General features: G+C 46.6%; 2 protein-coding genes across 2 annotated transcripts; both read left to right on the top strand.

Moving 5' to 3' along the window:
- Positions 1 to 9,869: 9,869 nt before the first annotated feature.
- Positions 9,870 to 11,165, top strand: LOC121834678. Its single transcript, XM_042288405.1, has one exon. It carries the CDS (start codon positions 9,870 to 9,872, stop codon positions 11,163 to 11,165), a length of 1,296 nt encoding a protein of 431 aa, XP_042144339.1.
- A 21,056-nt stretch (positions 11,166 to 32,221) lies between these two features.
- LOC121834676 (juvenile hormone acid O-methyltransferase-like) lies at positions 32,222 to 39,888 on the top strand. Its single transcript, XM_042288403.1, has 3 exons — positions 32,222 to 32,719; positions 36,267 to 36,420; positions 39,716 to 39,888. The coding sequence occupies exons 1-3, from the start codon at positions 32,222 to 32,224 to the stop codon at positions 39,886 to 39,888; spliced, it is 825 nt and encodes a 274-aa protein (XP_042144337.1).
- Positions 39,889 to 72,089: the final 32,201 nt, after the last annotated feature.

Here is a 72,089-nt window from a genome sequence, read left to right as displayed (position 1 = left end):
GGATAAAGTGCGGGCACGATGGACATTGCACCATTTTTAGGAAGACTGGTACCCCTTACCATACAAAGGTGTCGACAGATAAGCCATAACAGGCGAAGCGACGATTTGGGACCAAAATTTAGGTCACCGATATTGAGTGGAGCTGATAGCATAAAACTTGCCGGAGTACCCTAGCGCCACGCCGAAGGAACTTCGTGGATCGAAGTTTTGAACCCGCTTTTTCAATGTTCTTATGTCACGCTAAACGCGCACATAAAGGTTATGCAGAATCTACTCATCGACATTGCAAGAACGCAGTGGCATATAATGGTCAGTGGTAAGCGTGTTTCACATGCAGCAATTTCGGCCCTAGAGCGGCGCGATTTCTGCCGTCGCGGCGCTCGTGCCGCTCAACCGCTGGTGCTGGCCAGAGCGCCGGGACGGCAGAAATCGCGCCGCTCTAGGGCCAAAACCGCTGCATGTGAAACACGCTTTAGTCTGGAAATACCTTTAGCTTATTACTGGAAGCATGCTTAAATAGGCTGGTTTAGGCGTGTTAGCTTTGCCTCCAGAAGTTGAAGTTGCTCGAGCGCTTGTAAACTTTGTTTAATTTTGTCAACGCGCGATTCAGGTGTATTTCTGCAAAGTAAAAAAGAAAATAGCGTGGTACAGAAATTATATATGTTTTGCTGTTTCTTTGTGCATATTAAGGCGCCTGAACCAAAATGGGTTCATCGGGACCACCAACTAGGGCCGCCGTTATGTCCACGCGTCTATGCCTCGCCATTCCGTCGTGGCCAAATGCATGGAACTTTCGCTCTAGATTATTATGTTAGACAAGCTTCGTACCCCAACTACGGGTTTATGGACAACATTTCGTGTCAGATGAGGAACCTCTTTGCAACTGACTATGGAAAAATATATTCTGAAATGGGATTATAAAAAGACGGCTCTCTGACTACGGCTGCCACAATAAGACGCAAAATGCCTCCAACATGGCGTCACGGTACTGATAGCAGACGACAATGTTGGTTTCGATTTCGAGTCTAACCAGAAGTGAGTTAGGTGCAAAATCTTATACTTAAAGGCGCAAAAGAAATGAGCACAAAGAAGTAGGCGTGCACACTCGGAGCGCTACAAACAACTAAATTTTATTTTGAAAAAAAAAACAAAAAAAAAAACGAACATATGTACACACTTTATTATACCTCAGCCCAAATGAACCTGAATTCCTTATTTGATGAAACGAGTGACGACGCACTCATGCAACCGTCATACTCATTTACACTTTCCGCCGCTTTTTTGGATTCCTACTTCCCCGGAATCTGTGTTTTATCCAGCAAAGGATCACACGAACACTTATTACAGTGGACTTCGAAGTTCCATGAAGGAGACCGCTTTACAGGATGTTGATGACCTATGTACGATCGGGTGGTGCACGGAAGCACCCGATGACAAAAGCTCCGTGTGAAATGACCACGACTGACACACCGTCCTTTTGCCCCGCCTTAAAATGGCCAGTTTCATCAGGAGCGAATGACGCGAATCCTCAGATAAGGTGGCCTGGTCCTCACCGTGACGGCGGAGCACTTTGCTTCTAATTAAGCGACAATAAGTGGGCACGCGAGCGTGTGTAACGTAATCATGCCGTCATTGGGACAATGCTGGTTGAAGCTTGCACAGGGATTCTGCACGTGAGGCTATCATGCTACATACGTACGATCGCCCATATGTCGTTGATATTTTAGACTACCGATGTAGCGCATCCCACATGTTTGTGTGAATGATTTTCTTTTTGTGCGCATGCTTTTTTGTCTTTGTTTATTTTTAAGCATAATTTAGTTAGCTTCAATGGTGCTCTGAGGGAACGCCAACAAGGCCGACAATTTTCTTGAAATTTATATTGACCCTTTTTTTTTTCGTTGGTAACCATTTTATTTTTATTGTCTCTTTTTAATTTTGACAGTAGGCTTCAAGTTGAGTTTCGAGCTTCGTGTCTCTCAGTCGCTTTTTGTCCTTTTGCTCTAGAGTTTTCTTTTATATATATATATATATATATATATATATATATAAGCAAACTTTACCTCATTCGTTTTGGAAATGGACTTCTTCCAAAACCGACGCGCCCCATCGCGGCGAAATACCACGCAGTGCACTCTGGGAACTAGTTGGCCACTCAGTTTCGGTTTCGACTGAGCAGCTTCATCTCATGCTATCACGCCGCGACCGAACGCGCTGCTTGCGTTTTCGATTATCTGACTTTTCACGAACGTACAATACACTCACTCTCGAGCGATACAAAACGAAGACCGGGGCACTTTCCTTGGTTCCCGAAACACCGGATATTGTGCGTGCGTATGCGAACGTAGTAAGTCGTGGCTTAGTCACCTCACCCCACGAGTGTATCTTTGCGCTCAATGTCAGTAATCCCGTCTAGTACCAGTGAACTACAACTGAAATTTGTTCGTCTGGAGCCTTACACGCATTTTGTTTGCCAAACGTCCGCTTCTTGTTACTTCATTGGGCGAAAAGCAAGCCGCATCCTCACAGGGTATCAAAGTTGAGGCCAGCGTTTACTCATGAACTTTTAAACGCAATAAATTCGACCTCACTACTGCACAAAAGTTACTATGATGTCTTCCTCGTGTCATCATATATCTCCCACTCAAATTTTATGCTGATAGAAGATTAACTTTTCGCAAACGCTGAGATCGGTTAGCTACGACGGAGGCCCTAACACGCGTCCCCTACTCCTGGCTAAGCCTTTTTGGACGAGCTTTTACTGACGCCCAAGATCTGTGCCTGAACGGTGTGTCTGAAATTATCTCGGCATACTCAGGCAGGAAGAAAGCAAACAAATAACAAATATTATGGCCATTAGCAACCGTCAAATGCGCTTTGAATTTGTTCGAGCACTTGTGTGAAGAATATGTCGCACCGTGCGCCGGACGGGCATGAACCCCAATGTGGTGCGCATAGGGGTTCATGCCCGTCTGACGCACTTCCGGCGAACGGTGCGACATTCTTCACACAAGTGCTCGACTTTTGCATTCTTAAAACGGTCTGTATGCGCGAATTCGCCTATATGATAGCAGGATAACTTTATGCGCATACGCGACGTTGAATATTAGTGGAATGCAAGCGGGTGGGGACTTCACTTCGTGCAGTGCTGCGGGTCAGTACAGATAAGAGATAAGTGTGTTAAAATTGAGCTTACCGAGTTTTACCTCGCATACTCAGGCACATTAAAAAAAAAAACAGTATTTGCAAAGAGTAATATTTCGTCTATGGACACACGAAGCAAACAAACTTCCTGATCCACAACACTAATGTAAAGGCGCGAGCTCGATGTATGCATACATATTGTTTGCTACAGCTTGTTGATTCGTACACAAGCAAAATCCCCGAGCACCCGAGCTTCGCAGCGTCGAGACTCCCAGCGCTGGCTCGCCCACATACCCCGATTGGAACGCTAACAGGAAGGCTCAAGTACAAAAATACAACAAGCATGTGTTAAGACAAGCTATACGTCTCGGGATTGTGCTAAAGCTTCGAGGTATGACCATTTAGGTTAGTTTAAAGACCACAAATGACGCTCTCGGGACCAGAAAACAATCTCTTGTCGACGTGTCGATCGAAACCGAAACCATGCCACCCTCCTCCCTGGCCAACTAGTTCCCAGAGTGCAACGCGCGCCGTGTTGCATGCAGGGCTTTATGGAAGTAGTCTATTGGGACACCCGGATAGCAAATTTGAGCAGAGACAGACGGAAGTATTTGAGAAAGGGGAGAGCACAGGGGAGGGGCGAGCCTAACGGCCTCGGAACGGATTGCTTACCAAGGTCGCTCGGCTAAACTCCATGGCGCACCCTCTCTTTCTCTCAGGAAGGGCGAGAGTAGAGTGCCTTCATGTAATGAAGGCTCCCTAGGCGAGAGACGTGATGAGAAAACAGTTACCCTCCCGTTTTCCCCACACAAATCTCCTTTGTGGGCGAAGAGGACTCGGCGTCCTTGAGCGACAAGGAATCCGTTCATTCCTAAGCTGACAGTACAGGGGGAGCTACGCGCCCGCCGGATCAGTCATCACCTGCCCCGCTCTCTGCGCGTGGCTACGGGAAGGAGCGTGATCACGTGATTAAAGTTAGACGTGCGATTGGTTCACCGAACACCATGGCTTCCATTACCCTGTCAGCTCAGGGGTGACGGAGTCCAGCCCGCGAAACACACACAGAAAGTGAGGTCACGTTGACCAAGGCCACGCGATAAGGTAGGGGTCGACTGGAGGACGGTGGGGACTGTTCGACTGGTTCGGGGAACTTTCGGCAAAATTCGACGAAGTTCGCCATCGTGAACAGTGTTGTGCAACCGGGAACTGAAAACGGGCAGAAACAGCTATTTTCTTCAAGAGAAAATAATTGCAAGATCAACGTGCGCATATCAGGACATCGTGGTGCGAGTTTTTAAGTTGTTTTAGTGCATTTTATTGCTTAGCGGACTGATTTTATCGTGCGAAGCGGCTCGGCATCTTCGCCATCCACGCTACCTCTACTGGAAACGGCAAAAACGGTGTTTCTAGAGCTCCGATCACCAGCAGCGCATTCCGACTTAATGCCAAGTGCGATCTTGAACATGCGGATTGTCAAAACTTCTGCCACTAAATAAGCTACGCTTCAGAGTAACGGAATCTCAAAACGTCCCATTCGCATTTGAACCGTGTACATTTCGACCCCTTCTCATTTGGTCCTCGCTTGAACCTTTTCATAAGATCCGAATCGTGTTTTTCGCAACTGGACCCCATTCTCATTTTGCCCGTTCGTGCTACGACCGAATGACACTAGTTCGGTATGCTTCTAACGTTGTTATGCCTTCGCGGCCTTGTTGATGAGCCTTACCTTAGTTGGGTTCCCAACATGCCATCAGATATATGTTATGTGTAGAGGTACGCACTGAGAATCGTACATTGACGCCTGCTTCCCTTCATCTAAGCAACCAAGAAAAAAAAAGCGATGAACAGTTAATTCGGAAACTTTGTTTGAACAGAACAGAAATAGCATACATAATAGCAGTGGTTCTCAACCATTGATGTTTCGCAGACGCCTTGTAGAAAGGCGGAGATGATGGAGGACCCCGTTTGGGGCGCGGGGAATAGAAAGGTACAAGTTATCATGATAATGATTTAATAAATAGATATAACTAACTGCTAATGTAAAGTAGACTTATCTCATTGACATACACACGAGAGTACTCTCCCGAAACTTGGAGCGTTTCTTCTCAATGTGAAGAAAGAGAACTAATATTGCCGTGCGTGACTGATGAGACAGGGCTTCGCGGACCCCCAGGATGTCTTCGCAGACCCCCTTTTGAGAACCACTGCATTACAGAAGTGGTGGCATTGTCCGAAGTTGAGAGACCTCGAACAACGTGACATTTCGAAATATGATCTGACCGCGAAAATAGTTGGTCTGTTTTATTGTCAGCTAGTAGCCTTTTAGGACGACCTCGACACACTGCTAAAATCCTTAGCAGAGAGAGTATGCCTGCAGTGTGGCACACACACACACACACACACACACACACACACACACACACACACACAAAGTATATCAATTAATGTATTAATATTACCATAAAAAAACGATTTTGGTATAGAAAGAGTTAAGTGCGACGGGTCAAAGCGAGATATTTTTGAGAATGGCTGTATTGAAAAGGGCTAGGTGAGAAGGGCGAAACGAGAACGGGCCCTAATGAGGAGGGTTGGAATGCGAAAGACAAAACGGGAAAGGGCCAAATACGACGGGTCAAAGCGAGAAGATCTTTTTGAGAATGGTTGTTTTGAGAAGGGCCAAGTGAGAACGTCGAAACGAGAACGGGCTCAAATGATAACCACCCCATTGGCCGTATTGTGGCTTAAAATCATGGTTGGCAGTTATGTGAAGCTTTATCTGAAATCACAGAAAACGCTTTTTTTGTCCTCCACAAATGTTTAAACAGTTCGCGACAAAGCAAAGCTGTATTACATCAGCTTCCTTGTCAGCGAACGGAGTGCCGAAACTCTAGACGCAGCTCATTTAGTGGCTCTAGTCCAAACCATGGATATACTCTCGGCAGCCCCTACACACCTGTGACATTCCTTTGTAGTGTGCATACAAGTCACTACTACCTTCGACGGACCGAAGACGCAACGAACCGCCCTTCCTTCAATGTGAGTGACAAAGAGAGGACCTCTTGACCATCGGGGACATGTGTTCTTGCTACGCAATGTACGCTTTGTCATGATCCGATGAGTTTGGACTGCGCCGAACTCTGTGACAGGAATATTCGACGAGTCCAGCCTGTAACCCACAGAGATCGGCCCGACAGGCCTTATACAGCCCTAATTGTAAGTATTTTTTTTTTCATTCTAATAGACTGTTAGAGACGTTCTGATTGGTTATTCTTTTATGTTTGAAGTCATTTGTATTTTATTTTTCCTGTTAAAATATGGGTGTCTTCGTGTCGCAAGATGTTTGCATCCCAGTATATCTAAGGCTGAATACCACAGAAGCGTTGGTTAACCCTTATTACCCCAAATTCGGTTTGTTGGCTGGAAGTGGAGTGCCAGTAATTTTCTTTACTCGTCAAGCTTTTTTTACGTGCGTGATTTATTTGAAATTCTTGATTGATTCAAGCGTTATGTTCTGTTCAACTGTAATGTTCCTCTCGTAAAACAGACTATTTATTGAACTGTTAATTTCGTAGTACATTTGACACTGGTGAGATGAAAGAGGCCAGTGATTTGATTTATAACTGGTAAATATTATGAAAGAAATATTAGCACATTTGTAACTACATATTTCTGTGCCGCAAATTCCATAAATGTAAAGTTTTTTTTTTTTCCAAATCAATGTAGAGATATAGGTGTAATCTTAAATGGTGAGATTGTAATTAACAGGTCTTAAGGTTAGATGAAGGGTTGAGGAACCCTATGATATTACAAGAATAGGGCTAAGCAATTTATGGATTGACCTTTCTACTATTTTATTAATTTCTTTACTCACTATCAGTATTTAATACTAGATCGGTTGAGCTCTGAGTTAGGACAAGTCGGGCGAACAAAACAACAGTTAACGCCTATGCCGGCTTGCTGGAAACAGCGTCTCAGCTGAGACTAGGGAAAGCACTGCCAAAGCCAGCGCAGAAGCTGAGCGCGACTCACACCTCGTCTCAAGACGCTCGCGCGCCCCACCCTTTGCAGTGCTTTTTTTCACCCATTGTCGGCTGGGACGCATGATTCCAGCAAGTCGGCCCAGGTGTCTTATTTGCTCATCTATTTGTTATATAAGGCAGTACTGCTATCTCCTAGAATACTCAAGTTTATTGCATACAAAATAACGAAAAATATTCGCTGGAAAAGAAAGTTTTCAGTATAGAAAAGTAAACATTAAAAAAGTCGGTAGGCCTTTCTGAGATTTTATGTTAGAGAGCAACTGAATCGATTAATCGAACAGCTGATTAAACGGCGACGATTAATAAAGCTATATTTTATTTGGACATTCATAATTGACAAAGGTAAGAGAGAACTGACAGTGACTGAAGATGAAAGGTAAATGAATATTTAAAATTACAGTGGTATGAGGTGGCCTAGCGGGAACTGGCACCTGAATCGAGGCCCCCGATTCTGTTTCTTTCAGAACTGTGAGCCCAGAACTCTGCGTGGGATCCCGGCCATCACGTTCTTGCCCGGTTCAGAGCTTGCAGGGGTGAATCCTGGCACTCATTTTTGCTTTAATTTTTCTTTAATCGTAATACTTAATAAAATGTATTGACGGCATACTTTGAATTGCATGCTTCTATATTTACCTGGATGCGATAAAAAAAATTCCACAGTGAATGTGACTTGTTTACTGCAGCTTTCTTTTAAGATGTATATGTAGTGTTCAACTGACCACTATAAATACATCTGAAAAGAAAGCTGTATGTCCGCTAAAATGGCTGCCGATAATAGTACAACCCGCTCTTGAAACTGGATGCCAAAATTTAAATAGCCAGGGCAGAAGGTTGGGAGCTAATATTGGATAAGCCAGTGATTAAGGTTTGATGCCAATATTGGTTGTAGGATTCACAATCAGTAGTGGTCCAATGATGGCTTAGGTGTTGGTGAAATTGTGGCCCAACGTTGGGCTTAAATTTTGGTTAAAAGGCGGTCGAACCATGGCATAAATGATGGTCCAATATTAGCCTAAATATTGGTTGAATCGTGGTCCTACATTGGCATTAGTTAATGGTCCAGCGTTGGATCGGGTAGCCGTTTCGAGAAAATCAACATTAGGCCAACATTGGAGCCAATGTTTGCCATTTGCGGGCCTATTTGGGCAAACAATGGTGTGCTGCTTGGAAGTTGGGGCGCAGTAATCGTCTAAAAGATAACGCACTATGTTTCTTTTTTTTTTTTGGAAGTGTTATGTGTTTTGTCGTCTGCCCTCCAGCGCGTTCTCGCTGGACTGAATCGTCAGTCTTCCTCGCGCAGATTCCGTTTGCGACGCAGGTGACTTCTACAGTCATTATACAGAGCTGTAACTCCAGCGTGCAGTGACTTCCAAGCATGCTTTGCCATCCGTGGTCCCTCAGTTTTAGCAGACCGTTTTTGCACCTTCGATACGATACTTCAGCGGTGCGATCGGCCATGGAGTAGTTATGCCTGGGCGCGTATCGGGCCGGCTGGAACCACGGCTACTGTTCTCGCACCGATTACAAAATTTCGATTCCGGTGTCGTAGCGGGACTCAACAGTTTTAATCATGACTGAAAGTAAACATCTTGCTGTCCTTTAGCTGCGGCAAGTATATTTGAGATTGCTAAAATTCGTGATAGAAAGGAATGAAAAAATAAGTAAATAAATAAATAAATAAAAACACGAGATGTGCATTCTCGTTTTTTCTATTTATATTCCTAAAAAGTTGACGCAAATACCTCATGCGTCCATGGCCGAGCGGATAAGAGGGCTGCTACTTTGGCCTACCTAGCGAGTGGATTTTCAATTAAACGGGTTGGTTTCCTTCATATTTTTCCTGATGAAAGTTTTGCTAATAAACTGTGCGTTAAAAAAAGAAAAAACAAACAAATAAACAACAGGTTTCCAAACTAAACTTGTCCGACCAAACAGGTCCCCAAACAGAAAGGAGCGAAAAACAGGGCGCGCCATCTATCGGTCTTCTTTTCAACGAATTCCCGCGACGCCGGAGTAGCCACGCGTGTGCTGATCGCTCTAATCCCCACACCCGTTCTCGGCCCTTTCGCCTCCCTTAGCCTTGCCACCGTGCCCGGCCTTCCCCCCTCTTTCGGCCTTGACACGCCTCCCGGCCCTTTCACAGTCGCCGGCCCAGCCCCCGCACTCGGCAGTTCCGGCTCGCTCGGCCCTAATCCACGCTTGGCCCTTCCGCGAGGGCCGGCCGAACTGGTAGTGACCCGCACGCGACGGCATGAGCCGCGCGTGATCTGCGGCCTCATCGGCCAGTGTTCGCCCCGCTCCTGAATCCGTTGGTTGTCCTTTCTTCTCGCTCCGGCGACCGTCCAGGTCCGCTCGGGGCATGTAGTTCCCGGCTACGTCGAACGTGAGTCACCGGCACTTGCGTCCAATGTAGCCAGGCTTTAGAGCACCGCCGCGTCGGCGCAGAATATAACATTTTGGCGACGAGGATGGGATATTTGTTTTAATATGTAGCATTTCCTCTTTTGTAACCCGGGATTCGGGAGGGGGCTTCACTCCGCGTCGCGGGTCAGTGGTTGAGGAAACCGGCGCGTAACTGTATTCATGAAATGTATTCCTTTTTGTTCCGGGTGAAGGCCGCGTTTGATGAGTTTCGGGGGGAGACATTAGGCCTAGGTTTTCAGTACGATCCATTTTCATAGTGAGATGACTTCGTCATCTTCGTCTTCGAGCGGCCCAACGGCGTTCCCGCCGCCGGCCGTCTTTTTGGCAGTGCGCGGTCCGCCGATAGTAGCTTGGCCGGCATGGAAGCGTGCTTTTCTGACTTTTCTTGACGCGTCGGCGTTGCATCTCGTAGAACCGTTCCGAAAAAAAGCCATCCTGTTTTCGCTGTTGGGCACTGAGGGCCAGCGCATCGTGGATGCATTTCAGCTGTACGAGACGGTTGCGGTGGAGGGGACTGACGAGTTCCAGGTTTTTCTGGAGGCAGTCGAGAAGCATTTTGAGTTTTCGGGTAGTATCGCGCTTGAACGCCAGAAGCTGCGCGGTTTGTTCCAACGTCCTGGCCAGTCGGTAACTGAGTTTCTTGCCGTGTTGCGCCATCAGGCTTCGTTTTGTGCTCTGGGGAACGCGCTCGATGAAAGACTTTGCGGGGTTTTCTTGGAAGGCCTGGAGTCCAGACGCGTTCAGGATCGCGTTCTGCAGGAGTGCGAGGGCAGCGAGCTGCCAACGCTGTCGCGGGCTATCCAGATTGCTCGCCAGTACGAGCAGAGAGCGAAGACGGCCGCAAGTTTTCGGCGGCGAGAGTCGCAAGTCCCGGTCGCGGCAGAAGTCCAGCGTGTCCAGATCGTGAAACGTCAAACGGCAGCAACACAAGATGGCGGAAAAGCGTCGTCTTCTTTCATCGAGCATGGGCAAGGTGGCTACAGCGGCTACCCTCCCTGGCCTCAACCTGGCTACCCCCCGTCGCAGCTTGGACCCAGGATGCCTTGGGCTCCGGTGGCCTCCGGTCACGTGCCCCGTTTTCCGGCGAGGGTGTTCCAGCCTCAGCGTGGGCGTGAGCCCGCTCCGCCTCGGACGGGTGGGATCGGAGCAGACGACGCCTGCTACTTCTGTGGACGCCGCCGTCATGATCGGGCGGTTTGCCCGGCGTCTCAAGCGACATGCTTCTTATGTGGAAAGTGGGGACACTTTGCAGTGGCGTGTCAGAGTCGTCGCCCGCCGGCGGCTGCCTTCACCTACGATCGGCGACAGGCATCGTTCCCGGTTCAAGGCCGTGGTACTCGGCGGACCTTCGCCGACAGGCAGTTCAGAGGGGACCGGCCCGGCCGGGTGAACGTGGTCGGCCAGTCGCTGTCTCCTGAGGAGCTGCCAAGCGTCCGGCTGACGGAGGAACTTGTGGTCGTCGGGACGGCCGAGCGACGAGAAGGCGGCAGCATGCGTCGTGACGCCTTCATGGCCGAGATCACGCTCACGGAGGAGGAGCATCACAGCGGGATGTGAGGCCCATGCCCAACCCGCAGCGACGACCGTTCACCGCGTCGTCCTGTCAAGCATCGCAAGTCCCTGGTTCTCGACCAGCGGCAAGTTCCAGACCTTCATTTGCGGAGAACCCGTCTCCTGCTTCATCGGTCTCTGAAGAGACCACACCTAAAGTCTTCGAGGACGAGTCAAGTCCGCAACGTCATCCTGAGAGTCAAGGGCTCCATAGTCCGCAACGTCATCCTGAGAGTCAAGGGCTCCATAGTCCGCAACGTCATCCTGAGAGTCAAGGGCTCCATAGTCCGCAACGTCATCCTGAGAGTCAAGAGCTCTACAGTCCTGAGAGTCACGGACTACACGGTCCACAAGATCATCCGGGGAGTCAAGCGCCCCAAGGTATGCAGCGTCATCCAGAGATATCCAGTCCGTCGACGAGCCTTGTTGGTGGTTCCTCGAAGCGAGACGCATCCAAGTTGCCACCTGGCTTCGAAGATTTTGAACATCTTTTTAGCCCGGGGTTGGGTCTACTGAAGAATCACTCGCACAAGGTCAAGGTGCGGCACACAGTTCCACCAGTCCAATCATGCTCCGTCGCCTCCCGATGACCCTAAGGGATCGGGTTTCCGAAGAAATTTTCAAGCTGGAGCGAGAGGGCGTAATTGAACGTGTCGAAGCCTCCGAGTGGGTGTCACCTATTGTTGTCGTCCACAAGCCCGATGGCAACATCCGTATGTGTGTGGACCTACGAGCTCCGAACCAGGCCGTTGTCATTGATTCATTTTCACTTCCTTGCATCAATGAACTGTTGAACTCTCTACGGGGAGCGGCGATCTTCTCCAAGCTGGATTTGGCGTCCGCCTACCATCAAGTCCGTCTCGACCCGGTGAGTCGTGACCTCACGTCTTTCATTACCCACGAGGGGTTATTTCGCTTTAAGAGAGCTTGCTTCGGGCTGGCATCCGCACCCGCAGCATTCCAGCAACTCATGTCCAAAATCCTAAGGGATTGTCCAGGCACTCAGTTCTATCTGGACGATATCATCGTTTATGGATCCACTTTGAAGGAGCACGATGAGAATCTCCGTCGTGTCTTGTCTCGAATTTCCCAAGCAGGAATGAAGCTAAACCGTAAAGGTGTTTTCCAAGTACAGGAGCTCTCATTTTTGGGACACCATCTTTCCGTGAAAGGTTTAGCACCCCTGTCATCCAAGGTAGATGCGGTCCTAAATTTTGCAACTCCCTCTGATGCAGTGAAGTTAAGAGCATTTTTAGGGCTGGTAGAGTACTACAGCAAGTTCATCCCTCATTGTTCCACCATCTTCGAACCGATGCGTCGTCTCCTACGTAAAGGAGTTCGTTTCAACTGGTCTCCGGAAGTCGAGGCCAGTTTTCAGAAAGTAAAGACTTCCATCCAAGAAGCTCCAATTTTGGCCATGTTTGACCCGACGTTGCCTATCGTCGTGGCCACAGATGCTTCTCAGTACGGTCTCGGTGCTGTTTTGCAGCAGCAGTATGGTAGCCAGCTTCGTCCTGTAGCCTTCGCGTCTCGCTCGCTAACTGATGCAGAGCGAAGGTATTCCACGGGCGAGAAGGAAGCTCTCGCATGTCTTTGGGCGTGTGAAAAGTGGCACGTGTATCTGTGGGGAAGGTCTTTTGTCATTCGTACTGACCATCAGGCGTTGGTCACGTTGCTGTCCAACAAAGGTTCCGGAATCCGTCCTCTAAGGATCACTCGTTGGTCCTCCCGACTTCTGAATTACAATTTCAAAATGGAGTTTCAGAAGGGCGCCACCAACGTCGTTGCTGACGCGTTTTCACGGTTGCCAGTGTCTGACACTGAGGAGGGCATGAGATTCAACGAGGAAGTTGTTTCCGTCGTAATGGTTCCTTTGTCGAAAGGCGGTTTTCAACAGGCTACGGCCAATGACATAGTACTTCCTTCAGTCATCCGCTATACTACCTCGGTTTGGCCTGAAGATAGTAAAACCAATCCAGATCTCCGGCCTTACTATCACGTCAGAGACCAACTGTCGCTGTACGACGGTATTTTGTACAAGGGAGAAAAACTAGTCGTCCCTGTCGCGTTTCGAGACCGGATCGTGGAAGTAGCACACGAAGTTCATCAGGGGATCACAAGAACCACAAGTGTGATCCGGGAACACTACTGGTGGCCGTTGATGAATGAACACATAAAGAACAAGATCCAGAACTGCACGGTGTGCCATGCTACCGACAAACCAGTGAAGGCTGCACCGGCTCCCTTGCAGCCCATCCAGTTTCCAAGTCAGCCCTGGGAAAAGCTAGGAATCGACATCGTGGGCCCGGTTGATCGTGCACCGGCCAGTCAAAGGTTTTTTTTTTGTACTCATAGATTACCACTCCAAGTGGCCAGAAGTCCAAGCCACGTCTTCTGTGACTTCTGCGACTGTCATCAGCTTTTTGAAGAACGTTTTTTCACGCGAGGGACTGCCCTGCGAGATTGTGTCAGATAATGGAGTACAGTTTACCTCCCATGAATTTCAAGATTTCTTGCGTCAACATGGCATCAAACATAGGAGAACGTCATTATACCACCCCCAATGTAACGGGCAGGTGGAAAGATTTAACCGAGTCCTGAAGTCGTGCCTTCAGTTAGCTGTTGTACAAGGTCGTTCACTTCCAGATGCCGTCCGAGACCACCTGGAAGCGTACCGACGTACGGTACATCCTGCAACAGGATTTGCACCATCCTTTCTCCTTCATGGACGAAATCATCGGTCTAGACTAGACGTACAAGGCATGCCGACTAGGACGGTACCTGACGATCTCTTGGAACGTCGAGCTCAGCTACAAGGAAGAGTACAGCGCTATCAACAAAACATGAAAGATTATTCTGACCATCGTAGAGCGGTACGACACCCTCAGTTTCATCCTGGGCAGGCTGTTCGCGTATTCAAGCCCACCCATAACAACAAGTTGCGGAGTACATATACAGAACCACGACGGATACATGCACAGTTAGGACCTGCTACATATCGACTCGCTGACGGTAGGAAATGGAACGCAGCGAAGCTTGCAAAGTCCATACAGCTGCCTCCAGCACAAGTTCCTGACTACGGTTGGGATGATGATGATGACGGAGATGACTTGTATATACCTCCTGCAACTCCAGTGGTTCCTGTACTGACCCCTGTCTGTGGAAGCACTTCAACGTCCCAAGTACCAATTGTCTTTTCTTGCCCGGAGGGTTCCTGTGACCCCGCAGCGTCTGGTCTCTTGGGGAGACCCGGTTCATCTGCTGCACCCATGGCAGGTGCACCTCGCCATGCAGCGCTGGGTTCTCCCAAGGAGCCAGATCTGTTTGCTGCGGCAAAGTTTACAGTTCCGGTTGCTGCGGCCGAGTCTCCTGCTCCGGGTGCTGTACCGGGGCCTGTTCCTGGACCTGTTCCTGGAACTGTTCTTGGAGCTGTCCCTGGGCCTGCCTCTGTTCCTGGGGGCCCTGCTCCTGTTTCCGAGGGGAATCTCGGGTCGGCTGTACCAGACATGATCGGGATCTCTGCACCTGAGCTCTGCCCTGCTTCCGTGGCAGACGCTGGACAGTCTGTGGAGCCTGACAGGCTTGTCAGGCCTGTTCCTGAGGCTGCGGTCAGGCCTCTCCCTGAGCCTGTACTCAGGCCTGTTCCTGAGGCCGAGATCAGGCCTCTCCCTGAGCCTGGTCCCGGTCCTGTTCCGGCCGTCAGGCCTCTTCCTGGGCCCGTGGTTGTTGCTGCTCCGGACGCTGTGCCAGGGTCATCACCAGAGTCCGTGGTTGCAGAGCAACTACCTGTCTCCGATCTGGCAGTTTGCCCAGACACACGGGCAGAACTGCTCGTTTTGCCGTCGCCAGAAACGAGTACGCCATCTATGCCTCCACTTGAGGATTCAGTGGAAGAACTCACGACCGAGTTCCACACACCACCCACGATCTCCGAGCCATCTACAGCTCCTCTACCACCAGCGAGGCAAGGTCGGCCAATACGCCAGAGAAGACTTCCGCTGAAGTTCAAAGACTATATTCTTGCACTTGGCGATGATAGTTTTCAGTCAGATTCGGAGTACAGTGACTAAGACTTTTGTAGTTATGTTTTCGTAAAAGGTCATTTTTGGTATCAACTTTGGGTACATATAGAACATTAAAAGCATATCACTGTTATAGCAAAACCTTGGCCAAGGTAAAAATGTGCATGACAAACACAATATTCTAAACAATAACCAAACTAACAAACTAACAGTCAACACTACAATGTGTCATGGACCTTAAAATAGGTATGGTTGGATGTTTCATTTTCTTCCCAGGAGGAGGAGAGATGAGAGTGCTCTAAGTTGAAATATTACTCTTGGAATGAAATTTTGATCGTCACGTGACTAGTATGATGCAACCTGAACTTTCAGTGAAAACCCGTTTTGTTCGGATGACTTCTTTAGGATTTTGTTGAATTTTCCGTGTCATGCACACAAAGAACGTTTATGAACAATCTTTTGCGAATTTCATATTTTTTTTGTGTGTGTTTCAACGAACAATTTCAAAACCAATATTTCTAGTGAAATAACGCAATCTTCGGGTGGTAAAGTGTTTCGATTTTCGTTATTTTTTTCACACAACGAATGTATAACGTAAGTCTTCCTCCCACAGTTTTCTTATTTCTTTTAAGGGAGGGAGAATGTAGTATTTTGATTTGCACGAGATGGCGCTACTTGACATTTCCTTCTTAAAGTAGCCATCTCGTGCATCCATGTAAAAGAATAAAAAGGACAGCACGCGACGGCATGAGCCGCGCGTGATCTGCGGCCTCATCGGCCAGTGTTCGCCCCGCTCCTGAATCCGTTGGTTGTCCTTTCTTCTCGCTCCGGCGACCGTCCAGGTCCGCTCGGGGCATGTAGTTCCCGGCTACGTCGAACGTGAGTCACCGGCACTTGCGTCCAATGCATGTAGCCAGGCTTTAGAGCACCGCCGCGTCGGCGCAGAATATAACAGGTATATAAAAATATTAATTTTTATATGATGGGGAAGCTGGTCGACCTTCTTAATTTGCTTCATAATTTTATATTTTATTTTCCAATGTCCGAAATAAACATATTCAAACATTTGCACTCGGAATAAAAAAATTGTCGGATGCCAAAAATCGTACATCACATAGAGGTGGAAAGTCGCATTTGCTTGCGTCGCCGGAGGGGTCAAATTTAGTGATTAATAATGAAAGTTATACTTTTTAGGTGAGTTTCATAATTTTTGGGAACCATCAATGTGTACTTAGCAATACCAAAAAAAAAATTGTTATTGTTTATTACGTTATAAAAGAATTATAAAAAAAAACATCAATTTTGGCTGCTTGACCGTTTTTCTCCCAACTTTGCAGACCTCTATCTTAGGAAATAATTTAGTCAGAAACGTCATATTTTAATTCAATACGATACTTTAAATGAAAGTAAATTCACTAAAATTCAAATTTATTTATGCGAGGGTTGGGGAGATTTTGGCAAGCAAACACGAAACAAGCACCAAAATAAAAATATTTTAAAGGCGACCTCAGAAAAAAAAAAAAAAAGACGTTCTTGATTTTGTTTCAAACTTTGACCAGTCATTATGCTCTATTTGGCGGTTAATATACACTAGCAACATGTTGCATTACATTGATGGTGTAATAGATACAGCTTCTCTACCGAGCCCCTTATCTGAAGCTCGGCACGGTGTGTCCCTGTGGTGCGACGCAGTGATTGCGACTTTTTATTTTGAGAGGAAAGTAATTTTTTTTTATCATTCGAGTATAGCAAGTAATAGTTTGTCACATCTTTGGCGCGTTATAAGAAACTGCACATTATATAGAATCAATTACACATCATATACAACACAGTTCTCCCTTCATAGGTTTCAAAATGGATAGATCTTGACGCAAACATTTTCTGAACGTGTGCACTTAGAGTTTCTTCCAAGGGGACCCAACAGTCCGTGCTACTTGCTAGTCACAGGTGGAAGCTCCTGGTATTTTGCATAGCCACACATGCCACGACTGAATACCAGGGGAACAGGGCCACTCGTCACAGCCAAGTCGTCATAGGGAAACTGGTCACAGGTGAACTGGTGAAAGAAGGTATCTGGTTCTAGGTGAACTCGTAGTAGGGAAATTGGTCGCAGTGACCTTCTCGTTCTTGGAAAGTTCGTCACAGACTTTTTTTTAAAGGGGGGGGGGGGGGGGGGGGGAGAGGGGAGGGGTTTTACTTCAACCTGAAGAGTGGTCGCATCGAACTTGTGTCAGTCTCAAACGTGGCCCCGCCTTTTGTTTGTTTGTAGGAGGCGGTTGTGGTTGGCTTTTCGGTATTATCTTTACTTTCTACGTTCCTTTGTTATTAGACCCTTTTGGGAAGCTTCGCTAGGTGGGAACTTCCTGCTCAATGACAAAACAAGGGTCACCCTACGGTATGCAGACCTCCACACCGGGATGCCAAGAAGGGTATGTTAGGTTTCGTCTTTGGGGCCGTCTTCTCTGTTCTGTATCTCTACTCCAAAGGGGTTTTTCCTTTGAGGCGGCTTCAAATACGTCTATAGTATATAGGGCCGCAATGCGCGGACCTTCAGATAGCACGACCGCGTTTCGTAAGATAGAGCTAACGAAAACCCAGCGTGGCGCTCCAATGCTTCCTTGCGAAGGGTATTCGTATACGCGTAACCGAGAATACCCCGACGCTCTGTACTGGGTGTGTAGAGATAGAAAGCATTGCAAGGTTAAAGTAACCACCCTCAGATGCCCTATGACGACTCGTCCTACTTGACGAGTTTACCTGTGACGAGTTGGCTTGTGAGGAGTTCTCTTAAACCCAATATTTTTATAATTCAGAGTGGTTGTTATAGTCGGTCATGGGCTAATGAGTTTGCTTCCCTTGGTAGCACGAGCGCGCACGCCCAACCAAAGCACGACGGAAGCTAACATGCGCGTTATTTACTTGTCGCCGACAATACACCACTCTCAGGTACGGCCCAGTGTGCAATATTTGCAGACCATCACGTGCGTGTTCGTCGCTTCGGAAAGCGAGCAAAGCACGCGCCATACGGACGAACTCTCAAGCTGCCAGCTTTATTATTACTGGTCATCAGTTATCGAGGCCGAATTGCAAACGCAAGATCGGCGAAAAAGGTAAATTGTGCCGAAGTGGACAAGTGGTCAGTTGCCCTCTGTTACGACTTCCCCGTGTACGAGATGCCTTATGACGACTTGTCCTATTTGACGAGTTTACCTATGACGAGTTGGCTGCGACGAGTTGGGTTGTGACGAGTTCTCCTAGACCCGAATACCAGGAAGGGCGCGCACTCCCACCCACTCTTCATTTTTCCGTTCACGGAATTCAACAACCTCATCTTTGTCCAAAAGTGTGAAATTCACTCCTTTAAGTTTTTGGAAAATACAGTTCACCATGCATTTTGCAAATTGAATGGCCTTTTCTGGGAGCTGTCTCAAGTTGTGAAGCGTAGCTTGGTGTTTGACGAGTTTTCCAACTCCGTCACACGCGTTTTTTTCATGCCCAGTGGCTAAAAAAAACCATTAGGGTTTTGGGAAAAATATATATATATATATATATATATCAGGGTGTCGAACCGGAACCGAACCGAACCGAAAACCGGAACCGGACCGGTATTTTTTCCGGAGCTGAACTCGAACCCAAACCGTTATATTGTTATCGCGATGAACCCGAACCGGAACTGAACCGGAAAAAAAATAACGGTTACCGGCTCATGTCAAAACGGTTCGGCCACGCGCTGTTCACAATGAATGTGCTATCAATGCCATTTGTTTTTTAAGTGCCGTCAACTGACACACACCTCGCTTACATATTTTTCTTCTCCACTCAGTCTTAGGAATATAAACGCTGCATCCATGAATCTTGACAAACGCTGCATCCATGAATCTTGACATAGGAACCAGTATTGCGCTGGTCGCGGCTTGCACGGAAGAAAAAGTATTGGAAAGCTGTGAAAAAAAAAAAAAATAAATAAATCGCGTCACGGGATTTCATTTTCCTACAATCTCGTAAATCCTAAATGCTGCTGTGTGCTCATTTCATAACACGTTTCTAGAACGCGCGAGTTTTTGAAGCTTGCTTCCATCGGAATGAGAAAAGAAAAGGCTGTGGAGTTTGATAATAATGCATCCGGTTTCGTATAGGCACTTAGAAGCTAACATATTTGTGAGACAGCGAACTCTTCTATTTTAATATTTATCCTATTACGTCCTTCTGGCGTTGCGTTCGGTGAAGTGTTTTTCATATTCCGTATCCTGTTTAATGAAAACTTCTTTAAGGGTCTAATTTGAGTTACCGAAGGCTAGTTCAAATAAAGAAAGCTGTATTTTCTCCCCACTGTTCCTTCAATTGCTTACACGACGAGCTGGCGGGATAGTTAGCGAGTTCTACTTGTAAGTGGGTTTGTAAGGAGGTCGCGGATTTTACAGCTACTGCGTCGGACCCAATTAAATGAAGTCCGAATGCGGAAACGTCGGTGAGGTAACATTTGAGTGCACATAAAGAAACCATTCCTGGTAGAAGTCCCTGAGCCTTACACTACGATGTATCCCGTTTCGTATGTGCTGATTTCAGATGTTTTATTTGCAATTTATTTTGATGTTGCAATTTGTCATTTATACTTTCCGAACCGGCTCGCGAAGCGGTTCAGCGCCCCGAAGCGGTTCGCGGATCGAATTAATCGAACCAGAACTGAACCGGAACAAAATAAATTTACCTGAACCTGAACCGTAACCGAACCCGTATTTTTTTTTCGGTTCGACACACTGATATATATATATTTTTTTAATTCATGAAGTTGGAAAGGATTCTTGAAGTGACTGGATGCAGCGTCAATCACATAAGTCAAATGAGAGTACACAGCAAGGTTGTCATCGACCCACTCTCTCACTTTTTGCAGAGCCAGACAGGCATGAGCGGAGTCATGATGCAAGTCGTCACTGATGACGGCAAAACTGTATGTCGACTTTCTAGTCGTCACCCTACACGTAAATATTGAGACCTGCTTTTTTTTCAGTGGTACGCTTGAATCTCGTCAGGAAGGGTAGCAGTCCAGTTCTTAGCAAATTCGAAGTGGATGACAATGCTACCACGCTGCGCGCGCACTGCTTTTCTTCGTAGATGGCTTTGCCTTGCGTCTGTCTGATATGGTTGTGAATGATCCACCTTGAGACCCGTACACGAAGCTCTTCCAGATAAGTGACCGGATCTAAAGTATTTTCTACGTGCTCGCCTGACTCCCAGGCTGCCAAACCTATTTCTTCACTCTCGGAAATGTTGAGTTTTTGGAGTGTGAGAGACTGGCTTTTCGGACAATGATCACATTTGCCTAAAAGGCACTGGCGCGATGGCGGGTTGCAAATTGTGGATATCTGGCTGCCCTCCCGCGCGCCGACCCTCCGGACCCTAATTTCCGGCCTCCGAGATACGTCATGCCTCCATAGAGTAATATACACAAGGTAAAGAGCGGACACTGCCATAGGCCCCAGCGGCCCAGATAGACCAGTGACAGGTAGCGCTCCTAGCGGGCGGTATTAAGTATAATCTGATTCCGTTTCCGGTCAAGTTAGTTTCAGTTTCGATTTGGGCGTTTTTCCTCCGGTTCTCCAATACCCTTCTCTCTCTCTTTCCTCCCCGCCTCGCTCATCTCTCGGGAGCACATTGACTCTCGAAACCGGTGTTTTTTTTTTTTTTTTTTTTTTTTAATACTGACGTATTTTTGCTTTATTTTTTACGATAGAGTCCGTGCAAAATGTGTCAAACAATATTTCAACTTACTTCACAAAGAAGCAGAAGTATATATATTTCTTGTTCTTTTTATATTGTAAAGCATTGAAGTTACACAATCACCGCATTGACTCCTGGGTAGTGGAGCATTTTGGGGTCAACAACAGTAAGTGGTTCGAACACATTTTATTGGACCACATTTATGTACACATGATTTACTTCAGAAGCTCTGTATGTTTTATACGAAAGAGATCGATACTCACAAAAATAAATGAATATGAAGGACTTCGGCATTCGTACATTTCGTAATAGATTCTTAGCGGAACCAAGTTAACAAAACCCTTCCACGGAGAATATGCGGTATGATACATTCACTTTCACGCCGACTCGGGTACGGGAAGTAAGTGCAAAAATAAATAAGACATCGCTATCATTACCAGTCATAAGAGTATAATAACAGTGCGAAGCACACGCCGGATAGTACAAATTCCCGATTTCCGGCAAATATAAAAAAACACCAATTTGCATAGCCTCAAACTCACTGCGGGCGAGCCATTACCAAAAAATGAGAACTCTATTCGAACTCTGACAAGATTGAACGTCCCTAAATATTCCCCGAAATTGTTCAGAAAAGAAATATGGCTTCAGAAAAAAGCGGCTAAAAAACTATGGACAGTGGATACAAAAGTGGATGCATTTTCTTTCAGATATTGTTAGCCTCTATACACTATTTTCTATCGAATTTTTTTAGAAAGTGGACACATATTTTTGTTAGGGAGCCGTGATACACATTCGCTGGAAAAAGGGGAAACAAATATTTGGAGAGCAAGCTGCACCGCCCACTTAATAAATTTTTGTTTTTGGTTTCGCAACCGCCTCTGTTAATACGCTATTAACAGTTAAACCTGTCTCGTTCTTACTAGCCACTGAAGAGTGCAACCGAACTTTGTCCGAATTCCGGTTAAGAAATCAAACATGTCAACACAAGCGTATTGTGCAAAACAATTTTAAAAACCCTTTGTGGTACTCCTCTGGGCAAAGGCGAAAACCACCCAGACCTCAAAGTGCGCTATACAAGGCGGCACACACTCCTCGAACATGTGTCACACTCTCTATTATGGGAAGAAAGTGACGTTCTAGTTGCTGAATGAAATGAAAGGCAGCCTGTGATGATACTACTAAGTTCCCGAAGAATTTTCCAGGCACGTGGAATTCTTTAGGAACAAGACAGTACTGGTGAGGCCTGGTCAAGTTATTAGACTCATCCGATAGCAGCTGAGAACAGCCACAGCTGTAAGTTGTCTGTTCAAGCAAAAGCTTGATCAAATAGCCCCAAACGTAATAAAAACGTGGACGAGTCATCAATTATGTTAGACCTGATGTCTGATGCCAGCTCAGAAATATCCTCTAGTGGCGGGAAGTTATCAATTGGAAGACATTCCACAATGTCTGAAATTAAACTTTCATGGTGCGAAGATATTTGCAACTCCTTTAGAAGGTCAGCCTTTTCGTCCTCTACGTTTTCATTGTCCGACAGTTTGAACAGTTTCTTTATTCAGAGGTGTTTTAGTCCTGAGGTGAACTGATGCACATTTGGGTTTGTGTTGCAGCCCAGCATTTGCCATATATAGCTCCAAAAACGTTCTCAAGTGTGTCTTGCTGCAGGCGTTGTGTAAGTAAGAACTTAAAGTCATGGCTGCTTGAAAGCTCATCCCAGAGCATGAGGACACTTTTTATAGTAACTTGCCACCCAATGATGGCTTATGGCTGCCTCCTACTTTGGAACTGCCACGCTGAAATCCATCCGAGTTACTGGTGGAGAAAATCAAGTATTTGAGATTCTCCCTTCAGAATGGCATGACGCAACTTCTGCCCTGTCTTCTTGAATTTTTTAGCTATTTAGACAATCAAAAAGTATGCACATCCTATCACAGAAATAGGCTGTAGCCATGGCTGCCTCAGGAAGTTCCTTTGCATAAACAAGATATAGGATTACAAGAAAGACTGAGGCACTCAGTACCTGTGGGGCACAATTTTCTTCCATGTTATAGAAAGGTTTTTGAATAAATGTGTCTCTCATTAAGTTTCGGAGTCAATTGCAAGCTAATCTCATGGATAGAACAATGAAGTTCAACAATAGAAGACCGCTCAATGACCTCATTTCCAATGCAAAGTTTGTGGGCTTGGAGATTGCTCTTGTTTGTTTTGGGAAGGTGCGGGACATCAAAGACAAAGTAAACGTGTTCGTTGTCAACTTCAAAAAATGGCTTATCACCACACACGCCAAGCTTACGTTTCAAGCCCTCTAACCACAGACCACAGCCTTTACTGTGAAGCCAACAGTCTTAAAGGGGCGATGCATTGATGTTTGTATTTTGCGCAAATACCGCTTAGAACGAATCCCTGACGTTAATGATCCGTAAAATATACCCGTTCGTTTTCACCACACGCAATCGAAGTCGCAGAAAAAAATAAAGAAAAACGAGCAGAGTTCACCCCCTCAACTCGCAGCCAGAACAAGCGGCCCCGTGATCTGGAGCCGATTATATGCCGCCAATGTTGATCATAGTCCTGCGCTGGGGTTGGCAAGGCACAGAACACGCGCTGAGTTCCAGACATTGTTATGGTTCGGCTGTTGTCGTCATTGCAGCGATTTGACACAGGACACTACCCGAATGTTTCTCGAGCTATCGATTATCACGAGCCCAAATCGAGTGTCCACACCATGCTCGGGTCCAATCTATGAGCCGTATTCAAATATCGTCACTGGGCGGTACTGCTACCGTCCAGCTATGTCATCAGGTTTTTCGAAGGAGAGATTGAATAAAAACACTGGGTTTTGTCCTCGATATTACAGCGCAACAGAGGAGTTTCTTGGTCAGTGGCGTTGCGTGCGAGTACCCTTGAGTCCCACTAGTGCCAGTAAGCTCGTGTAAAGTGAAAAACATTCCAATTGAATATCATTGCACCGCCCCTTTAAGCTCCCGAATGAGAGAAATGAGGAGGCTGCGTTAAGCAGAAGACGTTGTTGGAGTGTGCACAACAGTGTGTGCAAACGCACCTCCTGGAAATTTCAGACAGCATAACAACCAATTAAGGCTCTATCTGCAATGTTAGAGGTTCGTTCAACACCGTCATCTGTTAACCCATGGACAATGTCGTGTGCAAGGTCGTAAGTTAAATTCTTTTTTTTAAACAACCTCATCGAAAATCAACATGCACACACGTTCAAGTGCAGCCAGACAGCCCGGCAGAAACAACAGCGCGAGAAGCTCGAACCGATCGGCTCCACGAATTCACGCCGAGCATGCGAGCACGCAGGCGGTCATGCGTCACCTTGATTGTTGCAAAGTCGACCGAACATGATGCAGCAGAAAGCACAGATGGACGGCACGCACGGCACAAACGAACGACGCAGGGACGAGCAGAGGCCATGCAGAATGATGCAGAGGCGACGGCGTGCAGGCAGGCAGGCCATGGCAGGCGCCATTCATCACGTGGTTCTTGCGACGTATTTGATTTAATCTATTTAGTCGTTTTAAGTACTTTAAACAATATTATAGCATTGCCATTTAAAAAATAAACACTTTACACAGAAAGAGTTTTAAGTAATTTTAACCAAATTGCAGAAAAGCGCCACGTAGCGGAGGGTATGAAACGCACTATCTGGGCCGCGAATCGGCTCCTGTGTCCTCTCTTTACGTTTACTATATTACTCTATGATGCCTCGGGGCAGCGGCCATGGCCTCGCGTACCAGAGATCCGGGTACGGCGCTCCCCTAGGCCACCTGACGTCACGCGACTGGCTTCCCAAGACAAAGGGGCGAAGGCTTGAAAAGGGGAAGCCGGACAAAGGAAGGCTCTCTCTTGGACAGCAGCGCTCTTGGATGGTGACGCTCTCTCGAACGGCGGGACACGGAGACAGCGTGCGGCGGTGACAAGGAGACGACGACGCTGGCGCGGGATTTGGCGGGAGACGGACGCAGGCGCGGGGAAAGTGCGGGCAAGACGTCGAGTGGCGGACTCGACAAACGGACCGGACGGCGACCCTGGACGACGACGTCCCCATGACGCGGTGTGAACGACCACCGCTGGGACTTGAGCAGCTGGAGCGGCAGCGGACTCTCCCCCGGCCTCGCTGATGACCGTCCCCCGATTCCGAAACCCCCAAGGCAATAAGTGAGTGAATAAACCCTTTTGCCGAGAGCGAAGTATTGCTGTGTCATATTCATCCGGAGACAGGGTTTGAGGGAATCGCATTCAGAAGCCCGCAAAATGAATGCCGAGTTCAATTCCGCTGCGTCAAGTTGTGAGCCAGATGCGTTCTTTAGAGAGGCGACACAGAGGTTATAGTTTGCGCAGTACACACAAACGCAGGCTTCTTTTTGGGGATTGCATTTCACCCATCGTGGTCGCAGGGAGTAAAACTTCGTCAGTCCGATGCCGGAGTCGGGGTGGTCGCTTTTATATACACGAAACGCTTCCCTGATTGACCGTGTCATAAAACATTTTGGCTTGAGCGTTTCCTGGCCATCGAGCACAACGGAAATGACGTCCTTCTGATTGGGGCTCTGCCTAGATAATTCTAACTCGTCTTCATGTAGTACTCAACCGCTGCAGATATGTCTTCAGAGCTCACCTTACACCTTGTATAGGGATCGGGTACATACCACACGCCGTGGTTCTCCCTCAGCTTCCGGGACGTATTAATGATGTTGATCGATACCCCTGGGATGATCTTATGAACTTCGTTTCTTGTCAAGGTTGATGGCAGGAGGGCCAGCAATTGACAGCGTTCCCGGGGAGCGGCTGTGGTCGCGGAGGCACGGCAAATACTGTCCGCCCACTCCGTGCATGTGGAGCACTTTTGCTCCGACGACCCCGATCCCACGTTTTCATCGTACTCAAGACACGTCCTGGAGCGCAAATTCTCATTCACAACCTGCTCTAACTCTGTCTGTTTCCTCTTTACATAAGCAGGCCTGTCTCGACTTCTCACTTCACTTGGTGGTCTCAGTGTTGACACAAACGTTGAACGTACGCTGGGGTTGAGATCTTCAATGGCCTCCTCAGGAAGCCTAAAGCTGTCAACGCCCAACTCTAAGCTTCGCAAAGTCATTTGCTTGGTGAAATGCGTAAAAACATTGTAGCACAGGTAGTCCAGCTTGCCAAGGAGTTGCCAGACGGGAGAATTCGCTTCAAACAGTCCACACCAAGCTCTCTCACACTGCGAAAATTTCGCTGCATCAGGATCCCATTTTTGTGCTTTGCAAGGTAATCTGCGCAAAACACTCGCTCGAAGTAGTGTTGTCGCCATAACGAGTTCATTATCAATAAAAAGTCAGCATGAAGTAAAGGAACAAAATTGCGGGTTGAAAGAGTGGCTGAGCTGGAGTAACGCAGGTTAGTGACAAGTTGAAACAGGGAGGCTCTTTCATTCCATGTAAACAGTTATTGACAGAAGTACACAAATGACTTTCTCAACGAAATTCCATTCGCCGCAAAGAAAGAAAGAGGGAAAGTCTCTAAGCAAAGGAAGTAGGCAGCGGCGAAACTATTCAGGGTCGAATGCAGATATCTATGTTATCCATAATAACCCTGAGACGAAGGAAAAATAAAAAAACCGACAGTACAACGAAGTCTCTAACACAGCTTGAAAATTTATTTAACAACCATCGTCTTATATACACCCGTCACCGACCTCCAAAACAGTTCAAAAGACCTCCTCGCCCACTTCATAGAGTACCCTCACCCTCAACATAAACCGACAAACGCACACAAAACAACCACGCCCAAAACACAAAGGGACACCAACTCGAAAAGGGAAAGCAGGAACTTCCGCAATTGACAAGGTCAGACCGAACCAAACATCACTTATAAACTCTTTTGTTCCCCTATCAAAACACAAACAAAATTGCAAAAAAAAAAAAAAAAAAAAACACCCAAAGGAAGAGAAGAATCCGATCCACGAAAGCAGCGACCCAACACTTAACAAAAAAAAAAAAAAAAAAAAAATATAAACCTAGAAACTTTTTTGTTCCCTTATCAAGAGATAATGAAGGATGGCTGATACAGTTTCCGAAGCTTAAAATACGTACAGTTTCCTTTAACACTCTCGTATGGCTATTTTTTTCTCTATGTACGACTTCTGTACCCTCCCACTCTGGTACACAGTTGTTACACTCGCCAACATGTTTAGCAATTTCAGAGTTTGGTGCATTATTTTGAACTGCCCTTTTATGCTCTAATATACGATCATTTATACATCGACCAGTCTGTCCCACGTAGGAGAACCCACACCGCAAAGGAATATTATAAACAACCTCTTCTTGACAAGGCACCGCTGGATCCCGGTGTTTTTTCGTACATCCCAGACCCGTCCCTGAAAAAGGCGTCAACCTTTCGAGCTTGTTCTGCGCTTTAAATACAACGTTAACGCCAAACTTTGACGCCACAGACCTGACATTGTGTGAGATGGCATGATGAAAGGGAACAGACACCCTATTTTTTAACACTGTTTTCTCCGGGGGGGCAAAGACAATCCGGTCCAACACTTTCGACACCACACTGGATATTACCACCTGTCTATAGCCCGCTTCCAAAAGGCGCTCCAACTGCAAGGCTACTGCCCTCTCCATCCAATGTACACAGGACTTTCTGCAAGCGTTTCCTATTACAGAAGCAATCACACCTCTCTTAACAGTTTTTGAATGGCAACTATCGGCGGCCAGTAATAACTTTGCCGCCTCTTTCCCATACCTCCAGCAGAGACCACTGCTGGTATACAGCCTTAAATCCAAATACTGAATTTCGCCACAAACAGGCTCCTCCTCTGTAAAAGTTAACCGAGGGCATTTATCCAGCACACATTGCTTGATCGTCTGCACCGACGTTCCCTCAAAAACGCAAATCAAAATATCATCCACGAATCTCCGGACTATAACCTTAGCATCCGGCAAAGAAGCTACAAAAACACTGACGTGATGATCCATATGGTTCAAAAAAATTTCGGACAAAATTGGTGCGATCGAAGAACCAATACACACGCCCTCTCTCTGAACGAACAGATCACCCTTGTACTCAATAACCGTGGAACTCAAGTAGTACTCCAGAATACTCATGAAGCTGTCAACATCAATTCCAGACGCGGATTGGAATTTTACCAAATTTTGCTCACACCAACCTTTTACCCTCACCAGCAGCTCAGTCTGTTCCATGGAATAATATAGATCCTTAATATCTAAAGTTAAAGCACTGCAAGGCTTCCCGTGATAAGGCGTTAACAACTGAATCAGCTGCTCAGAGTTTTTTAAAGACAAGGGACTATCAACCTCTACTCCTCCGAGACATTTCTGCACGAAAACAGACAAGACTTTCTGCCAGGTGCCGTTTTCATTTACAACAACTCTTAAGGGACACTCCGGCTTATGATCTTTTAGCAGGAACTTCAATCTTAAAGTTGAATGCGCCACTTTCCCCAAACCCTTCACTACGTTAGGAAAATCACACTCATCTAACACTGCACACACTCTTTGCTTGGCCTTTTTCAAATCACCAGTAAAAGGCTTAAAAAGTTTAGTGATCGCTAGATCTGCTTTGTCACTAAACATTCCATTCGACAAGACGGCGAACTTTCCTGATTTGTCAGTTTGAAGCACAGTCAGATCCTTACTTTCGAGATCTTTCTTCACATCCCCAAATTTTTTACAAACAATTTTATCCGTCAGAAATGACGGATCCACCAGTCTCGACACTCTTTGCAAGGATGCATCAATAAACAGCTTCTTTTTTTCTTGGTCAAGAATCCTCGTCGAAATCGCAAGCACATCCGAAACAACGTCAACTCTAGAAGGCCTTATATCTAAGGAAAACTTGGGCCCCTTTGCCAAACACACTTCGGTTCTTACATCCAGTTTCTCATTTGACAGATTGACAGGTCTTTTCGGGGCCTGCACACAAGTATCTTTAGTGAACCCTTCACCATCCGTTGTCATGGCTGCCAAAGCCATGACAAAGTTTTTACTGGCCGCCGATAGTTGCCATTCAAAAACTGTTAAGAGAGGTGTGATTGCTTCTGTAATAGGAAACGCTTGCAGAAAGTCCTGTGTACATTGGATGGAGAGGGCAGTAGCCTTGCAGTTGGAGCGCCTTTTGGAAGCGGGCTATAGACAGGTGGTAATATCCAGTGTGGTGTCGAAAGTGTTGGACCGGATTGTCTTTGCCCCCCCGGAGAAAACAGTGTTAAAAAATAGGGTGTCTGTTCCCTTTCATCATGCCATCTCACACAATGTCAGGTCTGTGGCGTCAAATTTTGGCGTTAACGTTGTATTTAAAGCGCAGAACAAGCTCGAAAGGTTGACGCCTTTTTCAGGGACGGGTCTGGGATGTACGAAAAAACACCGGGATCCAGCGGTGCCTTGTCAAGAAGAGGTTGTTTATAATATTCCTTTGCGGTGTGGGTTCTCCTACGTGGGACAGACTGGTCGATGTAAAAATGATCGTATATTAGAGCATAAAAGGGCAGTTCAAAATAATGCACCAAACTCTGAAATTGCTAAACATGTTGGCGAGTGTAACAACTGTGTACCAGAGTGGGAGGGTACAGAAGTCGTACATAGAGAAAAAAATAGCCATACGAGAGTGTTAAAGGAAACTGTACGTATTTTAAGCTTCGGAAACTGTATCAGCCATCCTTCATTATCTCTTGATAAGGGAACAAAAAAGTTTCTAGGTTTATAATTTTTTTTTTTTTTTTTTGTTAAGTGTTGGGTTGCTGCTTTCGTGGATCGGATTCTTCTCTTCCTTTGGGTGTTTTTTTTTTTTTTTTTTGCAATTTTGTTTGTGTTTTGATAGGGGAACAAAAGAGTTTATAAGTGATGTTTGGTTCGGTCTGACCTTGTCAATTGCGGAAGTTCCTGCTTTCCCTTTTCGAGTTGGTGTCCCTTTGTGTTTTGGGCGTGGTTGTTTTGTGTGCGTTTGTCGGTTTATGTTGAGGGTGAGGGTACTCTATGAAGTGGGCGAGGAGGTCTTTTGAACTGTTTTGGAGGTCGGTGACGGGTGTATATAAGACGATGGTTGTTAAATAAATTTTCAAGCTGTGTTAGAGACTTCGTTGTACTGTCCGTTTTTTTATTTTTCCTTCGTCTCAGGGTTATTATGGATACCATTCACCAGCTCGCCTGTGTTTTTTACCTTTCTTCGCAGATATCTATGTTTCTTACTGAAAGGCGTCTTTGAGGCACACCGTTACTCGTATCGGTTCCCCAAACGAAACGCCACCTTTTCGCTATCTGTCCAAAACACTACTTCCCACTAATCCGTTTTACTTTGAGGTATTGTCAACATCCAAACAGATCCTAATCACCGCCGTCCAACTTGGCAGCAACGTTTATTGTTTCCCAACATTTTGGTAGACCCCAGACGGAGGACGAAAAGGGCAACACACACAAAGATTTTCAACTCAGCCTCGAATGATTATCTTCCCTTCCAGTTTTTAGGAAGACCCAACAATTGACCTTCAGACGCCCGATAGATAGCCTCGCCTCCCCCCCCCCCCCTCCCCCTCCCCCCCCCCCTTTTCATGGCCCACCCTCTCTATTACAACAACAACACAATTTTATACGCTTCAGTTTTTTTGTTTTTATTTCCTTAGTAATAAATTCAGCTCGGTAGAGGAGCTGTATCTATTACAACATCAATATAATCCAACATGTTGTTAATGAATATTAACCCACAAATAAAGTAGGATGACTAGTTAAATTTTTAAAAAAATTCGAGAAGTTTTTTTTTTTTTTTATATCGCCCTTAAAATATTTTTATTTTGGTACTTGTTTCGTGTTTCCTTGCCAAAATCTCCCCAAACCCGCGCATAAATAAATTTGAATATTAGTGAATTTACTTCCATTTATAAGTAGCGTATTGAATTAAAATAAAACATTTCTGACTAAATTTTTTCCTGAGATACAGGCCTGCAAAGTTGGGGGAAAACAGTCAAGCAGCTGAAATTGATTTTTTAATATGTTTTTAAACATAATGAACAATAGCAATATTTCTTTCGTACTGTTAAGAACGCATAGGTTGTGCCCAAAAATTATGAAACTCACCTAAGCAGTATACCTTCCGTTATTAATCACCAAATTTTACCCCTCCGGCTACGCAAGGAAATGCGACTTTCCACCTCTACGTGATGTACGATTTTTTTGCTTCCGACATTCTTTTTTCCGGGTGAGAATGATTATGATTTTGTTTATTTTGGACATCGAGAAATAACATATAAAAATATGAAGCAAATTAAAGAGGTCGACCAGCCACCCACCGTTCGATCTTATCTGAAATCACCGTGCAAGTAATCTACTAAGATATGTATACAATAATTGCCAACGATTCTGTCCCTTTGGTGGTTGTTTTGCTGACTCATTTCCGTTAGTCGCAGAATCATCGCACCGAAAGAGGCACCGCAAAAGCCTGTGAAGCAAGTATCAGCAAGTGCTGTGGCGGCGTCCGTTTTGCACCTAGCGGACGACAAGGAGAAAGTGTAAATACAACCTGGAAGATTAATTCCGTCGCACAGGATAGGCGGTGTACTCGCGGTGTTTCCCATTGCCCCGCTATGCGGCCCGTTGGTACGGGACGGCAACAGCTGCCTTGTTGTATAGCTAATAATTTCCACTACTGTACAATCGCCTTAGGTTGTAGGAGAACCTTTTTTATTAACACTCCTAAATGTATGCTCCGTTTCAAAATAAATACAACCTAGTCTATGCCACAGTTTGATTGAGCCTATCAAGCAGCAGCCCATCACGGCGTTCGTTGTCTTTGCGCCTTTGCTATCAGCGGCTAAATCATTCTTGCAGGGAAAAAACAAAAGCGCAAGATTAAGGGGAATTCGCCGGCTATGATTGAGGAAATCAAATGTAAAACACGACGAGCGCCATGACGATGCACCTTTGGCGCAATTTGATGGGCTCTACCGAATTGTAGCTTCGGCTGCTGTTTCAGTGTAGGCTCGTGCTCCACCGTACAGTCGACGACCGCTTGGCAAATCCGTTGCGCTTTTCGCCAGTTAATTAGTTCCTGTTCCACAAATGTAGCGGCGGATGAGCTTCACTAAACTGCGCATTCCCACAACCATATGTTTTAATACATATATGTACGAAAGCAGGTGTAACTTCGAGCGAGGCAGAATTGATGTAAAAGCGCACTTTAGACGGGGCTTTTTACACAACCACTGGTCGTCGTGCTCACCCGTCACTAGTGAAAATGGCAACTCTTGCGCCCCGAACTACGAACAAGCTAGCTCACAGCAAGAAGCCGCCTATCACCATGGATCCTGATTTCTACGTTAAAAACAATGGCTATCAGCGGAAATTTAACCTCCAGGTTCTGGAATTAATGCGAGGCTCGTTCACAGATGAGACCAAGGAGCAACAGTTCCTCGACCTGGGTCGCGGCACCGGAGACTTCACCCGCGACCAGCTCCTCCCTCTCTGGCCAGACGTCGGGAGGATTGTGGCTGTCGACGTGTCCCAGGACATGGTGGAACACGCCAAGAGGAAGTTTGCCCACCCGAAGATCTGCTACGATGTCTTGGACATTGGAGGGAGCGGGGTGGCCGACTTTGTCGGGCGATATGGTCAGTTCGATCGTGTCTATTCCTTCTTTTGCCTACACTGGATTAGGAATCAAGAAAGGGCTTTCAAGAACATCGCCGACTTGATGAGACCAGGTGGTGAATGTCTGCTTTACTTCCCTGCGTCCGTAAGCTTTATGCGCTTGGGAAGAAAACTCTTAACTTTGGATCACTGGCAAAAATACCGAACGGTAAGATTTTTCTTTTCCGAAAAAACCAAGTGGTGAATGAAATCACACTTGGTTCATTTCTTGCTAAACATAACGCTTCAGTGGGTTGACTTGAATGCAAAATACCATGAGGTGTCCCCACTGCATTTTTCAATCAGCCAATAAGAGCTCGGCGTTCTGCATCATCGCCACCCCCAGAGGAATTTGCGCTGCGCATAGCTTTTTATTTTTCCTTTCCTCGCTCTTCTGGAACGTTTCGCTAGAATCTAGGAACTGATCGCGGATCTTCGGCTAGAATATTCTCGATAGCATAAGCCATGTAAAATAATGTGCAGCTGGTAGCATTGGGATAGTCGTACCTTTGTCGTCATCGCAGCATGTAAGGCGCCTTTCCTATTTTATTCTGAGGCACAAGTTCGCCCAAGTGTTTATTTTCATTTGTACATTCATCAACTGGATTTATCCATTGGTCACGGGACGTCAATTTTCCCCCTGAATGTAGCGAAGAAACTCAATTGGTGCATAAGTCACGTGTTTTAAGTTCCCCCGCTAAATTTAGCAGGGAAGCTGTGCTTTGATTGATGTTGAACATGTTTTTTCTTTAACTTTTTTTCTGTGTGTGTGTGGGGGGGGGGGGGGGGGGGGTGTTGAGGGGAGTAGACAGCCCGTACGACTACAGAAAGGTGCACCTTTTGTCAGATTCACCCATTATAACGAAAAGAAAGTATTAAAGCATGTGTGTGTTACACAAAATATTCTGGGGGTAAAAAAAGTGGTGGGAGAGGAAAATCAAATAGGATCGGATGCGAATATGGAACACAAAAAAAATATGATTTCTAAAATTATAGAAAAAATGGGATACGATATAGCTAGAACAACAATACTAACTAACAAATTTCAAATCTACAAAAACAAAGAAAATTCATACAAAAAAGTTTGAGCGGTGACCACATACTAACATTTTAACGCTTGAAAATTGCTACCTCATACGAACTTGCCACATTCGGCCTGTTAAAGGTGTATTGAATGCGTTCAAAGGGTCGGCATGCTTTGTGGCTCAGAGCAACCAAATACATGATGGGAAGGAAGAGTTTTATTTCGTACAGTAATAAAAACATACGAAGCTTGTTTAGGGCAGCCAATGGAACCGTGAAAACATTTATGCAAAAGTAGCCCTCATGTCTGGTAATTCTCCGAAAGCCTTAAAATGCGGTAACTTTATAAAGTGGGTGGTTTTCTTAGTTCTGGTGATGCCTAGGGTGGAAGGACGGTCTGTTTTTTTAGTATATGTTGTGGGTGGTGCTCTTAGTTTACGTGGTGTCCTAGGCAGCGTTTTTTCATAGAAACTTCTTACATCACACCATTTATTTTTTTTTAGGGGGGGGGGGGGGGGGGACTTTGCTCAAGCTTCCATCCAGCCCCGCCCGAACAAAGCCTTTGATTTTCGGGGTAACAAAGATAGGGGAAGCACGGTTTCTTGCCCTTTCCACTCTTTCTCCTTCCGTGCGCTCTTTCGACAGCACCTGTTTCTGCTCTCCCATTCCTGTGTGCTGGGTCCGTAGCTCGGTCAACAGCACACTCGGCTTCCACGACGTGACCTGAGTTAGATCGTTGGTACCAGTTAAATTTGTGCTTAAAATCGTTAAGAGGATGCAGTTTGACCGACCTACACATCCTGTTTACGCAGCTTCTGAGGTTGGTTGATTCTGAAAATCTACAGCTTCAAATTTACAAATCACGTGCCATCCTCCTTTCAGTAAGGTGGGGAAGGTTTAAAATTCCTAGCAGCCGTTGAGGTATGAAATAAATCATCCTGAGAAAATAAATCATAAAGCAGCCGAAAAAACATTTTCTAAAAGTGTTTTTTTTTTTGTTCTTCTGAGACCATTCGATATAGTTCATAGTTTTACACGCTCAATAGGCCTTTTTCAGAGTTTGGCCAGGATCGTAGCGGGCAATCGTTTCCGGTGCAGCTGAACCTAGTGGCGCCACTGCTCTTCAGCTGCAATTTAATGAACATCTGAAAGTACAACATGTCAAGCTCAAATGAAATCGGCATAGCATTATGACAAGTGCAATGGTCATACAAAATGTGATGCAGCGCCGAGCTATATCGTATTGTAGCGCCACGTTTTCGGCCTCAGCGGAAACTACGGGAACGAGGCATACAGGAACGATATGGAAAAATCGCGCCATGCTGTGGCTTCCGTGTGAACCGCTCAATAAAAATAAAAAAACACCAGAATAAAAAGTAAAAAAGCGCGCCTGCTTGGCAGAGTTCTATAAAGTCCCCAGTGATCGTTCGTTTTTGCCGCTCTGCTTGATCATGTCATCTGACCCGCGGTAGTAACTCGTATCTACTCGAGCGAGATTTGAGGCCCAGCTGACGTGAACTAGACAAATGGTGATGTGTGAAAGGGCGTTAACAAATCCGCACTGCTGGAGTTTATGTAGGGCAAACACGGCAGGCCAGCGCCCACTTGGGGTACAGCTATTACACCAATTTCGCGGCAGTGTTCGGCTGTGGCACAAGTCCAATCAGTGAAGATATGGGTTTCAGCCGACAGCTGATGCAGCCTTCGTGTGACGGAGCTTTGTAAAAGAAGTGCTTAAACAAGCAACGGTAAGGTACAAGCCATCTAATTAAATATAGTTTAATTAATTCGAAAAATTCACCAGAAGCAGATGGGAAGTTGTTGCCTAAAAGAACCAAGCAGGGAGGACAGACGACATTTGCAAAAATACCTTTTTCCAATTTTTTTTTTTTTTTTTTTTTTTTTTTTTTGCGGTTACGTCGCATTCTGGACTTTGGTGTGCGTAGGGTCGGAGCGGCCATCTTTTCGGCACATCCATGTGTCGAATCCGATGTCTTCCACGCATATGTGTGCCTCGCTTATTCGAGACTGCGCCATACTCTAACATGACAGCAATCCCTCTGACTTCCAGTGGGGACATCATCGTCTTCCGAACAATAGGACACCAAAACTTCGCTCCTGATTGACCACTGAGGACTGGTGTCCCGCCAAAGCAAGGGGAAACCAGGGGAAATCGGGGGAAAACGACTTTTTTGGTTGGGCACACTTTGCTAGGGGGCCACGGGCCGTCGCGTAGGAGCTTGGAGAGTACCCCGAGTAGATTTGGGAGAACACTTCCGGCTATCCAGGTAGTGAATACTCATTGATCAAATTATTTTGAGGCCGTCAGTTAGCACATATGGAAAGTTCCGCTTCCACGGCAGCCGCCAGCCTATAGATGTGTTGTTATAAGGTAATAAACGTTATTACAGTCATTTGCGAGTGGGGTTTGGACTACGTGTGGAAAGAACATCTAGCTTCGATTATGGCGAATCCGCTTCTTCGATAGTGTGGCGTCGTGGAGTTGGGACTACCGAGGCTTAGGCGGCAGAGAGAGGCCAGCCACAGTATCCGTGCATATTTTCTAGTTCTTCAATAGCCCTTGACAGTAATCTGTGGCCTCGAACTTTACGTTCTTGAAATTCTGCGTTTTTAATGATAATCATCAAACAATGTCATTTCTTTTTTGCACAATTCCTCACATTCGCACGCAGGTGATCGCGACGCATTCTCCAACCCTGAATTTGGCAGACCGAGATACCCGTCTGTCTTACGTATCTGGTCTTGTGAAGAACGCCAATCTGATTCCAACCACGTGCGAGGTGCTGGAAGAAGATCGCAGGTGGTCTAGCGTTGAGGAATATACAAGTAAGCTTAGAAGGAAGTGCACTTTTTTAAGTTTTTTCTTAACAGGGTATTAGGGCAACCCAACATGCAAAAAGAGCAGCCGTCCTGAAGTTTATACCTTACGTACCATGGGTCAACGCATTGATACATTGAACGCGAGGATCGGGTTAGCATTTGTCTAAAACTCGTATTCAATAAGTCAAAATATGACTTCCACCGAAACGCTAAAACAGCACTCGTGTCTGATATGCGTCCTGGGCCGGTGTTTCATGGGTGAGTTCTAAACTTCAGCACTACGGCTTTCTACCAAGGTTGTGTTTGGTAGAGAGAGGTATCGCTGATGTCAAACACGAGGTCCAACAAGTCAAGAGATCCAACGATCCGAAATATTCAATATTGGACCTATTGACTTGTTGAATCTCTTGGCTCGTTAAACCTTTGACTCACCATAAACCTGTGGACTCGTTTGTCCTTTTGACTCATATATGATTCCTTGACTCGTCCCAAAACGTTGACGAGTCAGGACATTCAAAATTGTCCACTCGACGTTTTTTCATTATCAACTGGTTGTGTGGGTTCCCCCCAAAATATTTCAAGACCACATTGGCCCAATCCCTGAAACTCAACGACACGTATGTAACACAAAAAACTCCAAAGTGTCTCAAACTCGCACAACACATGATAGATTGTTGTGTTTTGCAGACAACTAACTTTCGTAAAAAATTATGGTTACTATGTTTGAATCACACACAAAAAAAACGATTTATAATACAGATGACAGATTGCTGCTTCTTGAAAACAAAAACTTTCATAACAAAATATGGTTACATATGTTGGAATGAAGAAAAGAGCTCTTAAAGGTGCCATGCAACGATTTTGAACTTTGCGCTAATACCGCTTGTAGCTGATCCCTGACGTTAATGAGAAACACCCGTTCGTTTTTCACCACACGCAATTGTAGTCAAAGAAAAAAAAATTAAAAAAAGCAAGCAGCGTTCACCCGCTCAACTTGCAGCCAGAACAAGTGGCCACGTGATCTGGAGCCGGTTATATGCCACCAATGTTGTTCATAGCCACACGCTGCGGCTGGCAAGGCGCAGGACAAGTGCTGAGTTACAGACATTGTTATGGTTCGGCTATTATCGTTATTGCAGCGATTGGGCACGGGCCACTACCCGAAAGCTTCTCGAGCTATTGATTATCAAGAGCACAAATCGATTGCCCTCGGAATGCTCGGGTTCAATTCATAAGCCGCTTTGAAATATCGTCAGATGGCGGTACGGCGACGGCCCAGCTACGTCATCAAGTCTTGCGAAGAAGAGTTTGAACAAAAACACTCCCTTTTGTCCTTGAAATTACACCTCGACAAAGGAGTTTTTTGGCCGTTGGCCTTACGTGCGAGTATCCTTGAGTCCCATTAGTGCCAGTAAGCTCGTATAAAGTGAAAAACATTCTAACTGAATATCGTTGTACCGTCCTTTTGTCTGAAAACACTGTCGTACAGTAACTCTGTCTTACATCACAAACAATTTCAGATCAAAAAGGGCTGGCAATTAAAGGAAATCTTTGACCGATTGCTTATTGGCTAGTCAACTTAAGTGTGGCCGACATGCCGAATTCTCTGGAGAGTGTTCTTTTTAACATCACAAACACCGGATTTCTTGATTCATTCAATTGCTTGGCATGGCGGATTTCTTTACCGTTAAAGAAATTACGGTCAGTGCGCAGGCGAGCTGGTGGTGCTCCAGTCTGGGGTAATATCATCATGGTAAAATTTTGACCGTAGTGTATCTCTGCGACTCGTGGATCTTTTGACTTGCCTGGCACGGGACCGTCGGATGTCCCGATTGGTTGGATTTCTTGATTTTTTTTACCACTCTAGCAAAAGCCACCATCAACCCACCCCCCCCCCCCCCCCCTTTCCTCTCCTCGCCGCTTCTGACCAACAGATTCATCGTGCGAAGAGATCCAGCGATTCAAGAGGCGTGTGGAAGCCTTATCAAATTATCCATCGAGTGAAGAGATCTAATATAGATGAATAGGTTCAACAAATCAAGGGGTCGTTCGTGTTAAGAGATCCATCGAATCAAGACATCCGACTAATCAAGAGATCCAACGAGTCAAATAATTTATGGCAGGTTAAAAGTTAAACCACAGCGAATTTTGTTTAACAGAGACGATTCCAGTGTTGGACAGGACTGATAAGTGAGATTAATTTATTTTCACTTAAAGGCCGACTTACGGAACCATTTTCCGCAGGGTAGGAAAGTGCTCCCCAACGACCTTCGCTCCCTCCCCTCTCGCACTCCTTCCTCCTCCTCCCCTGAAAACGGCGGGTCCGGAAGCTAGTCTCCGTGGAAAGAAGAAGGGGTTTCCTCCTTTCTGGGTGGCAAGGAGGAAAGGTATTCTCCCGCGGAAAATGGTTTTGTAGGTCGGCCTTTAAGCTTAATTTATACCTTTGAACAAAAAAAAAAAACATTTGCTGAAGAAAGTTGTTTCGAGTGATTAGTCGCGGTTGTTGTATTGCAACACAGGAGGCAACCAAGAATATCTATGAAATGATTCTTGCCTTTTTATACGTCTGTTTTGAAGACACTGTAGTTTCTACTTCTTCGGCGAGTTTCGAGATGAATTCGTGTTTTACGTGTTACGAACGGTTCGTTCAGTTTCAAAGACTGTGCAGACATATCCCGAAATATTTTTAGAAAGTATATGTCGGCAGTTTTTTCATGCGGGGTAGAGAAGTTGACAGGCTGGTATTGAATCTCCTGGGTCGTTCGACCACTTAACTGGTTGGAAATGGGTCTAGAGGTTTAATGTAGTCAAGAGGTGCAAGAACCAACATTTCAACGGGTCAAGGAATTAAACATTGGATATTTCGACTCATCGGACCCTTCATATAGAATCCTTCCCTCCAGGACACCTTCTGAACGTTTCTGACGCCACTGCTTTTCATAGTGCCTCCTCTCAGTTTTTTATGTCTACAGGCCCTCTACTTGGACTTGTGATATCCGGATCCCCTGGTGTTTGCATTAGCGATAATTATAATATATTCACCTCAGGTGTAAGAACCAAGGGGCGTGTCGAGTCGAGAGCATTGTATTATCGCGCCGTATTCAATAAGACTGCGGTACTAGCCGATGAGAACAAGAAACAAAGATTTATAAAAAAAAGAATCGTGATGATAAATTAAAGCCACGCACTGCTGTCAGGGGCTACGGTAGGTGAGCCTTTTTCAATCGAGCGCCGGAACAGACTTTCTGATACTTATTTCCGGCTAGTAACTGTAGAAACGTATTTTTATTCTTATTTTCAGGAGCGCATATGGGACTGATGAGATTATCCAACCTTGTGACAGAAGAAGAGAAGCTTCTCCTCCTCAAGGACGTCGCCGAGGAAGGAGCCAAGTTGTTCGCCGAGAAAGAGGCCGGTAGTTCACCGTTCCGCAACACCCAGTTCCTGGTGCGCGCCCGCAAACCTCGACCCTAAGCTTGGCGCGCCCCTCTCTCCTACGTTGCAACGATGCACAGTGCCGACATCAAATATTGATCTGCACGCCCTAACCGAATATAATGAGATGCAGCTTACCAAAGCCAAGGAAAGAAGTAGTAACGCGTTTTCAGGGAAATAAAGAGCAAAGCGTGAAACATAATCTTTGATTGGACCACGCTGCAAAGGATTTAACAATAAAGGGCTCTGGGACAGGGTGACTTTCTTTTTGTCTTAGTGACGTTAAGTGACGGGAGCAAACCCGATGCTAAGCGAACACCCAATGCGAACAACAAGTCGTTCGCTTCTTGCGCAAGAGTTGCGGTGACTTCAGAAAGACGACGAGTTCTGATCGGCTCTGATTCAGAGACAGTGGGTAGACCTCAAAGCAAGCTGCCTTGAGGTCTACCCACAATCTTTAATTCAAAAACAATCAGAGCTTGGCATCTTTCTCGCGCTACCACAACCCCTTCAAAAGAAGCAGACGAAGTTGCGGTCCGCCTTGCTTCCAGTCAAGTGGTTCGCAGAATTTTACCTCTAAGTGTTCTGACACTACTGAAACCATGGTTGCAATTCCGCTGCTTTTACGGGAACCGAAAATTCTCTTCAACATCAACTTCCGCAAACAATCAAATCAAGTAAGATCAAACGAACTATTTGAGTTTAGGAGCTATACTCTCTTTCACACCTAGTGCGACCGCAGTCAATTCTGCGATCCAATGTGAGGCACTCGAGCTGTTCCAAAGGTGCATCGTCATAGAGCTCGTAGGCTTTGTGCATTTACTCTCACGGAATGAACCAAACCCGCACAATGAATGATCCGCCGATTGGTTTAGCCGGTAATATCAAACGCCGAACCAACGATGAGCGTCATGACGTGACACTTTTGGTGCTGCGTTATTGGCTCCATTTGATCGTAGCGAAGGTTGCATTCGGACATAAAGTGAAACGGAGCGTATGGGACTACGCCAGCCCCACTACAAAAACATGCACCCGTGCAAGGCTACAGTGCTTGGGACTTTGCGCAACGTTCGGAGTTGTAATTTGTGGGAGCGAGGGTCTGCCACCACGCTTAGAGACCGCTGCCAAAGCCCAAAGCGGAAAACGTCCGAGGCGCCCGACAGCGCATGAGGAATAGGCGCGAGAGCCTATCAAATAGGGGGTCTGCCTTCCCACAGAAGGAGGAAGAGGGCCCGAGGGCACGGAGACACGTCGGTCGAACGCTACGGCAATGTTATACTTTAAATACTAACAACCCATTCCTGTTGCTCTCATAAAAATAGTTTCTTGTTATGTAAACCCCGCATTCGTGTTGTTCCTCCCGGATGGGCTACAGCAAGGCAATCCTCCCACATGAAGCCCAACGTACTTTTGCTGCCCTTCTGTCAGACCGACAAGGGGCTGGGTTTCTTTTCTCGGTAAATTTTTTTTCAACTGCGGTGTTTCTTTTCGAAGCAGTGCTTGTATGCGCGACAGCGCGATTGCTCGTAGAATTGCATGCAGCCTCAAAGCATTGCTTAGTCACACGGGTGACGCGGATGACGGTTTGGGGGCGTGTTTATCTTTCTCGAGTGGAGTTACCGTCTGTCGCCGCACACGTTTTTCTTGGCTGCTTGGCGTTTCTGTTTTTTCCCGCCATGTCTCCCACACTACGCTCCGAGACGAAGGATGGCGAAAAGCCTGAAGCAAGCGTGGATCCCGGAGCAGGCTCGGCGGATGCGCAAGCCGAATTGCCACTGAAAGTGGCAGCCATGTGTGATGCGGTCACGCAGCGTCTCAATAGAGCATATAGTAAACGTAAAGAGAGTACACAGAGACCAATTCGCGGCCCAGATAGTGCGTTTAATGCCCTCCGCTACGTGGCGCTTTTCTGTAATTTGGTTAAAATTAGAACTCTTTATACACTCTAAGAAAGGAGGGGAGTTCGAGGGAGTTAGACGGCGCGACAACACCCACAGCGTGCGCTAGCACCCCTTGGGAAGGAATATCCTCTCTCAAATAGAAGGAGCGAGCAAGGGGAAAGAGAATGGGGTGCTACAGGAGCAGTGTTGTACACGTTCCTCAAAAAAAGGAACGAAAGCTCGTTCCTCGTTCCTTCTGATTTTTGGAACGCGTTCCCGTTACAAGTTCCATCTGTGAGAAAGGAACTCGTTCCCGTTACAGTTAAAAAAATGGAACGCATCGTTACATATACGTTACAACTGTATTTTTTGCTAATTACCATATTTAGTTAAATCAAGCAGAGTTTTTTTTTATTTTTTTATCCATCCCACTAATAGTCAACATACGAGTTTGTATGTCGTGATGGAAAGGCACCAGGGGTAGAAAACACGCGGAAATAGGGTTTCATTTGTTGATATATTCATGTTAAAAATCTCAGCTATTAACCATGTCCATGTTTGTAGTGTACAACTCAGACGAGCCAAATGTACTTTTACCCAAGATAGCACGAGCGTTTTACAACAACCTCACAGGCTTCAATTTAACAGAGTCCCGTGTTAGAACTTAACAACAGTTGCTTCTCGATGGTGCTGTCCACAAGACGAGCAAGTAAAGGAGAGGGTAGGACTTTTGGAAAGTCAGTCTTGGAAGCTACAAATACTTCGTTGTGAAGGTTGGATTTGTTGTTCAGTTTGAAGGTGGGGGACAAGAGAAGGAATAAAGGTTATTCTTTGTGTATCTTTTAAGTGAATAGTGTTCGGGATACAAGCGTGAGTCCGATATCTGGCAATCTGTGATCTTGCTGTAATTGTAGGTCTCGTTATTGAAGTTCAAAAATTGCTGTAGTCGGAATAAGATTTCTGGGTGTATGAGGATTCGTGGAACCAAAGAAAGTAGCTGAGTTTGAAACAACCCTCTTTCTTTGTCTTTTCCTTCGACTAAAAGTTATGCTTTTTGTACCGCAGTTACGGGCATTAAAAAAAAAATATCAATGCCCACCAGCTCTCCTGCACCCGAAACCGTTAGCAAGCGAGAACCACACAAAATAATCCATAAGATTGGTAGCCAAAAAGTTAAAGAGATCCTGCACTTCGTAAATATAATGTTTTTGTACTTTCATACTTTCCCTGTTAGAAACAAAATAAAAATTACCCCACTGGACGAAAAAAGGAACGCCGTTACTCTTTCCGTTCCAGTAAAAATGTAACGCGTTCCCGTTCCAGTTCCAGTGATGGAAAATGGAACGGCGGCGTTCCTTCGTTCCCCCTAAAAGGAACGCGTTCCAGGAACGCCGTTCCTTGGAACGCCGTTCCGTACAACACTGTACAGGAGTCCCCTGGGAATTCGAAAGGATTACGGGAAGGGGAAGCCTGCCTTCGGGCCAGGCTTCCTTTGCGAAGGGGGAACGTGGATGACTAGCCTTGTGAAAGTTAAATCCGATCCTGGAGTTTATGCTTTTACTTTACTTCTTTTTTTCTTTTTTGCTTCACAGATACTTTGAAATTGCAGACGTTCCCTTTTCCTTCGTTTTTTTCTTTTTTACGTTTTCCTATTTACTTCCAAGTTCAAAAAGTTACCTGACTGTTTCATAGAGGGCGCTGGCGGGCAGCAGAGTTGCGCGTTCATGCATGGCATGTGGATACAGCTCCTCACGTGATTGAATTCGGCGAATAGCAGCGCCGCGCGTTCGAGGCGCGCGGTGCGCTCAAAAGCCGGGGAACGTACGCCGGGGCGCTTGCAACGTCAACTTTGCTGCACGACATTTAATACGGCTCCTCACGTGATCGGATCTCGGCGAATAGCGGCGAGGGCGGCACGCGGCACGTGGAATCAAACGCGCAACTCTGGCTGCCGTAGGTAGCCTATACAGGAACTCTAGATCGACAGACCGACACACCATGCCGTGGCTTACATTTTGCAAGATCGAATTTTTACAAGCTTACGGTTAAGCATGTAACCTTCAAAGGAGATTTAGATTGGTCTTGTTTACGCTTCTGATACAAATGTCTTTGTCTCAGGTCTGATCCGTTAAGATAGAGGACACAAACCAATGTGAGACAATCTGGGTAGCTAAAACGATATTAAAAATATCTCGCCATTAATTTGTTTAGCGGTGGGAGACACTGAAAAGTGCATTCCGGTGACAACCAATTTAGTCAGCTGCACGCACTGGCGACCGAAAAACTTTTAACTTAAAAATATATAGCAAAAAGATAAAATCGTGGAGAAAGCGTGAAGACAGCATTTATTCTAGATTTGAAGTTCCGCGGGCACGACGTTTTTGCGAACTCTCAAAGCTTACCCAATAGTAAATTCATACCGCGTTTTATATATGGTACAAATAAATTGCGAAATAAAAAGCCCGCGACCATACTCATTCAGGGCACAACGTTTCACAAAGTTTTTGTTACACAGCGCCCTACCTCGCTCAACCGAAGTTATTAGTGCTGAGGAGTCAGGACATCGTCGGAATTTTTCACTTGGTATGATGACCCTCTCTGTTCGCGTTAAGATATTTTAAGGTAAAAACTTCTGGGAACCATCTTTTTTTTTTTTTCATTTTGTCAGTTTGAGAAGAGTCTTGACTGCATCATGTACGACGCTGGCGCACTGCCTGGTGGGCCGAGACGCCATTCCGTAAATTACATTTTGTGTGTTATAGTTTCGACAAGCTTACGGCCCTGGCGTAAACTGCGAGCGGATTTTAGGTCGTTTTCGTTTATTATGTCCCTGTTATACGAGGGATCCGACCGAATAGAGGTAACATTACAACGTGAGACGGGCTGGGAGGTGGATCGAAAACAAGAATATATAAAGGGGCGATGGAATGATTTTAATGTTGAAGGAATTTGCAGCTTGTAATTTTTGTATCGTTTATATATAAAAAAAAAAATCACATCGATTTTTTAAATAAATATCGCGATTCCGTTTCGTTACATGCACAGCAAAAAACGGTAATATCTCGGGTCTTTGAACCACGCGCGGCGGCCGGTGTGACGGATGTTTGGGTACATCTGGGTGGATTTTCGCGACGCCATCTGCATGAGGTGCACAAAACCATTCTCTATGATGCTGTGGTGAAAGAATGCGAACACACACACGTTCAGACACAAAAGGAAAGATGAAAGGGGGCTTGACCTTAAAAAGACTATTTACAGAACCCAGACACACAGGTTAAACCTGTGCTCCTGCTTTTATGCGAATGACTTTGGTGTAGATACCTGTGTCTATTTCCACTTTCAAGTCCAACAGGATGACGCCATTCCACGCGGGTACGAATGAGTGCAAAAGGCTCATCTTGAAAAATCAGTTTGTTGGAACAGTGTCGTGTGTGAAATATCTCTAGCTTGTGGGTCTACGTATGTAGGTCAAACATAAAGACGCATTAACGACAGATTAAATGAGCATAAAAGGAATGCCAAGACCAATACAACGACCTTTGAAATAGCTAAACGTGTTCACGAGCAACTCTGAAGTTGTGGTTGGGGCCCTTTTTTAGGGAATAAAGTCTACAAAATACTAAACATTACTTTTTTTTTTGCAGTGTTGTGTTTGTATTTTTTGCTTCACAATTCCGGGGTCTGTTAGGGATTGTCTCTCTAAGTTTTCGGTGTGTCACAGTTAGAAAATAGGCTTACAATGTGTTGTACTAAGTTTAGGGTTTCATGACGCAAGTTATCGGGAAGGGGCGCGGCATGGCAGCACAGGGAAGGCGCTCCTGAACGATAGAAGGTGGCCTGCAGGCAGACATTCCCCAAGAGAAACAAAGGTCCCGAGCCCCGCAAGTTCACTTTTCCCCGCTTCTCTGGCGTTCATGTCCGCCCATCGTCTTTTCTGTGTCCCGTTCAATATTATAACGTTAACAGAGCGCCCGTCCACATTTCGCTTTAGTGCGATGACCGGCTATTCAGATGCTTGTTTTACAGCAATCTAGGAATCCCACGCATTCATCGAAAGTTCGAAACACATGCTCCAAAAGCAAAACAAAAACAGCACTGTGATTAAGTTTAACAAATTCAGTTTATGTTTTCGGGTGTTTGCTGCAATGCACTCTATTTGACATGTCACAAACTCAAAGGTATGTACATATTTTCTGTGAGGAGGTCTAGGCAGTCACAAGTTGTTCTGGATTGAAACTGTTCCTACTGTAGACGGATAGTTTTGCCACCGCAGTGCAGAAACTAGCGTGGGATCTTAACGTTCATCATGCAATAATAATAAATTTTGCCATGAAACGATACTGAATTTAAGAATCAAGCACTTCAAAAAAGAATGCTGACAGGAGTATGTGAACTTTATGCTCACATGCAATGCCTCTAAACTATGCGTTTTCTTTTTTTTTCTTTTTTTTTTGTATAGTTTTTAAAGTACAAGCGAACTCCTCTTGCAGTCGCTCCTACGCAAAGCTTGCTGACGCAGTTTCGGGAAACCGCGATGTTGATATACCACGGGTATACCTTCTGAACTGTCGTGTCTGATATTTGAATGCGTTCATCTGTGTGACTCGAGCACTGCGTTGGCACTGCACTTAGGCTTAGCCGCAATCGATGCCTTGCGGGACATACAAATTTTGGCTCGAGCTCAATCACTGCAGTGACGGGCGGAACAGCCAAATGTACGAAGTGGGGAGTGCGTACGGAGTGCGGAGTGCGGCGCGTGCACCGTTCATTGACAATCGCTGCGCATTGCTGTAATGATCATTCGCGGCACATCATCTACAAGAAATACATAGGGCAGGCAAGCTGGTTAGAAAAGAACATGCTGTATTTGCAAACCCTGGGACGGAGAGAATTGAAAAAAATAGACAACACAGCTCATTGTCTCAAACTTGTGGCCGCTTTTTCTGTTCAAAGTGCAAGAGCAAGTTGTTTTTATTAAACATTTTCTGCGACTACTCGTGCGTGGCCAGAAGTGCTAATAATTGTTTGATAGGTTATAAACTGGAGGTATCTGACAATAGTAGGAGAACAGTTTCATTGTCCCTTTATCGCATTCCTGTACGATGATATTCCGAATCCAATGGGGCAGTGGCCGGGATCTAAATCAGTAATTCCATAAATATCTCGTATACGTTTCTCAAAGCAGGAGCTCTTCTTTTTTTTTTTTTTTATACACATGACGTGGTGCAATTTACAGGACGTCAGAACAAGTCTGGTCAGTGTTTTATTAATTGCTCTGCTCTCCCATAAAATCACGATGGAGAATACAGTGCGCGGTCTAAAGAAGACGAAGTAATTATGAAAACTAACGTCAAGGGGTGTCGTCCCAATCCGGCTGACGCCTCAATTCGGCTATTGCCTCAATTCGGCTAGAAGTTTCAATTCGGCTGGACGTTCCAGTTCGGCTACATCCTCAATTCGGCTAGAAGTTTCAATTCGGCTGGACGCTTCAGTTTGGCTAAATCTTCAGTTCGGCTACAAGTTTCAATTCGGCTGCATGCTTCAGTTCGGCTAGATCCTTGCTTCAATTCGGCTGGATGTTCCAAGTTGATCAAGCTAGGCATCCAAGCATAAGGTGCCTCCAATTTTTTTAGAGAGACGTTAACTATATCTCCATCTTGCCTTAACATTGCAACGTGCAAGCTCAGATCAATAAGTTCAAGCAGCTACGAAGGCTTTGGGCACAGAAACATTTGTGTTTGTGTTGTTTGTTCTGTGAAGCTGCTGTGCAAACACCAGGTCTCTGCTTCAAAGAAATTTATTCACTTGCCCAAAGAATGGATTACAGCAGACCAAAGATTGCTTCTTCCAGTGCTGGCCACTGCTCACCTGCAAGGGACAGGACTCCTTGGCAGCTCCTACGTCGAACTGAGTTGAAGAAAAAAAGAAGATACCTGCATCAGTTATGAGACAAAACAATATGGTAGGGGCTCAATCCAGTGATTTACATCTTCAGGAGGCTAAGGAGAATGTAACAGTATACCTGTAATTTTTTTTCAAGGTCACAAATTTGCCTCAAAATTGGCTAAACACACCAGTAGCTATGACTGACCTCGTAACCAAAACCTTACGTCCGCAAAAAATTGTTTGGCAACATTGAATTTTTAAATTCGGTCCTCATCATATTTTCAAAGTGAAAGTTTCTACTGGCAGTATTAAAAATATGGAGGCTCGGGCAAGCTGGTGTTGCATACTCCTCTACAGCGCGAAAAATTCGCAACCAAGCACAAGCACACACAAAAGGAAAAGAGATTCATGAAGCTCTGACTTGCAACTCAGTCTTGTATTATTTCTTCTCTGCCTGCGCCTGTCTTTTTAAACAATAAGATTTTCTTTTGTTATTTTTGGTTTTATCTGGATGCAAGATAATCTAATTCTTTTTTGTAATAAATCTGGACAAGGTTTAGTGACAGTTTTCTTCTAACCTCGAAATCTTTTCAGCTTCAATAACTTCCCTAATTAGTTGGTTATTATTTTTACTTATTACGGGGCAATGTTTTTAGTTCTGCTTCACATCTGCAATCTTGGTAATGTATGCCTTGGTGTCCAGAAGTGATTCTGTTTATGTTGTAGTCCTGTTCCCCTTGTCTATGTGACATCAGTATTTGTGACGTCGGGGTGGGGAGGGGTTGGGTTTTGGCAGTAGAACTTGTTTCCAACTGATTAGAAGAATTTCGATGGCAACAAACAAAAGCCTGCGGAACCCCAACAATAGCTCAGCAGCACGAAAGAAATATGTTCCATTCTGTTCTCTGATGTCGTTGTGCTAGCCATGCTCCAAACAAGAGTTTCGAACAAACCATTTGGGCTTCGTAACGTGAAGAGGGGTACAGTTTCTATCATGAAGGAAGCCATTAGCCCGCAGATTTTGTGGGACGAGCGAAGGCGGCGGAACTTTCTAGATTTCAAACTTCACCCCGCACAGCCATGCAGCGCGGCACGTTCCCGTGGCACCTACGGCTGCGAGTAGCAAGTATGTCGGGGAGCCTTTAAAAAGGTGGGTAAAACAAAGTTTTTCAGTGACCGAATCGAGGAGACTGATAGCTTAATGTACCGACACTTGGATAAGTAACCCTGTTGTTGTTGTTGTTTACGGGTTTTATGGCGCAAGAGCTCCGACGGCCATACTGCGCCAAACTTGGTAGGATAAGTAACCCTGGTTTGCAAGTTTTGTCATGGGAGAGTTGGTATTAACTGGGGTGTACTGCGAGTTGTAGAGGATCTAGAGTCACACCGCCATATTCAGCTCAAGAAACCTCGTCTAGGCACAGGCAACTCCTTCCGCAATCATTGAGACTATAAGTTAATTAATACACTTGTGTCTGGTTATTTTTTCGGTTTCTTTTGACTTTCTGAGAATCGAGAAACTCAGCAAGCAAATTTAATATCTAAATTATTCTGAAAAACTGAGAATTTAATCAAAACAAGCTCTGAGAAACATCAAATTTTCCACAAAGGTAAACTCCAGAAAACACCCTCCAATGCCGCAAAGGATTACATTCTTTTCCCCTGTCTTTCTTCTCCGACATTGTTTCCCTGCTTTTATCAGTCTCGGGTTTTCTAGATTATGATCGACAAAGGATTAATTCTGGAAACACGGAATGCCGCTTATAGTGATGCTGCTATATGTCACGCTAGGGGTAGCCAGGCAGGCTCTGGTGCAGCTTGGTTATGACCTTCCTCGCAAAGGGAAGTTTTGGCATTGCATACGAGGCGATACTTGCCCAAGTCTAGAGGTTACCTTGGCAAGGTTATGGAAGCACCCATGCTCACAAGTACGGTAACTGCCCAGGTCACCTTGGAAGGTCTCAGCACACGGCAGGCACCACCGTCTGTCGTAGGTATGATGTGCTGCAATGTCTGATGACACAAACTGCAGCAAAACAAAACATATTTTCTTGTGAAACAGTATCCATAGCTGCAATCTCCGTACCAGCACACTGCATGACTAGCTAATCTCATTGTGCACTTCTTTCTACATTAGAAGCACAGTTTAGCCTGAAGGCGTCGGCATATTTCGGTTCCACGTATAAAGTCACTCATACAGATTTACGTCAAACAAACATATTTCGCCACGTCTGTGGCTGTGGCAGAAAATACTAAGAAAGGCGAGATAAATCTATGATTGCATGCTTGAAATGGTCAGAAATGGGAGGAAAAAGCCCCGAGACACTTTCCTCCCATTTCTCCTCCTGTGAACAGCAAGGTCGAGGGAGCACACCAGTGGTGCAATCGGTGGTTTGTACGCGGTGCTCGAACGTGATTAATTTACGATGTTTGGATACCATCATTTCAGCCATGTTGCGATTACATCGATACCTTAAGAACTGTCAAACGCTGATTGAAAAAAAATTGTACCGCTCATTCACGACTTTCTTAGCTTTGTTGCTCCCATTACGGAATAAAGGGTTTGTTCACCAAATAAACAACGCACTCCCGAGCTTCACCCAGTTTGTCACTGAAGGCTTTGTTTGTGTTCGAAGCTAGATCTTCGCTCAAAAAGCACTTCGAAATTACAAACAAATCTACAACGACTCTCAGCAACCCTCGTCTCATTGAACCGCAGCGCAGTTTTCGCCCAAAGGAGCCGCAAGTAACGACTCTTGAGAACAAAATAATTATCTATAAAAGCAATGCATGGTTCCGGCATTTGAGCACAAGGTATTTGACGTCTTTCGGAGAACGCTACAAAAGCTTAGTATTCCAACAAGAGCTTAAACGTAAAAAAATTTCAGTTTTCTTCGTATCTGCCTGAACTGGGCAGAGCCACCCGAACGATTCGACGTATGCAACATCCAAAACATGTGTCGCAAACTGCTGTGTGCAGCACGCCGGAGCAGCCATCTTTCCGACTGTTTGCAAGCTGGCTCACATCGTTTCGATGACATGTGTCTTGCGTTTAACGTTTCGATGGCAGCCTTTCAATTTTAAGAACAAAGCGTCAAGTGCTAGCCTGGCTGTCAGTAACACTGTTGCTCAATGCGAAAGTGTTCGCATTGAGCACACAGTTGCTCAATGCGAAGTGCAAACAAGTACGCCCATGACATGCTGGAAAGGACAGCCTGGCGCCTAGGCAGTACGGCCACGCAGGCCCAATCAAAGCTCGCAGGATGCTGTACATAGACTGCGCGACACTGTTAAGCACTAGACACAACAAAGAAATAAATGCACCTTGATCCTACGAGAAAACTCTGATGACACAGAGTATAGTAAGACTTGCGAAGCTTGTAACTGGGTTCATGAGCTTTTAATCACTCCCGCGACACACACCTGCACACAATGTGTCATCCGAATTTACCCATTGGATCAAGATACATTAAATTTTTTTCCGCTGCCAAATGGAAGGGAAGGTGCGACAACATTATCCTTTTGTCTTACCCTAGCATGAACTAGCTGGTAATGGTACAATTACAAGCGAGTTGCTTTCACTGCTGTCCCTCCTGCTCAAGCTCTCGTACAACCAAACCACAATTAAACGCAAGGCGCTTGCCCGCACTTGTAGCCACTCCGGCTAGTCCATGCTAAGACGCGACAAAGCATGGCAGGAAGCCTGCCACTACAGCACGTCGGCCGCCGGGCATGACTGGCGAGTGCAAGCGCCACGCGAGTCACATGAATGTTCTGCAATAGCTGCGTGACTTAAAAGAACCCAGATGAAACGCCGTTCGTTGTGCCATTCAGTGGTGCAGGGGTAGAACGTCGGGCTCCTAATCAAAAGGCTGTGGGCTCGATCCCCCTATAGGGGAGACATCATTGATCTTCTTTCATTAAGTGAACCCTATCTTTGCTTTTATTCTCTGTTCTTCTCATTCGACATGCTTCCGTGACCGACTGGGTAATCCATGTTGATCTACAACAACTGGATCGGTCGTTGCATGCTCTCAACCCTAGATATATAACACAGAGCTGCAAACAAAATCACAAAATTTTCAAGAGCCGCAGAGGGAGGGAGGGAGGAGGGGGGGGGGGGGGGGGCCGCGGCAGGTTTTTTGTTTAGAGCAATAAACGAAACTCAAACTAATTTCGGTCTATCTTATATGAGTGAAAAGCAGTCCAATTGTGCGTAAGGCAGCAGTAGCACATTTAAAACGCGTTTCATTTCTCTTTTTGGGGAAGTGCTCCGGGAGAGACGGGGGGTGAGGGAGAGAGAGGAGGGATAAGGGAGGGAGCGGCGAGCCGCACTTTAACACGCGGAGAGCCGCAGCTTGGCCACCCCGCTACTAGGGCATCGCCATGCAGGTTCTCAAGGGAACCTGCATGGCGATGTTGCATGCAGGTTCTCAAGGGGCTTGGGAACGGCCTTTCCCTCTAAATTAATTCCTGGCATTGTATACTAGGCGATACCTGCTGCAGTCTATGGGTTACCTTTGCAGGGAGATGGAGGCATCGATGATCACACGTACGGCAATTGCCCATGTCGCACATCATCAAGGAAGGTCTTCATGAAGCAGGCAACTTGTCCTGTCGATGGAGACCCAAACATATCCTGCATATGTGGGTAAAGTGCCTAAAATTTAATTTAATTACAACTACTTCTCTCCAAAAGCATCATGACATCAAAGCTTGCCGCTTTCCATAGATGGACTCGCTAGCACAGCCTGGCCTTTTTCGGTCGGCCAGGGTGTCGAGAGTGTTTTGTAGCGACCCGCCACACGCCCTCAAAGTTGAACTTGTGTGTTACTCAAATTTCGGAAGAGAAGCCTACTACCAAGTATGATAGAATTGTAGCAGGGGATCATGATGTTAGCTCCGTAGCCCCCGCAACCCAACCTCCATTATCGCCAGCCCCTTTGCCGTCTACTTCATCGCCCATCATGACTACCCGTCATCCCTTGTGGTTGACGCTTGTTCGTAGGGAAGGACTGGCTGGCACTGCTGGGCTCTGCGCCGCTACTCATCCCAATTCCCAAATGGAGACTGCGGCTGACCGATGACATCTGTCGTCTGCTTCCTTTCTTCGGTACTTTGCTTCGGTTAAGGAACTGTTTTTTGCAGATAGTATAACGTGTTGAAATCGCTTACCTACTAATTTCAACGGCAATTCATCTTGGAAGTGCTCGCACAAAGCTGGTGTCGCGATGTGTGGTGATATCAAACGCAGAGAGTGCCTGAAGAATTTTGAGGTTGCTCAAACGATTTGTGGATTTGTTTGGACGCACTTTATGACAAACAAATCAGCGGCAAGCGGCTCATAGTCACATCTTCTAAATTGCTGATTGTGACACTTCCCTGATGACTTGCTAAGTGCTTGGGTATGGTCAAAAAACTTCGAGTGAAACCTATTCCTTCAGACTACGGATACGGAAGGCTCCGCTTCTCAGGGCGCGATGACCCAGGTCCCCTCTACAGCCCATCGAGACTTTGGACGGCGCTCGAATGCGTGCTCAGAGTGCAGTCCAGTGTTACTTTACTGCCATCGGACGGCACTCAGATACAACCTGGATTAAAACAGTTTGCTTTTATTGTTATTGCGGTCACTGTGTAGGTCACTCACTGAGGTGAAGAGGAGGTGAGACGGGGTCCAGTCACCGCCGCGATCAACGACCGAAATCCAACGGTTCCGCAACTTGCTGACCCTTGTAAAACCAGGAGAACTGCCCACAAATTCACTTTACTGCGAATTGTATTATGCTGTGGGACTGAACGGTGAAATGTAATGCCTGCGGAAAAATAATCTCAACGGTCCTTGTAGTCGCGCACACTGCAAAGCCCCATCCTGGCCCCTCCGACGCGCGATGCCACATACTTTCGATTCCTAGAGTTCGCCTGTTCATCGCAGTTCGCCCAGTCTGCCGCTCACGGCAGCGCTCGCTATATCCCTTCCGTTCTGATAAAACCAACTAGACAGAACGAGTGAACGGCTGTGGTTTCGGAAAACGTAGTGTCTAGAAAACTGTCCGACGGCACTCTTGCAGAGCGTTCAAATGCCATCCGACGGTACTCCACTCGCGCGTTCAAGTGGCGTCCGAAAGTCTCGTATAAAACGAGTTCTCAAAACGACTTTTACAAAGGGGAGTGTGGCGTATTGGTAAGCTGTGTCACATAAGCACGTGATCCCGGGTTCGATCCCCACTGCGGGCTTACTTTATTGTTTTTGTTTTCTCGAACATTTTATTTTGCCGACGCATTTGGCGATATGTACATTTATTTTTTTACCATTAACACAGGAAAAAAACGAATGTTGTCGCCGAAATTTCGCTGAACGAAATAGCATGGTACTTCGTTTCCGAAGGTGCATCGGGGAAAGCGGGGCTTGGTTTGGACGCCGCGAAGTGGCGTGTACGACAGGGCCAAATGGGTCAATAGCTTTGTAATTAGCAGCCGCATACTGTCGCCGCGAAGCGGCGTGAACGCAGGCGGGGGTGTGTGTTAACGAGCTCCCCAGTGATACACGCGCCGTCCGACTCCCGGACGGCACTTGTAGGCGCGATTGGAGTGCCGTCGGGCGGCACCGTAGACACAGCCTTCGGAAAGTGCTTTGTGGCCCCTTCCCGAACTTGCGCTACCATGCTTTCGTGGATACTCACCCTTGATGAACGAACTGTGAAGTGGGACCGGTCAGTGATTCGGTATTACTTTCTCTGCAATCGGAGGCGTTGATTTGAACCGCTCGTGCCGTCGGGCGGCACTGTAGACACAGCCTTCGGAAAGTGCTTTGTGGCCCCTTCCCGAACTTGTGCTACCATGCTTTCGTGGATACTCACCCTTGATGAACGAACTGTGAAGTGGACCGGTCAGTGATGCGGTATTACTTTCGCTGCAATCGGAGGCGTTGATTTGAACCGCTCGTTCTCGAAATAGGAGCCTTGTCTTGAACAAAACCATCCAATAACTCAAAGGCCGCAACCACGTCGCACACAACTCTCTACCTGCGCCACATGCGTTGCGCCATCTTGGGTCCCAGTGTTGCCAGGTGAGGAAAACAAAAATCAGTGGATACTAGATAGAACTCAATCGAACTCCCTAAAATCAGTTAATAAAATTATACACTTTTTTTACTCCGAGACTAATCTTTTAGCAAATATCATAAGCTATAAAACAGCAGTTTAGATAAAACTGTATTCCCAAATTGAGCTATAATTAGTATTATTTTTATTGCGTCACTCTGCTGCAATGTCCGACAGAAATGTTTTAACGTCCAAAAGTCGGTTTGATTGTATCAACTATTCCGATGACTTGACTCAACGCTGCAATACAAAAACCCAAACTCCTCTGCGTGAAAACGGAACTACGTGGATGCGAGTTGCAAAACCTCTTTGTGGTCTGGAAACACTGTACGGGCGGCCGTCTTGAGTTTCGGTTTCTCCGCATTTCCTTCTAGGGCATGGACGCTCCGCCACTGAGTGCGATTCGGAAATTTTATTGTTTTCTGACTTCCGACCGATCACCCAACGTGGCCGAAGAGCTAGGCCGTCATGCGCTTCATCTCTGAGGACACTCTTTTTTCGATGCGAACACCGATGAAATCGTACTGTTTAGCGGTAGACTGTCTACCGTGTTACATGAGGGAGAGAGAGGAGGGATAAGGGAGGGAGCGGCGAGCCGCACTTTAACACGCGGAGAGCCGCAGCTTGGCCACCCCGCTACTAGGGCATCGCCATGCAGGTTCTCAAGGGAACCTGCATGGCGATGTTGCATGCAGGTTCTCAAGGGGCTTGGGAACGGCCTTTCCCTCTAAATTAATTCCTGGCATTGTATACTAGGCGATACCTGCTGCAGTCTATGGGTTACCTTTGCAGGGAGATGGAGGCATCGATGATCACACGTACGGCAATTGCCCATGTCGCACATCATCAAGGAAGGTCTTCATGAAGCAGGCAACTTGTCCTGTCGATGGAGACCCAAACATATCCTGCATATGTGGGTAAAGTGCCTAAAATTTAATTTAATTACAACTACTTCTCTCCAAAAGCATCATGACATCAAAGCTTGCCGCTTTCCATAGATGGACTCGCTAGCACAGCCTGGCCTTTTTCGGTCGGCCAGGGTGTCGAGAGTGTTTTGTAGCGACCCGCCACACGCCCTCAAAGTTGAACTTGTGTGTTACTCAAATTTCGGAAGAGAAGCCTACTACCAAGTATGATAGAATTGTAGCAGGGGATCATGATGTTAGCTCCGTAGCCCCCGCAACCCAACCTCCATTATCGCCAGCCCCTTTGCCGTCTACTTCATCGCCCATCATGACTACCCGTCATCCCTTGTGGTTGACGCTTGTTCGTAGGGAAGGACTGGCTGGCACTGCTGGGCTCTGCGCCGCTACTCATCCCAATTCCCAAATGGAGACTGCGGCTGACCGATGACATCTGTCGTCTGCTTCCTTTCTTCGGTACTTTGCTTCGGTTAAGGAACTGTTTTTTGCAGATAGTATAACGTGTTGAAATCGCTTACCTACTAATTTCAACGGCAATTCATCTTGGAAGTGCTCGCACAAAGCTGGTGTCGCGATGTGTGGTGATATCAAACGCAGAGAGTGCCTGAAGAATTTTGAGGTTGCTCAAACGATTTGTGGATTTGTTTGGACGCACTTTATGACAAACAAATCAGCGGCAAGCGGCTCATAGTCACATCTTCTAAATTGCTGATTGTGACACTTCCCTGATGACTTGCTAAGTGCTTGGGTATGGTCAAAAAACTTCGAGTGAAACCTATTCCTTCAGACTACGGATACGGAAGGCTCCGCTTCTCAGGGCGCGATGACCCAGGTCCCCTCTACAGCCCATCGAGACTTTGGACGGCGCTCGAATGCGTGCTCAGAGTGCAGTCCAGTGTTACTTTACTGCCATCGGACGGCACTCAGATACAACCTGGATTAAAACAGTTTGCTTTTATTGTTATTGCGGTCACTGTGTAGGTCACTCACTGAGGTGAAGAGGAGGTGAGACGGGGTCCAGTCACCGCCGCGATCAACGACCGAAATCCAACGGTTCCGCAACTTGCTGACCCTTGTAAAACCAGGAGAACTGCCCACAAATTCACTTTACTGCGAATTGTATTATGCTGTGGGACTGAACGGTGAAATGTAATGCCTGCGGAAAAATAATCTCAACGGTCCTTGTAGTCGCGCACACTGCAAAGCCCCATCCTGGCCCCTCCGACGCGCGATGCCACATACTTTCGATTCCTAGAGTTCGCCTGTTCATCGCAGTTCGCCCAGTCTGCCGCTCACGGCAGCGCTCGCTATATCCCTTCCGTTCTGATAAAACCAACTAGACAGAACGAGTGAACGGCTGTGGTTTCGGAAAACGTAGTGTCTAGAAAACTGTCCGACGGCACTCTTGCAGAGCGTTCAAATGCCATCCGACGGTACTCCACTCGCGCGTTCAAGTGGCGTCCGAAAGTCTCGTATAAAACGAGTTCTCAAAACGACTTTTACAAAGGGGAGTGTGGCGTATTGGTAAGCTGTGTCACATAAGCACGTGATCCCGGGTTCGATCCCCACTGCGGGCTTACTTTATTGTTTTTGTTTTCTCGAACATTTTATTTTGCCGACGCATTTGGCGATATGTACATTTATTTTTTTACCATTAACACAGGAAAAAAACGAATGTTGTCGCCGAAATTTCGCTGAACGAAATAGCATGGTACTTCGTTTCCGAAGGTGCATCGGGGAAAGCGGGGCTTGGTTTGGACGCCGCGAAGTGGCGTGTACGACAGGGCCAAATGGGTCAATAGCTTTGTAATTAGCAGCCGCATACTGTCGCCGCGAAGCGGCGTGAACGCAGGCGGGGGTGTGTGTTAACGAGCTCCCCAGTGATACACGCGCCGTCCGACTCCCGGACGGCACTTGTAGGCGCGATTGGAGTGCCGTCGGGCGGCACCGTAGACACAGCCTTCGGAAAGTGCTTTGTGGCCCCTTCCCGAACTTGCGCTACCATGCTTTCGTGGATACTCACCCTTGATGAACGAACTGTGAAGTGGGACCGGTCAGTGATTCGGTATTACTTTCTCTGCAATCGGAGGCGTTGATTTGAACCGCTCGTGCCGTCGGGCGGCACTGTAGACACAGCCTTCGGAAAGTGCTTTGTGGCCCCTTCCCGAACTTGTGCTACCATGCTTTCGTGGATACTCACCCTTGATGAACGAACTGTGAAGTGGACCGGTCAGTGATGCGGTATTACTTTCGCTGCAATCGGAGGCGTTGATTTGAACCGCTCGTTCTCGAAATAGGAGCCTTGTCTTGAACAAAACCATCCAATAACTCAAAGGCCGCAACCACGTCGCACACAACTCTCTACCTGCGCCACATGCGTTGCGCCATCTTGGGTCCCAGTGTTGCCAGGTGAGGAAAACAAAAATCAGTGGATACTAGATAGAACTCAATCGAACTCCCTAAAATCAGTTAATAAAATTATACACTTTTTTTACTCCGAGACTAATCTTTTAGCAAATATCATAAGCTATAAAACAGCAGTTTAGATAAAACTGTATTCCCAAATTGAGCTATAATTAGTATTATTTTTATTGCGTCACTCTGCTGCAATGTCCGACAGAAATGTTTTAACGTCCAAAAGTCGGTTTGATTGTATCAACTATTCCGATGACTTGACTCAACGCTGCAATATAAAAACCCAAACTCCTCTGCGTGAAAACGGAACTACGTGGATGCGAGTTGCAAAACCTCTTTGTGGTCTGGAAACACTGTACGGGCGGCCGTCTTGAGTTTCGGTTTCTCCGCATTTCCTTCTAGGGCATGGACGCTCCGCCACTGAGTGCGATTCGGAAATTTTATTGTTTTCTGACTTCCGACCGATCACCCAACGTGGCCGAAGAGCTAGGCCGTCATGCGCTTCATCTCTGAGGACACTCTTTTTTCGATGCGAACACCGATGAAATCGTACTGTTTAGCGGTAGACTGTCTACCGTGTTACATGCGACTCAATTTTTTTTTTTTTTTTTTTTTTATTATTGACAAAAGTGTTTTATTTTTTTTTTTTTTTTTTAGAAAGCTCTGTGTTTCAATGGAAACTGTGCCCTGGGAAATATTTTTCAGACGTTGCAAGAGCTAAATTGGTTTCAGATAGGAAAAATTGGGTTGTGTGTGTGTTTATACAGCCTAGAACTTGGTCTGCCTCACAGGGACGACGAGTCTCCCAGCTGTAGATGAGCAATTTAGCCAGTGCAGTACAATCGCTAGCCTGGGGTCTTGAACGTGCACCACGCAGTAGTGATACACGACCGCACGCCGGTACGATGCTCATCCAAAAGATAGCACTTACCTCAAGCACAGTTGACGGATGTTTCGCTATTATTGAAGATTTGTTCAACCCTGGCAGGATAACTGCATTGACTTTCTCAAGACTAAACAACTTTTTTTTCACCTCGGCTGCGAAAAAAAAAAAAACGATGTAAAAAAATGAGTGTGAAATGAGGTTGGCACCACCCGTGTTGCTCCACTCGACGTCCGCCACGTAAGTTTTCGCCGCCGCGGCCGTCGAATTTTTAGCCACTGCGATAGCAAAATCCCTTCTCCATGAATGGTGAGCAAACAGACACGTAGTCTGTGTCTGTTATGTTTTCTATTCAAGAATATTTCAACAACAAACTTCTGTTTTGTTTTAGATGTGTTTTACAAACCTCGTTTACCGACGCCAGACAAAGTGTATGGAAATCGCTGCAAAGCAACGAGGTTGTTTTAATGGTGCAGGCTAAGGTGACGGAGGCTGATGGCGCGTGCTCCATTTTGGTTTTCTTAGTTGAAATATTTTTATCCAGTAGCGCGCGTGTATAGAGGCTGTTCTGTCGCTTTATGTAGGCACGCTCGCGTCCTCGCCAGACGACATGGCGCCGCTTTAAGTTCCATCGCCGCTCCGCCATCATTACTAAAGTCCCTCTATCCTGGGAAAAGTGGTGGCATTCATTGCTGTTGAAATGCTCGAGACACGTGACACGCGCCCCTTCTGGGAAGAACATGGCGTCTGAAATCTCTCTCAGTGCTGCGCTGTGCCGCCATGATCTTCCCAAGACCTGCACGTTGCACTTGCCTCGTGCATCGACGCGCTATGCGCTACTTCTAAAATATGAAGGGGCTTTTATCATTACTAAAGACCCTTCATGTTAAAAAAAAGTAGCGCAAGATGCGTCGATACACGCGGCACGTGCAACGTGCAGCCCTTGGGAAGATCATGGCGGCACAGCGCAGCACTGAGCTAGATTTTAGACTACATGTTCTTCACAGAAGGGGCGCGTGCCACGTGTCTCGAGCATTTCCACAACATTGAATGGCACCACTTTTCCCAGGATAGAGGGTAGGGTGCCTTCATACAGTTTCGCCACGTCTGTCTTAGGGTGGCGGCATCTCGGCCATTTCTATGCCCAGAATGCGTGCGCTTCGATCTCGTTCGCAGCGAGCGCTTATCCCTGCCCTGCGCTTTGGCGCAATTTTAAAGGGGCGATGCAACGATATTCAATTGGAATGTTTTTCACTTTACACGAGCTCACTGGCACAAGTGGGACTCAAGGATACTCGCACGCAACGCCACTGACCAAAAGCACCTTTGTAGCGCTGTAATTTCGAGGAAAAAACCGAGCGTTTTCATTCATTCTCTCCTTCGCAAAACCTGATGACGTAGCTGGGCGGTGGCAGTCCCGCCCAGTGACGATATTTGAATGCGGCTCATAGATTGGACCCGAGCATTGCGTGGGCACTTGATTTGGGCTCGAGAAGCTCGAGCTCGAAAAGCATTAGCTCGAGAAGAATTTGGGTAATATCCTGCGTCCAATCGCTGCAATGACGACAACAGCCTAACCATAACAATGTCTGGAACTCAGCGCGTGTCCTGTGCCTTGCCAACCCCAGCGCACGGCTATGATCAACATTGGCGGCATATAATAGGCTCCAGATCACGTGGCCGCGTGTTATGGTTGCGAGTTGAGGGGGTGAACGGAGCTCGTTTTTCTTTATTTTTTTTTCTACGACTTCGATTGTGTGTGGTGAAAGACGAACGGGTATTTCACGGATCATTAGCGTTAGGGATCCGTTTTAAGCGGTATTTGCGCAAATACAAAAATCGTTGCATCGCCCCTTTAAGGTCATTCGGCATGCGCAGGCAGTTTTCAATACAACAATGAGTGTCTTCGCCCTATGACAAACGCAGATTGAGGCACCCTAATAGAGGGGTGGTTCGAGCTCCCTCTAGCCGGACAAAGGCGCCCCGCAAAAGATTGCAGCACTGATCTCTAATCGATGACATAGCAGAACTAATAGAGCAACGCTGCTGAGCAGGCAAAAGGCAAAAGTACAAGACAGCGAGATTGAAAATCTTTGAAGCGGATCCGTCCACCAATCATAATTAATCGAGCCGCGCTCAAATTTGATGTCACGTGCAGTTGTTGATCATGAGTCAGACCCACGGGTCAGCCCACTGATCAGTGATGAGCTAATGTTCCTTGGTATTCTGCAACCCGTAAAAAAAACGTACTCCCCCCCCCCCCTCCGCCCTCCTTCCGCCGCCACTTAATGCTGGATGTAGCTCGTTTCTGGACTGCGAGTGCCGCAAGTTACAAATACAGTCGGCAGAGTCAAGTAAAACGCTGCTGTAGAGGCACACACACCTTCACGCACATTGTACTAGTAAAACACATCCACATGACGTCGAATCTTGATCGGTATGCAAGCGTACGAAGGCACAGAGACGTAGCACTTAGGCGTGACAAGGAAATTTTGATTACGTCGCGAGACCGGTGAAACTTGCTCTCGACGAATTGTGCCTTTTTCGTGCGGCCCTGCACCTTCGTAAAATTTTCCACGTGTTCTCAACAGTAAGTCTCAACGCTTACGCAGGGTCTTGGAAAACCTCTTTTGCGAATGACGACGAACGAGTAGAAAACGTTTCTCCAGCACGCTGACGGCTGCCTTTGTAACGCTAGCAAAACCGCAATTTGTTTATTTGCAAGATGGCCGCCCGGTGACTTCACTAGCACTTCAGCGACCAAGCGGGTATGCGCGATCAACAATAGACCTATAGCCAAATTACCCAAGCATCAAGGAGAATGCAGGGATTGGTGTTCCACGCGCCGCACGTGCTGGCCTCACATTAGTAACTTTCCAAAGCAGATGTCTAAAACAAATTGCATCTTACACGCGCGTTCGTCAACGCTTTATTTTGCTTATTTACTTCGAATCTTTTACACGGGGAAGGCATAGCCGTGCGGCGCCTGGAACACCAATCCCTGCATTCTTCTTGATGCTTGGGTAATTTAGTATTAGGTATATTTTCATAGAGATCAATACTGCAAACGTCCCATCTTTTGCGGGGCTCCTTTGTCTGGTCAGAGGGAGTGATGGCGGAGCGGCGGCCGTGTTGTCTGGCGAGGGCGTGAGCGTGCCAATATAGACCTTTGTCCGGAAGTGCTCTTTTTAGCCTCGACCGCAAGGAGCAAAAGCGAACAATAATCTCGAACCCAGACGCTCACGGGGAGGGGGGGCTGCGTCGGCCTGCGCCGCCGCTTCCCGTTGAAGGCTTCTTCGCTGGTGTGCCGACTGCCGTTTCGCCAGCATCGGCCCTGTTTACCGCGGTATGTGAGTATAGTGCCCGTAATGTGAGAGCCGTGTGTCCATACGCCACTTTGCCGCTGTTGGTTTCCATCTAGCCGAGCCAGAAAACATCTCGCGTCGAGTTGACCGCGCCGCGAGTGACGAAGAAGAAGCAAACAGGGCGACGGTTTGTGCGATTGCTTTGGTGGCTCCGGTGTTGAGTGTCTTCAACGTCCTCGTGAGAAGGTTCCCCTGCCCTTCGAAGTTATTGCAAGCACCACGAAAGATGTGGAATCATCGTCTCAACTACAAATAAGCAAGCCTTCACGAGCAACAACGGTGCCGAGCAGGCGCTCGGCACAGTTGTGTCAGACTCACGCAGCCAGCGGCACAGTTGTGTTGGTTGCGTCGTAGATGTTCAACAACGCCGAGGTATTTTCATTTATCATTTGGAATGGCTTCAAGAGTGGGAAATTAATCTATTTCGCGGATTGTTAACGCCGAGGTGAGTGCCCTCCGTTGCAGTGCCGTCGTCGCGCAAAGTGCGGAGAAAACCGGGTGGCGATGGCGGCGGTGCTCTTTAATCTTGCGCCGTCGGGTTCATGAAGTCCGGAGTAAACGTACGTACGTGCGTCTGCTGGATCGGTGTTTTGGACTTTCTCAAAACTCTTTCTCACGCGCATTTTCCTTGTGAAGCTTAGTAGCTCATTACACCTCATCGTCGGTTGCGCTCATTTGACTGCGAAGGACGAGCCTGCGTGATGTGAATTTCACTGCCTAAGATCCTTGGTGTGCTGTAACGAGGGCTAATAAAATATCACCGCGAACATCTGAACAAACGAGTCGAAGTTTCGTCTGCTATCATAACTGATCGCCTGTCACAATATTAATCTGTAGCGTTCCTAGACTCCGCCCCCACAGGCACCGTGCTTCGTTGCCCGATAGTAAGTGTCTCCTGGTACCTCGTAGAATTCCAGCTCCCACTTCAAGTAAGTACCATCCTTTAGAACTGGCAATTAATAGTTTCGAACCCAGACGCTCGCAGTGTGTGTTTGTGTGTGTGTTGGGGGGGGGGGGGGGGCGGGGGGGCGTACTAACATACTCGGAGCCCTCGTTTACGCCGCTTCGCAGCGGCAGACAAGGCGCCACATTACAAAAGAAAGCTAATCCGAGCTATCCATGTAACTAGACCCAGTCGCTAGTGATTCGATGAAACGTCGTGGTCTCGTTTTCATTCGTTAAAACGGCGTTCGATCAAGTGAACGCCTCCCACTTATTTCGGCTCGGCAGAGCCGCGCTGCCGCAGAAAGGCAAGGAAAGTCGGTCTCAAACGTGCCACGAATGTAATGTCGTATACAAGAAGCCAACAATCAAGCATTTGAAAGCTACAAGAAAGCGGTAGCGAAATATTTACTACGCAATGAACCCGGACTGAAACGCGGATGTCAAGGGTCAGCAGTCACCGAGAACATTTAAGACAAGAAAGGTTTTCTCTTGTTTTCTTGGTCGAGATGGGTTCTCGAATGTTCACGACATCTTATCTGTTGAAGAACGGGTCGCGGAGGCTTCTGGTGAAGACATCGTTCACGATGTGCCGGTGCATTCGGACAGCCTGCCGCATCCAGCTCCCCAAAGCAACGCCGCCAACGCAGCCCCCCCTCCTGCCTGCCAGTTCTCTCCGCGTGGTGGCGCGAGCGTAGATAAACATGGCGGCGCCCTGGAATTGGCGCGGACACTGGTCTATAAAGCGGCACTACAGCGTCTATCCACGCGCGCTAATGAATAAAAATATTTAAACCAAGAAAACAAAAATGGAGCACGCGCCATCAGCCCCCGTTCGAAATTCTATACTTGGTGTCAATAATTTTTACAGTTGGTCGTGCAGCTAGAGCGCTCGTTTAGCCGTGCCGCTGTCACACTAGGAGCTCGCGCTCGTAGCCTTGGGGCTTTGTCAGCACTAAGATAACACGAATGTATTCCCGGCGAGAAGCACGTAAGGGGCGCTTCAGCGATCCTCACTCTAAAGCCCCTTCACGTTTCAAAAGTAGCGCAACGTGCGTGGATCCACGAGGCACGTGCCGTACTTGGGAAGATCATGGCTGCACAGCGCAGCAATGATCAATATTTCAGACGTTATGCTCTTCCCAGAAGTAACGCGCGGCACGTGTCTTGAGCATTTCCAAAACAATTAATGACGCCACTTTTCCCAAGATGAGGGACTTTACCTCACTGCGGCGGCTACACGCGCTAATCAAGCGCTGATGTTTTTGTTCCCACATACAGCTTTCATGTTAGAACCGCGAGTCACCCCGGCATGTCCGGCCGTGTCTCGTATACCGCATTTAGGTTGCTCCTGTTGCTGCGCTTCATTCGAAGTACCTATGTCCCTGTTTCTAATGTTGATTCAGTGCTAACGTAGCCAGATAGCCCTGCGTTATCTGTGAAAAAATACATTTAAAAAGGGGAAAAAAAAGAACATCGATTCAATCTTGTTTTGGGATGCGAAAAGGATCCACCTGATAGCGACTCCCAACCCAAACTTCTCGACGTAAGCAGGACTGGTGAAGGCGAGCGGGTTGAACATGAATACATAAAATTGAAAGAAGGAAACACAGAGGACAAGCACAGGACAACCACTTTCTTTCACGAAAGAAAGTGGTTGTCCTGTGCTTGTCCTTTGTGTTTTATTCTTTCAATTTTATGTAAGCAGGAACGGGCGTTTTTTCCAGCTTTTTTTAATATTGATATTTTGTTTCACAAATCTTGAGAAAAATTTAGGAAAACAATCAATGACAACGCGAAGAAACATGCGCACGTTATCGCGCGGCGTGAAGCCATTTACAACTGTTAAACTGGGCTATGGTGTACTAGAACTGGGATAACTGGGCTCTAATCTTTTCACGAAGTTGTACCGAACCTCTCTATGAATTTTTTTTTATGCGCGTTGTAGAGTCGTTTTTCTTGATGCGCAAGTAGCTCAATGTGTGCGGAAAATACCGAGTGTTTAAATATTCTACACCACAGAGGTCTTGCTTTAATGTTTTGGAAAGCCAAAAAACAACCTCGTTGCTTTGCAGCGATTTCCATACACTTTGTCTGGCGTCGGTAAACGAGGTTTGTAAAACACATCTAAAACAAAACAGAAGTTTGTTGTTGAAATATTCTTGAATAGAAAACATAACAGACACAGACTACGTGTCTGTTTGCTCACCATTCATGGAGAAGGAATTTTGCTATCGCAGTGGCTAAAAATTCGACGGCCGCGGCGGCGAAAACTTACGTGGCGGACGTCGAGTGGAGCAACACGGGTGGTGCCAACCTCATTTCACACTCATTTTTTTACATCGTTTTTTTTTTTTTTTTTCGCAGCCGAGGTGGAAAAAAAAGTTGTTTAGTCTTGAGAAAGTCAATGCAGTTATCCTGCCAGGGTTGAACAAATCTTCAATAATAGCGAAACATCCGTCAGCTGTGCTTGAGGTAAGTGCTATCATTTGGATGAGCATCGTACCGGCGTGCGGTCGTGTATCACTACTGCGTGGTGCACGTTCAAGACCCCAGGCTAGCGATTGTACTGCACTGGCTAAATTGCTCATCTACAGCTGGGAGACTCGTCGTCCCTGTGAGGCAGACCAAGTTCTAGGCTGTATAAACACACACACAACCCAATTTTTCCTATCTGAAACCAATTTAGCTCTTGCAACGTCTGAAAAATATTTCCCAGGGCACAGTTTCCATTGAAACACAGAGCTTTCTAAAAAAAAAATAATAATAAAACACTTTTGTCAATAAAAAAAAAAAAAATTGAGTAGCTTGTAACACGGTAGACAGTCTACCGCTAAACAGAACGATTTCATCGGTGTTGGCATCGAAAAAAGAGTGTCCTCAGAGATGAAGCGCATGACGGCCTAGCTCTTCGGCCACGTTGGGTGATCGGTCGGAAGTCAGAAAACAATAAAATTTCCGAATCGCACTCAGTGGCGGAGCGTCCATGCCCTAGAAGGAAATGCGGAGAAACCGAAACTCAAGACGGCCGCCCGTACAGTGTTTCCAGACCACGAAGAGGTTTTGCAACTCGCATCCACGTAGTTCCGTTTTCACGCAGAGGAGTTTGGGTTTTTGTATTGCAGCGTTGAGTCAAGTCATCGGAATAGTTGATACAATCAAACCGACTTTTGGACGTTAAAACATTTCTGTCGGACATTGCAGCAGAGTGACGCAATAAAAATAATACTAATTATAGCTCAATTTCGGAATACAGTTTTATCTAAACTGCTGTTTTATAGCTTATGATATTTGCTAAAAGATTAGTCTCGGAGTAAAAAAAGTGTATAATTTTATTAACTGATTTTAGGGAGTTCGACTGAGTTCTATCCAGTATCCACTTATTTTTGTTTTCCTCACGTGGCAACACTGGGACCCAAGATGGCGCAACGCATGTGGGGCAGGTAGAGAGTTGTGTGCGACGTGGTTGCGGCCTTTGAGTTATTGGATGGTTTTGTTCAAGACGAGGCTCCTATTTCGAGAACGAGCGGTTCAAATCAACGCCTCCGATTGCAGCGAAAGTAATACCGCATCACTGACCGGTCCCACTTCACAGTTCGTTCATCAAGGGTGACTATCCACGAAAGCATGGTAGCACAAGTTCGGGAAGGGGCCACAAAGCACTTTCCGAAGGCTGTGTCTACAGTGCCGTCCGACGGCACGAGCGGTTCAAATCAACGCCTCCGATTGCAGCGAAAGTAATACCGAATCACTGACCGGTCCCACTTCACAGTTCGTTCATCAAGGGTGAGTGTCCACGAAAGCATGGTAGCGCAAGTTCGGGAAGGGGCCACAAAGCACTTTCCGAAGGCTGTGTCTACAGTGCCGCCCGACGGCACTCCAATCGCGCCTACAAGTGCCGTCCGGGAGTCGGACGGCGCGTGTATCACTGGGGAGCTCGTTAACACACACCCCCGCCTGCGTTCACGCCGCTTCGCGGCGACAGTATGCGGCTGCTAATTACAAAGCTATTGACCCATTTGGCCCTGTCGTACACGCCGCTTCGCGGCGTCCAAACCAAGCCCCGCTTTCCCCAATGCACCTCCGGAAACCAAGTACCATGCTATTTCGTTCAGCGAAATTTCGGCGACAACATTCGTTTTTTTCCTGTGTTAATGGTAAAAAAATAAATGTACATATCGCCAAATGCGTCGGCAAAATAAAATGTTCGAGAAAACAAAAACAATAAAGTAAGCCCGCAGTGGGGATCGAACCCGGGATCACGTGCTTATGTGACAGATCTTACCAATACGCCACACTCCCCTTTGTAAAAGTCGTTTTGAGAACTCGTTTTATACGAGACTTTCGGACGCCACTTGAACGCGCGAGTGGAGTACCGTCGGATGGCATTTGAACGCTCTGCAAGAGTGCCGTCGGACAGTTTTCTAGACACTACGTTTTCCGAAACCACAGCCGTTCACTCGTTCTGTCTAGTTGGTTTTATCAGAACGGAAGGGATATAGCGAGCGCTGCCGTGAGCGGCAGACTGAGCGAACTGCGATGAACAGGCAAACTCTAGGAATCGAAAGTATGTGGCATCGCGCGTCGGAGGGGCCAGGATGGGGCTTTGCAGTGTGCGCGACTACAAGGACCGTTGAGATTATTCTTCCGCAGGCATTACATTTCACCGTTCAGTCCCACAGCATAATACAATTCGCAGTAAAGTGAATTTGTGGGCAGTTCTCCTGGTTTTACAAGGGTCAGCAAGTTGCAGAACCGTTGGATTTCGGTCGGTGATCGCGGCGGTGACTGGACCCCGTCTCACCTCCTCTTCACCTCAGTGAGTGACCTACACAGTGACCGCAATAACAATAAAAGCGAACTGTTTTAATCCAGGTTGTATCTGAGTGCCGTCCGATGGCAGTAAAGTAACACTGGACTGCACTCTGAGCACGCATTCGAGCGCCGTCCAAAGTCTCGATGGGCTGTAGAGGGGACCTGGGTCATCGCGCCCTGAGAAGCGGAGCCTTCCGTATCCGTAGTCTGAAGGAATAGGTTTCACTCGAAGTTTTTTGACCATATCCAAGCACTTAGCAAGTCATCAGGGAAGTGTCGCAATCAGCAATTTAGAAGATGTGACTATGAGCCGCTTGCCGCTGATTTGTTTGTCATAAAGTGGGTCCAAACAAATCCATAAATCGTTTGAGCAACCTCAAAATTCTTCAGGCACTCTCTGCGTTTGATATTACCACACATCGCGACACCAGCTTTGCGCGGGCACTTCCAAGATGAATTGCCGTTGAAATTAGTAGGTAAGCGATTTCAACACGTTATACTATCTGCAAAAAACAGTTCCTAAACCGAAGCAAAGTACCGAAGAAAGGAAGCAGACGACAGATGTCATCGGTCAGCCGCAGTCTCCATTTGGGAATTGGGATGAGTAGCGGCGCAGAGCCCAGCAGTGCCAGCCAGTCCTTCCCTACGAACAAGCGTCAACCACAAGGGATGACGGGTAGTCATGATGGGCGATGAAGTAGACGGCAAAGGGACTGGCGATAATGGAGGTTGGGTTGCGGGGGCTACGGAGCTAACATCATGATCCCCTGCTACAATTCTATCATACTTGGTTGTAGGCTTCTCTTCCGAAATTTGAGTAACACACAAGTTCAACTTTGAGGGCGTGTGGCGGGTCGCTACAAAACACTCTCGACACCCTGGCCGACCGAAAAAGGCCAGGCTGTGCTAGCGAGTCCATCTATGGAAAGCGGCAAGCTTTGATGTCATGATGCTTTTGGAGAGAAGTAGTTGTAGTTGTAATTAAATTAAATTTTAGGCACTTTACCCACACATGCAGGATATGTTTGGGTCTCCATCGACAGGACAAGTTGCCTGCTTCATGAAGACCTTCCTTGATGATGTGCGACATGGGCAATTGCCGTACGTGTGATCATCGATGCCTCCATCTCCCTGCAAAGGTAACCCATAGACTACAGCAGGTATCGCCTAGTATACAATGCCAGGAATTAATTTAGAGGGAAAGGCCGTTCCCAAGCTCCTTGAGAACCTGCATGGCGATGCCCTAGTAGAGGGGTGGCCAAGCTGCGGCTCTCCGCGTGTTAAAGTGCGGCTCGCCGCTCCCTCCCTTATCCCTCCTCTCTCTTCCCCACCCCCCCTCTCTCCCGGAGCACTTCCCTAAAAAGAGAAATGAAACGCGTTTTAAATGTGCTACTGCTGCCTTACGCACAATTGGACTGCTTTTCACTCATATAAGATAGACCGAAATTAGTTTGAGTTTCGTTTATTGCTCTAAACAAAAAACCTGCCGCGGCCCCCCCCCCCCCTCCTCCCTCCCTCTGCGGCTCTTGAAAATTTTGTGATTTTGTTTGCAGCTCTGTGTTATATATCTAGGGTTGAGAGCATGCAACGACCGATCCAGTTGTTGTAGATCAACATGGATTACCCATTCGGTCACGGAAGCACGTCGAATGAGAAGAACAGAGAATAAAAGCAAAGATAGGGTTCACTTAATGAAAGAAGATCAATGATATGTCTCCCCTATAGGGGGATCGAGCCCACAGCCTTTTGATTAGGAGCCCGATGTTCTACCCCTGCACCACTGAATGGCACAACGAACGGCGTTTCATCTGGGTTCTTTTAAGTCGCGCAGCTATTGCAGAACATTCATGTGACTCGCGTGGCGCCTGCACTCACCAGTCATGCCCGGCGGCCGACGTGCTGTAGTGGCAGGCTTCCTGCCATGCTTTGTCGCGTCTTAGCATGGACTAGCCAGAGTGGCTACAAGTGCGGGCAAGCGCCTTGCGTTTAATTGCGGTTTGGTTGTACGAGAGCTCGAGCAGGAGGGACAGCAGTGAAAGCAACTCGCTTGTAATTGTACCATTACCAGCTAGTTCGTGCTAGGGTAAGACAAAAGGATAATGTTGTCGCACCTTCCCTTCCATTTGGCAGCGGAAAGAAATTTAATGTACCTTGATCCAATGGGTAAATTCGGATGACACATTGTGTGCAGGTGTGTGTCGCGGGAGTGATTAAAAGCTCATGAACCCAGTTACAAGCTTCGCAAGTCTTACTATACTCTGTGTCATCAGAGTTTTCTCATAGGATCATGGTGCATTTATTTCTTTGTTGTGTCTAGAGCTTAACAGTGTCGCGCAGTCTATGTACAGCATCCTGCGAGCTTTGATTGGGCCTGCGTGGCCGTACTGCCTAGGCGCTAGGCTGTCCTTTCCAGGATGTCATGGGCGTACTTGTTTACACTTTGCATTGAGCAACTGTGTGTGTGAACAGTGTTAGTGACAGCCAGGCAAGCACTTGACGCTTTGTTCTTAAAATTGAAAGGCTGCCATCGAAACGTTAAACGCAAGACACATGTGCATCGAAACAATGTGAGCCAGCGTGCAAACAGTCGGAAAGATGGCTGCTCCGGCGTGCTGCACACAGCAGTTTGCGACACATGCTTTGGATCTTGCATACGTCGGGTCGTTCGGGTGGCTCCGCCCAGTTCAGGCAGATACGAAGAAAACTGAAATTTTTTTACGTTTAAGCTCTTGTTGGAATACTAAGCTTTTGTAGCGTTCTCCGAAAGACGTCAAATACCTTGTGCTCAAATGCCGGAACCATGCATTGCTTTTATAGATAATTATTTTGTTCTCAAGAGTCGTTACTTGCGGCTCCTTTGGGCGAAAACTGCGCTGCGGTTCAATGAGACGAGGGTTGCTGAGAGTCGTTGTAGATTTGTTTGTAATTTCGAAGTGCTTTTTGAGCGACGATCTAGCTTCGAACACAAACAAAGCCTTCAGTGACAAACTGGGTGAAGCTCGGGAGTGCGTTGTTTATTTGGTGAACAAACCCTTTATTCCGTAATGGGAGCAACCAAAGCTAAGAAAGTCGTGAATGAGCCGGTACAATTTTTTTTCAATCAGCGTTTGACAGTTCTTAAGGTATCGATGTAATCGCAACATGGCTGAAATGATGGTATCCAAACATCGTAAATTAATCGCGTTCGAGCACCGCGTACAAACCACCGATTGCACCACTGGTGTGCTCCCTCGACCTTGCTGTTCACAGGAGGAGAAATGGGAGGAAAGTGTCTCGGGGCTTTTTCCTCCCATTTCTGACCATTTCAAGCATGCAATCATAGATTTATCTCGCCTTTCTTAGTATTTTCTGCCACAGCCACAGACGTGGCGAAATATGTTTGTTTGACGTAAATCTGTATGAGTGACTTTATACGTGGAACCGATATATGCCGACACCTTCAGGCTAAACTGTGCTTCTAATGTAGAAAGAAGTGCACAATGAAATTAGCTACTCATGCAGTGTGCTGGTACGGAGATTGCAGCTATGGATACTGTTTCACAGGAAAATATGTTTTGTTTTGCTGCAGCTTGTGTCATCAGACATTGCAGCACATCATACCTACGACAGACGGTGGTGCCTGCCGTGTGCTGAGACCTTCCAAGGTGACCTGGGCAGTTACCGTACTTGTGAGCATGGGTGCTTCCATAACCTTGCCAAGGTAACCTCTAGACTTGGGCAAGTATCGCCTCGTATGCAATGCCAAAACTTCCCTTTGCGAGGAAGGTCATAACCAAGCTGCACCAGAGCCTACCTGGCTACCCCTAGCGTGACATATAGCAGCATCACTATAAGCGGCATTCCGTGTTTCCAGAATTAATCCTTTGTCGATCATAATCTAGAGAACCCGAGACTGATAAAAGCAGGGAAACAATGTCGGAGAAGAAAGACGGGAAAAGAATGTAATCCTTTGCGGCATTGGAGGGTGCTTTCTGGAGTTTACCTTTGTGGAAAATTTGATGTTTCTCAGAGCTTGTTTTGATTAAATTCTC

The sequence above is a fragment of the Ixodes scapularis genome, unplaced genomic scaffold, assembly GCF_016920785.2.
Source record: "Ixodes scapularis isolate PalLabHiFi unplaced genomic scaffold, ASM1692078v2 ptg002869l_1__unscaffolded, whole genome shotgun sequence".
Classification (NCBI taxonomy): domain Eukaryota; kingdom Metazoa; phylum Arthropoda; class Arachnida; order Ixodida; family Ixodidae; genus Ixodes; species Ixodes scapularis.
This window is presented reverse-complemented; position numbering and strand designations above follow the sequence as displayed.

What these genes read in the sequence shown, in the direction of transcription:
- LOC121834678 (XM_042288405.1), top strand. Translation starts at nt 9,870, where the DNA reads ATGACTTCGTCATCTTCGTCTTCGAGCGGCCCAACGGCGTTCCCGCCG.
- LOC121834676 (XM_042288403.1), top strand. Translation starts at nt 32,222, where the DNA reads ATGGATCCTGATTTCTACGTTAAAAACAATGGCTATCAGCGGAAATTT. An exon ending in ACTGGCAAAAATACCGAACG is followed by an intron (nt 32,720 to 36,266) that starts GTAAGATTTTTC and finishes ATTCGCACGCAG; the next exon opens with GTGATCGCGACGCATTCTCC. An exon ending in TAGCGTTGAGGAATATACAA is followed by an intron (nt 36,421 to 39,715) that starts GTAAGCTTAGAA and finishes TCTTATTTTCAG; the next exon opens with GAGCGCATATGGGACTGATG.